The 72,089-nt window shown below is 42.1% G+C and overlaps 1 long non-coding RNA gene across 1 annotated transcript; it reads left to right on the top strand.

Annotated features, from left to right (window-relative positions):
• The first annotated feature begins 2,761 nt into the window (after window positions 1–2,761).
• On the top strand, window positions 2,762–7,484 carry LOC310676360. The gene is made up of 2 exons (XR_014510492.1): window positions 2,762–5,061; window positions 5,502–7,484. It is a non-coding gene; the product is annotated as an uncharacterized lncRNA (long non-coding RNA).
• Window positions 7,485–72,089: the final 64,605 nt, after the last annotated feature.

Here is a 72,089-nt window from a genome sequence, read left to right on the forward strand (position 1 = left end):
TGCTTTTGACTTGTGCGTTGAAAACAAAGCTTTTTTTTTTTTGCTAGTGATAGTGGGGAAACCAGATAGGTTTGTTTGTTTGTTTGTTTGTTTTAAAGAGGATCACTGCTATCTGTAATTCTTTGGCTTTGCAATGCTGCCCCTTGAAAATGAAAAGCACGGTCATCTTGTGAAATGCAATATATTTTGAGTGGAAGGAATTGGTTTATATTTAAATTGGAACACTTACATTGCATATCTGTGGGCAGGGGATTAGCATGGCAATGCAGGGCCTGGGGCCAGTTGCACTCACTGGCCACTCATCTGCATCCCTTACTGCAGAACTCCCCAGAGTGCACACTGCATAGGTCCCACCACAGTCCTCACACCTCATCCTCTCAGCCCTCCTTGGTTTAAAATTGGTGGGGGTCCTTCCTCAGAGGGAGGCATTCTGGGAAAGTTTCCACTAGTTCCGCCCTGATTAGAGGTTTAGGCCAGGGGCGGGGAAAAGTTTTCAGTCCAATGGTCACAGTCCTTTATGGACAACCTTTTGAGGGCCATGGGTCAGTGGGGGGCGAGGCAAAAGTGAGAAGAGCAATAAATAATCTAGTTTCTTTGGACTTTTGTACCTGTTCTACCTCCATTGAGGGAAAGAGTGCAAGGGCACATTCCAGTCAGGCAAAAGCCCCTCAGGGAGGGTCACCAACAGGGCTGGTGGTGAGGGGTGTGACTCAGGAGGATGAGTTTTGAGGTCCAAATTCACACACACACACACACACACACACACACACACACAGGGCTGCCTTACCCATAGGCACTAGGGATGTGGGGCACCCGGGCGCTGGGCTCTCAGGGGTGCCAGGCCAAGAGTCCAGGGCCTGAGAGTTGAGTCCGGAGAAGAGCCCGTCTTTCGGTCAGAGCGCTGCGGTGGGCTCTTCTGCTGCAGGTGGCTCTGCGCCGTGAGTTCAGGAGTGACCGAACCAGCGAGATGCTGAGGCGGCTGGCTGGCTCTGCCCTCCTGCGCGCCTGGGACTGGGCAACCTGGGGGGGGGGGGCACCAAGCAGATCTTTGCACCCACATATGCTTAAGACAGCCCTGCATACACACCAACCTGAGGTTCCCCATTCCTGGTTTAGACTAAACCATTGTGAAAATGTCCGTGTTGTAAAACACCTGGGAAGAAACTACAAAGCAAAACATTTCACTACTCGGTATAGGTAGTTGTTAAAGGAACCTAGGCAACACACTTTAGTGTACAGCACAGCATAAGAAGGCTTCTTCCTGAATGATATGCACCAGTGCTTTAACTCAATCTTTTCAGGATCTTTTGAATTTATCTTACGCCATGGATATTCCAGTTGAGGTGACCCTCTACGGCCCCTTCCAACTCTACAGTTCCCTGAGGCCTTGAGTGATATCCTATCCAATTATTGCGGGTAGTGACATTTGATCTCTCTTGCTTAACACACATTTCAAGAATGCACTTTGACAGAATGCATAGTGTGTCGATTCTACAATCCCATTGTTTACCATGGGAAGTTATTTACCAGTGGTGGATGGTCCTTCAGTGAAATGGGACACTGTTGCCCTAGCCTCTGTTGGTCCTCAGACAGACCTTGCCTGCCTGCCTCCTTCCTTCCTTCCTTCCTTTATTTATCTATTTATTTATTAAATTTATATACAGTGGTGCCTCGCAAGACGAAAAGAATCCGTTCCGCGAGTCTCTTCGTCTAGCGGTTTTTTCGTCTTGCGAAGCAACCCTATTAGCGGATTAGCGGCTATTAGCGGCTATTAAAGGCTTAAGGGATTAGCGGATTAGCTGCTAAAAGGCTATTAGCAGCTTATTGCCTTAGAAAAAGGGGGTGGGGAGCGGAAAAAAATCGCAAGAATCGCAAGACATTTTCGTCTTGCGAAGCAAGCCCATAGAGAAATTCGTCCTGCGAAGCGCATTGAAAAATGGAAAACCCTTTTGTCTAGCGGGTTTTCCGTCTTGCAAGGCATTCGTCTTGCGGGGCACCACTGTACCACCCTTCATCAAGAGATCCCAGGGTGGTTCACAGAATAAAATAAACAAGATAAAACACAAGCAAATAATTAAACTGAAACAATAATTACCCCCTTCCCACAGATACATTTAAAAGGCTGTAGAATATTAATCAGCCCAAGGCCTGGTTGAAGAGGAACATTTTTGCCTGGTGACTCAAAATACATAATGAAGGCGCCAGGCAAACCTCCCTGGGGGGAGCATCCCACAAATGGAGCCACTACAGAAAAGGCACATTCTCGTGTTGCCACCCTCCAGACCTCACATGGAGGTGGCATGTGGAGAAGAATCTCAGATGATGAATGCAGAGTCTGGGACAGTTTATTCTTTAGCATCAGTGTTGCCCTTGTACAGCTCAGCATGGAGGAGGGTAGAAAAAAAAGCAGAATTAGTTGGTTCTCCCTGTCATTGCCCCTGATTCCACCTACTGTTTGGACTCCCTGCCCCCACCCTACCTGTCAGAATGGGGACCAGCCGCCACTGTTAATAATAATAATAATAATAATAATAATAATAATAATAATAATATATTATTTATACCCCAACCATCTGGCTGGGCTTCCCCAGCCACTGTGGGCGGCTTCCAACAAAACATTAAAATACACTAATTCATGAAATATTAACAGCTTCCCTAAGCTTTCCTTCAGATGTCTTCGAAAAGTCTGCTAGTTGTTCTTTTTGACATCTGGTGGGAGGGCATTCCACAGGGCGGGTGCCACTACCGAGAAGGCCCTCTGCCTGGTTCCCTGTAACTTGGCTTCTCGGAGTGAGGGAACTGCCAGAAGGCCCTTGGCACTAGACCTCAGTGTCCGGGCAGAATGATGGGGGTGGAGATGGTCCTTCAGGTATACTGGGCCTACACATGATTTTGGTGAACTGTGTGGAGAAATGGATGGTAATCACAAAGCCTTTCCTTTCTCGCTCTGATTTCTGGACTGGCACTCGAGTTGATTGCATAGTAAAAAGAGATCCTCTTTGGCAGGACACTAACAAAGAAGGAATTTTAAGTGATTTGTCTCTTAACAGAACAGGATGTTTGTGGTTTGGATTTTTTTTATATAAAAAAATCAGCTTTAATTGGCTTGTCAATTGTGCAGTTAATTGCGCAGATTTAATTGCACTGTCAGTTGTAATATAAGTGTGAAGTGGCTCCAGATTATTTGTTGTTTCAACACTTGGTTGATTTCTGCTTCTTGAGAAAGGAGAGAAGGAGAAACAAGCTCTCTTGTTGATATGCTTGCTCCTGTCTAGATTCCCGACACTGCCGTTTTTCACACAAGAACATCGCAACTTATTTTTGTGACCTGCTATAGTGGAAGTGATTGTTTCTGCTGGGACATTTCTGTATTTAAACTTGGCACGCCACTCCCCCCCCCCCCCATTGCTAGTGTTATGTTTTGTTGTTACTTTTAGCAAACAGCATCAAAGGCTCCTTGGCGAGATTCCAAAACACAAAGTATTATTATTGACCTTCTAGGTCTAATTTTGTCATGCTAGCAGGTGAATTATATTTGCAAATATTCAAGGGTTATGTGCCCTGGGCACTTTTATTTCCTGTCCTGGATTTAAACTGTTGCTTCATATGTTCATTGCATTCTCAACTCTACAGGTTGCTAGAGGTCACTTGTGCTACACATTACATATGTAATGAGAGCTCATTTAATGTCCCCATCAGTTCACTAGGTGGCCACATGCAAACTACAGTATTTTCTCTTACCCTCAGCTAGGGATGAGCACATAATAATCCGTTCCTCCCCTGTTTTGGATGGGACTGAAGTGAAGCTTACTCTCTTCCATTTTCTGTGTGGATTTTTGTCATCGTTGAAAAATCCACACAGGAACAAATGGGGTGGAATGGATTATGATTAATTAACTATTTACGAGGTGGTGCTAAGGCTGCCCCTCCCCAAGTAATTACAGCCACCTTAGGTGAATGGCTAGCTTGTGGTGCATGTTGAAAAACAATACAGCAATGTTCACCGAGAGCAAATGGACGTGATGTACTGCTGCTTTCAGAGAGACGTGCAAATAAAAACATGTCTGCCTCCATGTTAATGAATAAACTAATGCTGATAACAGTACTGCTTCCCTTGAAGGAACAGGCTTATAAATAGGTTTGCAGATGTGTGAAAAGAACAGGAACTCAGTGTAAAATACATGGTGTAAGACGTGAAGATGGGTGACTGTCAATTTCAGCTTCCCAGTTTTCCAGTCTTAAATTCTGTTCTCCACATTTCCGAACCATCATGAAAATTCATAGTCATTTTAGTGTGAATTTCTCCTGAGACATGCATCTGTGGATGGAATTTTGCCTTACACGTTTTTAAAAGCATATTTTCCTTAGTATTTATATTTTCCTTAATGTAATACAATTCTGTATCTTGTTTTCTTAAAAATATGCATTTTAACGCACACTCTACCTTGCACATATATTTTAGTACACACAGATATGCTGGAGAACTCCCCCGTCAAAAGATCCTTTTTAGAAAGAGAGAGACAAATAGAAATGGTAACTAGATGCAAATGATGTACAGAGTTCTCTTACTTTCAATAGAAATTTCAGGTATAAGGATCTGCCAAAATCCCTTTTTTTACTCAATTGCTAAAGATACAGGAGGAGGCCTATCTGTCTTTGCATCTGATCATTCTAGACAGCGATGGAGAAAGTCAAATAGTGAAAATGAAATAGTGAAAATTTTACAGAGTAAAATAGTGAAAAGCTGGGTCTGAAAACATTACAGGCTGTTGGATCATACCTTATTTATTATATTTTCTGAAGCATTTCCTCACATAGGCCACACAGTGGGGCTGTTGCTAAATGAGACACATTTTCTCAGCAATCTTTCAGCTGGTTTTTGAGCGCTATTTCTACAAAGTGGACTACCTATAGCCATATATCTATATCTGCATTACGTTTAAACTATTTTGTGTTTACCCTTTTAAATTTTCAAGTTAAGAGTCTTCTCAGGACATGGGCAAGATTAAAATACCAAAGGAAGTACACACATAAGTCCTGAATGATCTTTAGCTTGGCTAGGTGTCAGGGAACTGCCATCAGTGCCGGAGGGAGAGAGCAAAATCCAGAGGGATTCCAGAGAGCGTCCCGGGATTGGGAGAGGCAGCACATCTTCTGGGGTAGAGAATCAGCGTAGCACCAGTGGAGAAGGGGGGCAGATGGGGGAAGCGGCGAGGCGGTCCCATGACTCCTTGCCGGGGACCAGCGGGGAGAGTAGGGGTCCTCCGCTGCCTACGCCCTCCTTGCACAGAAGGCTTTCATGCAGAGAGAGTAGGAGAAGACTAGGCGTCAAAGAGCTTCTTTGCTGGAAGAAGTTTAAGAAACGCCCACTGACGGATTCTGCCAGCGATTGAGACAGCCACGGGTGAGTGGCTGTCCGGACAGAAAAGGTTCACTCAGGCAACCCAGCCAGGTGTTTGCACCGGCTTACGCACGAGCAACCCCTAGAATCACTACACTAGGTTAATGTCCACACACACTTATGAAGATGACTTGACCACCATTATCTGTCAACCCAACCTACCTCGCAGGGCTCATTGTAAGATAAAACGTTATGTGGAGGGAATCTGTATGGTGTATCGAGCTCTTTGGAAGGGCTGTACATATTAAGAATCCAGTAAAAGAGAATTAGGAATGATTACCAGGTCATGAAGACTGATACAAATGTATATTAGAACATTCTGGTTACAAGGGATCTGATTTATTTAACCAGGTAGAGGGCCTTCTCGGTAGTGGCACCTGCCCTGTGAAATGCGCTCCCATCAAATGTCAAGGAAATAAACAACTATCTGACTTTTAGAAGACACCTGAAGGCAAACCTGTTTAGGGAAGTTTTTAATGTTTGATGTTTTATCATGTTTTTAATATTCTGTTGGGAGCCGCCCAGATTGACTGGGGAAACCCAGCTAGGCAGCTAGGCGGGGTATAAATAATAAATTGTTGTTGTTGTTGAAGGCTGTGCAGAATAGAGAAAAGATTAGCATCCCTTTCCACCATGGAACCAGTGATTGCCACTGATGAGCAAACAACAAAGAAGGTTGGAAGGGGGAAAAATCTTGTTCTTAAACTATCAATTCAAACTATTAAATTGCCTGTATTTTCATGGGCCAGTGACTCTGAAGTTAATCATCTTTGATGAATGACCAAAGGGCAACATTTACTTAAAATCACAGTCAAAGACAACAGTGTTTCTAGTTTCACCTAATCCCAGATTTCTGTCGTTTAGCCTCTCTCCTTAATTTGGCGTGGCTATGCTAATCCATATTTTGTGACACACGGCTCTTATTTATGGAAAGCCCCAGCATTTAAGTGATGAAGCACTTGAATTGCATATGTTCACAAACAGTCAATAATCAATTACAATCAAGGCTAGTTGGGGATGGCATACCCACCTGCCTGCCTGGATGGAAGGAAAAAAGCCGAAAGAGCTTTGGACTTGATCCGAATGAAGGGTGGAGGTGAACATTCTGCACAAAAATAGCATAAACCATTTTATTTTTGCAGCTGGCTAGCAAGAAATTTGTCTTTAGGAGGGACTGAGGTGTGTTGTTTCTTTTGGGATTTACTGCTGCAAAAGCATAAATTTTTCATGTGCCTGTTTACTCTCCAAATTTCTCAACTTGTATATTTGTAAAGATGCTAGAATTTGAAGATGTTGGGAGCTGATTCATATTGCAAATGGTATATCAAACCCATAGATGCATATTTTTCAAGTTTATTATTCCTTTGTTTCAGTGAGAAGTAATTTGAAGTATGATACTGAGTGGACATTCTAGATATATTTTGGAAGACCCTTTTAAAATGTGTATTTTTTTTCTTCTTCGATGAACATTTCCAATTTTAAATAAATATTTATATATAAATGTCACCTTCCTATTGCATATGATGCCACATGAAGTTGGGAAACAACTTACCCTCCCTTTTAATCTCTTAAGCAAACACCTTCGCTTCCTTTGGCTGGCATTATCACTACTGTTATATCTTTATTGTACATCCAGAGTATGCAGATTAATGTTTTGTAGTGCAATAATCCATGATTTAATTTGTGCAGTGATAAACCTTCCTTGCTCTGGGCATGACTCGTTGCTCCCTCTTTGATGGACACATAAGTAACAGTTCTAAAAATATGAGGATGTATAACTTCTGTGAGCTATTCCCTGCTGAAAACTGCAACTGTCCTGTACTATATAACACAGTGATTGTTTATCTTTTTCTCAAGCAAAACCAAGACTAGGCCTTTGAGTGTGATATATTAAAGACATGAGCCCCAATAGTTGAAATCAATTACTGGAGCTACCGGAGTCCCTGGCATTTTGTGTGTGTGATAGTATTTCAAAGTACTGCCTTAGGAATTCAAATTCCTAACTCTTCTTGTTAATGTGGATTTCAGATTTAAACCCTTTCATATCTGCAGAATGAAAATTAAACCTTCCTCCTTCCTTATACTTCTGGTTTCTTTTTCCCTTTCTTTTTGAGGCCAATTGGTATAACTAAATGTCTCAGGATTGGAGGCATTTATGCTGCATGACACAGAATGCCATCTATATTTGTATGTTTTCTCTTCAAGCCTGACAGACTTTTAAATGTTTAATGTGAAAGGCTTTCCTTCCGACCTTCAGAAAGTTTTTCACTTTGCTGCCGTTCGCCGTTTCTTTCACAGGGAAGACACGTTCCGGGAGAAGATGGCTTCATTTTAAATAAACAGAGGTTTTCTTTTATTTTCTAAAGCTTGGCTTTTAAGCTAGTTTATTTCAGCTGCGGAGGGAGCATCTTTCATTTCCCCTCTCTGGGTTTACTTAGCTACACCTGTTTATGATCCTGTTTCTGACAAGCCCATCACTTTCCACAAGGCCTAAAGAAGAGCTTTGTAGCTTGAAATTTTCATTAGCTTTCGTCAGGGCACTAGGGACTTTGCCGCTGTAGCCATACAGAAGTGACAGCGCTGCACATTGCCCTGTGGTTGAAAACTGAAAGCAGAATATCTCCTGGTGCTAATAATAAAACATGTTATCTGTGCATTTTTGGTCTCGCCTGTACTATACATTTAAAGCTGAATCATAGTACTTTAAACAGTCTTGGCTTCCTCCGAAGAATCCAGGGAACTGGGAAGAGGAGATTTACTGTTAAAACACTCTGAGGACTGAAGCTCTGTGAGGGGAATACAGTAGGGTCTCCCATATCCACCAACATTTCTCCGATGAAAATAGGGACTAAGAAAACATGGGACATGTATCAGAAACCGGGATGGCTTCTGTAAATCCAGGACTGTCCATGGAAAATAGGGGCACTTGGAGGGTCTGGTTTTCCAATAACTCTCAGGACCTTTAACAAACTACAGTTACCTTGCACTCTCCTCAGATCTGTTCTGTATGGTTGGGGGGAACCCCCAGAACTGATTTAAGGGGTGCACATGGGGAGGAGAGGGGAAAATTCCATGGTACAAACAGAAATCATGCTGATGAGTAAGTTGAATACCACCTGGAATTTATACATTTTTTTCCTACCCAATTTTTCCTACACAATTCCTAGCTTTTTCATGGTATACTATAAAGTACTTTTTAAAAGCTTCTCATTAATCCTTGCAGGGAGTCACTCAGCTGGAATCTGTATAACTTGTATCCCATTTACTTGAATCATTTCTTTATCTACTCTGACTTCAATGGGATCACAAGATCCATCTCAAGTGCAGGACCAATGGAAGACTGAAGCTGTGATTTCATGTACAGTGGTGCCCCGCAAGACGAATGCCTCAGAAGACGAAAAACTCGCAAGACGAAAGAGTTTTCCGTTTTCTGAGTTGCTTTGCAAGACGGATTTCCCTATGGGCTTGCTTCGCAAGACGAAACGTCTTGCGCCTTTTTTTTTTTTAAACCGCCAATGCATTCCTATGGGAAACCGTCAATACACATTGGTGCTTTGCAAGATGAAAAAACTCGCAGAACGAATTAATTTCGTCTTGCGGGGCACCACTGTATACTTGCCTGCATGTAAGTTCTATTGAATTCAGTGTTATTTACAGCTGAACAAACATCCTCAAGATTTCTCTCTGGGAACGTAATTTTTTTTTGGGGGGGGGGTGGAATTGTCAAATTTAATTACAGTTATAAGAGGATAAAAAGGCTACAAGTCATCTAGATAGATAGATAATTTATTACGGTTGGAGACCAGCTTATAAAACACACTTGGGGGTACAATCCCAGAAGGAAAACAAACATTTTAAACAATGTACAACAGTAAGTTTAAAATTTATAAATGTTATAAGTGTATAGACACTTAAAACTTTAAGATACAAGTCATCTGTTATGTCCTAGAAGCTTCCATTATCTTCACTGAACACCTGAAAAGGGCTAGTGCTTAAAATGGGGACCAATATCTCCTATTTTCACAGAGAAGAATCCTGCCTTTCCCAACAACCCGACATGCAGAAATTAAAAAATTAAAATCTGAAGCTTTTCCTACAAATGAGAAAAGCTCAATGTGCTCAATTTCTGTGTTTGAACCTCTTATTAGGGACACAATGGGATAAGCTGAAAAGGACTATAGCTCTAGTCCAAAGCCGTGCTCATCATGTATTAGGAAAGTATTTTAAGGGGAATAAGATGGTTTTTCAAAGAGTCTCAAGTCTCTCTCTCCTTCTTTTCCAAACTTAAATATCATTTACTAAGAAGAAGGAAACCGGATCTTGTCTAATCTTGTTACTCAGCTTCTGGAAGGCCTTAAACCTGCACCATCCTGATTGTAAACATTCATATCGCTTGTAGTGTGGGCAACACAGATGCATGCTAAGTTCCCACAGGTAAGATGATGCTCATGTGCCACCTGGAAGAACCATAAGGCTGCAGAGAAATGGTGTGTCTGTTTCAGTGCATGCTTCTTCTGTCAAATGTTCATTAATCAGGTTTGCAAGATTTTCTTTGCAGCAGTGAAAGCTGCAGATGGTACCTGCAGCCTGTATGTTGTCACCCATGCTAAATAGACTTAACAAATGTCCTTGGAGCGAAGTGTGTCGTTAAGTACAAAGCTGATTAAAAATGAGTGTACTTCCCTGTATGAATATATGTATAAAATCTCAAATCAACTGCTAAATTATTATCATTTGCAGCATCTCGGTGGAGGAAAGAATGTAAATTGCAGATGAGTTTTGAAAATAATAATGCATAGTAAATGGTTGAAATTTTTAAAATATAAAACTATATCCCATATTTATGCACACCTTAAATGCAAGGTCTCATTTGTTGAGAAATGTTTTTTATATTAGAGTACCAGAGTGATACTAGAGTACAAGGTGATAGAGTATCACCTTGCTAGCAAAGGCCCGTATAGTAAAAGCTATGGTTTTCCCAGTAGTGATGTATGGAAGTGAGAGCTGGACCATAAAGAAGGCTGATCGCCGAAGAATTGACGCTTTTGAATTATGGTGCTGGAGGAGACTCTTGAGAGTCCCATGGACTGCAAGAAGATCAAACCTCTCCATTCTGAAGGAAATCAGCCCTGAGTGCTCACTGGAAGGACAGTTCCTGAAGCTGAGGCTCCAATACTTTGGCCACTTCATGAGAAGCGAAGACTCCCTGGAAAAGACCCTGATGCTGGGAAAAATGGAGGGCACAAGGAGAAGGGGATGACAGAGGACGAGATGGTTGGATAGTGTTCTCGAAGTACCAGAATGAGTTTGACCAAACTGCGGGAGGCAGTGGAAGACAGAAGTGCCTGGCGTGCTCTGGTCCATGGGGTCACAAAGAGTCGGACACGACTAAACAACAACAAGAAGAAGCATGCATGATGACATAAAAGCGTAACTCCACATTGGCCAGCATGTCAAGTTGTGAAGCTATTTACCAGGGTAGAGAACCTGTTGTCCTACAGATGTAGTTGGAGTACAACTCCCATCATTCCTGACCATTGACTATGCTGGCCTTGTTAGGTATAGTCATTTAATTCACTGAAATTGTAATTTATTGTATGTATGCATTGCTATGTGATTAAATATGATTGGTTGGGATCTGAATTCTAAAGAGCTTTCTAGTTGTTCTCATGTAATTGGCTACCACTGGTCACATGGGAGGTGTCTAGTGAAGGAGAGATTCCATTTTATGTGAAGCAAGATGGCTGTGTTTTAGAATCCACTGTGAACACAGTGAATAGAGTGAATAGAGTGTTGGAGGTCTTCTTCTCTGCTTGAAAGAGAGCAAGAATGCATGAGAAGGTAAAAGTGGAAATCTCCCATAGGAGCTGCAAGGCATAGCCTAACTGAGATACAGAAGGCTGAGTGCCGAGCTCTGGAAGGAAAGGAAAATACAGTTAGAAGCAGAGACTGCAAACCCATGCTTGGAGAAGAAAGTGGCTGTAAATATTATGTTTTAATTCATCTATAAGTTTCTGCAAGTAAATGTCTGAACATGGGTTTAATTTCCAAAGAAGGTTGTGTGTCAAGGTCCCCAAGACACCCCAAATAAGAACACAATGACACTTGATTTTTGTTTAAGGTTTTTGGCATAATTTTGGCCACAAATTTATTAAAAATACAGAAATGTGAGTGATTGCTTAGGCATTGGTAGCAACTAACTGACCCCGCACGGGGACAGCTCTGACATTCGCACCCCTGCGAAGTCAGAAAGGGTAAGTCACCTGGGGAGAGAGACAGGACTGGGAACCAGAATTCACCTCTCCCCAGAATGCTCCCAGGGGCTCTTGCATGGCCCTAGCCCCTTGCCAGGGGGTTTTGGACAAAAGCATGGTGAGCCCCTGGGTTCCTTTAACGGAAAACCCTTGCAGCAGCAGCATTTTGGAGGGGCAGGCACGGCCAAATCCATACCCCTCCACCAACCAATTCCCAAACCAATGCCTAACCACAACCTTACAAGTTGTGATGATTTGCTACGCAGTAGTCAAAAACCAAATGGAACCAGCCAATCAGCCTAATGGACAAAATTCCTACTGGGCCCTTCCCCAAAGCAGACGACCCCATGACAGGCATAGCAAGGTCAAGCAAACAGCCTAACATTAGGGAGGGAGGGCGGGTGATCCGAAGCATGCAGTGAAAGAGGAAGCTCGTCACTGCGTGCAGTGTATTTAACAAACAGGGCTGTCAATCAATAAATGGCAACATATAAATCTCCCCAGTAACAGCCCACCCCTGCTTAAAGATGGCCAAACTCTTTTGCCCAGCAACAGTGAGGTGTCTTGTCACCCCCCACGCAACACGTGCTCTCCATGAGGGAGAACACGCTTTGTCAGTCATATATAGGATTTGAGCTTCTTAGAGGGGCTCTACAATTATGACATGGAATCGAAGGTGAGAGAAATCAACATTTTCTGGACCCAGAAATTTAGGGGAGTCTGGTACCCACAAGCTCATAACAATATGTTAGGCAGAGTTCAAAATGTATCTCTGCAGTGTGCCTTAGGGCTAAACAAGGCATAATAACAAGAAATATTTGATCAAATACCCCACATTATTTTTTTGTAATAAACATGGGCTAGAACAGTGGAAGCTTAGGCTTCTTTCTCAGTAAATACGTTGTCAAGCTACTGAAAGCTAAACAAAAACTGATTCTGCAAGGACCTCAGACTTCTTTTTATCCAAGGATAGATGAAAATCTAGGCCAGCTAATGTCTCAAACCAGGGCTGAGTGGCATGTCTGAAATTTGGGCACAGTCTTGAAAAAATGGGGTGTGGAAACCTTGCTATTATGTTCAGTTCAGTTTATTGATTAACCAAAAGATTTTAACCACTAGTATGATACATATTACTTTGGTTACAAAAGCATTTATCATAAGTTGCATGCATTTATTCCTTGTTTGTTGAAATCTCATGGGAAGATGAAGCTTTTTGCAGTATTGGATGTGACTGTTTGTATTGCAAATGTTTAATATGTATTTTAGTCATCCACTAATCTATTAGTAAAGCTTAATCCAAAAGCACACAATCAACTAAGTGGACTACAAGATTTGCATAAATACACCCAACATTAATCCCTATCTACTAATTTCACTAAGGATTGGATCAGCTCCTCAGTATACATACAAAATGGGCCATTTGCAAGTACTGTAAAATGTTATTTGCATCTAATTCTTTCCTTTTAAAACACAAACACAGTTGGTGGGACCACACGGTAAGAATACATAACATTTAATCTATGCTTTAAAAATGCTTGTATGCTGTCTGTAGATGGCATCAGTGTTCCGTACATGAGGAGAGGGCGATTAGTTATGCTGGTAAGATTTACTTCCTTTAATAATCAATCCTGTGTATTAAGAATCTGCTTCCCCATCTTTGGTATCAGTTTTCTGAAGCAGGACAGCAGGTCATCATGAGAAAGGAAATACTGCTTGTATATCTTTTTTCTCTCTTTTGAAATAAACTGCAACCTATTCCTTATCAGTCATATCAGCAGTTTTCATCCAGCACTATGCAAAGAGAGGGGAGTTTTAACAACCTATTGATTATGTATATTTGTTTACTATGGTATATTCTCTATGCACTTTGATTTCCTAAATGCTGGATAAAAATTTGCAGCTACAGCTATGGAAACTGCCTATGCTGAGCAGAAAGAGGTTTGAGAACGTGTTTGTGTGCATGCTTTTTTGTCTGGGGTCATGAGTGTGTATCTGAAGATAGGGGTTTAAAAACCCTTAGCTCCACTTACCAAAGGGGGATGAACCACCCCTGAATCAGTACTGCGCAGAACCCATACCTTCCAACTTCTGGACTCCAAAAACTGGGGTGTGTGTCTTCCCAGTCATGCTCCTGTGCAAATCATGTGACCAGTGTGATATCACGTGTAGCAGGAAACCCCCCCCATCATTCAGTTTGTACAAACCTCACACACACTCACACACTACATACGCTACACTTCTGTTATAAATTCATAGAAAATCAACCATACATCGGATTTGCACTGTTCCACTTTTATTTTGGGACGCGGATGGCGCTGTGGGTAAAAGCCTCAGCGCCTAGGGCTTGCCGATCGAAAGGTCGGCGGTTCGAATCCCCGCGGCGGGGTGAGCTCCCGTCTTTCGGTCCCAGCTCCTGCCAACCTAGCAGTTCGAAAGCACCCCCAGGTGCAAGTAGATAAATAGGGAACGCTTACTAGCGGGAAGGTAAACGGCGTTTCCGTGTGTGGCTCTGGCTCGCCAGAGCAGCGATGTCACGCTGGCCATGTGACCCGGAAGTGTCTTCGGACAGCGCTGGCCCGCGGCCTCTTTGAGTGAGATGGGCACACAACCCTAGAGTCTGTCAAGACTGGCCCGTACGGGCAGGGGTACCTTTACCTTTTTTACTTTTATTTTACTCCATGAAGGAAAGACTACAAAATGGGGAAGGTTTGATACAGGGCGCCATAATCCCTTCACCATCCCAGCACATCCACAGGAGCCCTGCCCAGTTGCTATGCCAACCCTGATGGTCCCAGACAGAAGACAATCAAAAATCACCAAGAACTTGCATATGGGAGTGGATTCAGCATGATCAGATTTCCCTCAGGGGGCAGGAAACTGTGACTACCTTTTGTCTTCAGAAAATGACTCATGCGGAGGGGGAGAAGGGAACCAGCCAGGTGACAGGACACTCAGGTTACCATCAAAACTCCTCCCTCAACCCCTCCTTTCTGTAATGTATGCATGATGTTTCTGGGGGTGGGCTTGACCTAGAGGATGGGAATTTCAAAAGTTTTTATAAGGTCTTGCACACAAATTTTCTGTGTCTTTCCTCTCTCCTGCGAGTGAGAGGAACACCCTGCTGCAACAGTTCAACAAAGGCCAAGCCTACAGCCTGCTGATTTGCTCCAATTTACTCTGGTTGGTGTCTTTACTTATTGTCCAAGGGAACCCTCGGATTTTTCCGGTAACACACGGAGCCCAATAGATGTGTTTTTTCGGGGGGGGAGGTGCTCTTGCACAAGAAAGGTGCATTTGGGGTGCTGAAAAAGTGCTTTTGGGGGGTAAGATCTTGGCGCAAGATTGTGGCACCCAAAATGGCCACCCTGCTCTTGAGTGAAAAAAACAACAACAGGATGTCTTTTCCTCCCTTCACACTTGTGGGATTTGAGATCCAGGGTCCACAAATCAGGTCCATGGAGGGTGGGCCTGTGTACAGCCCTAATTTCTATACACACTTTACATAGTTTGGAGACTCCAAATTGGCTAGTTTCATTTTTAAATGCAAACTGATTCCCAGGGATCCCCCAAAAGCAGATTTTCGGTGGGGGTTGTACAGGGAAGCAAGGAGACAGCAGAAGCTCCATTATGTTTTAACTTGTTTGCAACTTTCACAAAAGAAAAGCTAGGACTCGAGCCTCAGTCTATCTGCATGTGATGTGTTTCTGTGAAACTGTTGGAAAGCAAAAAGAACCAAAATATTTGTGTGTCCGTCTGTATGTGGCAGCACAGTCCTAAACCATGTTTGCATAGGAGTCTCAATGAGTTCAGAGGGGCTTACTTGCAAGAAACTGTGCCTTGGAGGATTGCAGCCTAACTGGGGGGAGAAAGCACACTCAACAGCTGTCAGACAAACAAACAAACAAACAGATTTCCGGCTAACCTGAGAAAACAATGGGACAGCTGAAAGGCCAAGAAATATCTTTAATAATAGCATTTAAGGGAATAGTTCAGTTGCTCAGTTTCGTATTTCAGCAAAACCTTTCCACCTTGCAAGCTTCTATTTACAAACCTTGGTTTCTCAGCACATTAATTATTCACAAGCAACCTTTAGGTTGGCAAACAAGAGCCTTATTTACTTGAAGCAAACTGCTGTTCAAAGAGCCCTCCTTTCCGCTGCTAGGCTCTGGCTTGCTTCAGGTTAAACATTCCCAGCATTTAACGCTGCTTATTGCGCCTTGCAAATCAGGAATGGCCAGTGGATAGGATGTGGCTACAAAAGTGTCAGCAAGTAAAGCAAGCAGCCGCTCAGACGCAAATCACACATCTTGAATTGCACCAATACAATTATTATTATTACTCTTATTATACTGCACCCATCTGATTGGGTTGCCCCAGTCACTCTGGGCAGCTTCCAACATATACAAGAACATAACAGAACATTAAGCATTAAAAACTTCTCTACACAGGGCTGCCTTCAGATGTCTTCTAAATGTTGCATAGTTACTTATTTCCTTGACATCTGATGGGAAGACGTTCCACAGGGTGACTGCCACTACTGAGAAGGCTCTCTGCCTGGTTCCCTGTAACCTCACTTCTTGCAGTGAAGGAACCACCAGGAAGTCTTCGGAGCTGAGACACCACAAGTGAACTTAATAACGCTGGGTCTACATGAGTTCTGAAATCAACAAAAATAAGACCAGTCAACTTGTACTCCAGTTTATATCAGGCACTTTGTGTGATTCACAGAAGCTGTTTTAGGCAAGCACGAAACAGATGTTAGCTGTTATTAGCCCAGTTCTGTGCTGGAAGCAGCTCTGCTATCTCTCTGAATTTGGGGTGCCTCTTTTTAAATAGAACAGTAGGCACTTTGTCGATGAGACCTGAAAGCCTTGGTTGCTGAGGTCACCAGACACCCTCTGGATAGGGGCCTTAACCTTTTGCATTATGGGTGCTAGGTTTCAGCCTCTGTCCTCCATGTTCCCTGAGAGCTTGGCAGAGGCGAGATCTGCCCATCAGGAGCCCAAATTACCTTGCGGGAAAGACAGACAGGGAGAGCATGGCAGCTTCACCAGTGTTGTGAAGTAGTGCTTGAAGTGTCACCACAGAGCAACCAACAAAGTTCTGCCAGCCTTCCCTGCTCTCAAGCAAAAAGGATGCTCAGGGACTATTCTAGATTTGTCATGTGACTGCCAAACAATCCACAGCTCCCCTCCTCTCAAATCTGGAGCTGGGGAGGAATTAGGGATTGCTGCATAACACCTGGGCAATCCTTACCATCTCTTCAGCTTCAAGGTTGAGAGAAGCATTGGTCGCTATGATAACTGTGGTGAATAAGGATCACGGAAACAGGAGTAGAAATTGCTGATGCTGACTTATTTGTCCAAGGCCCAGAATGGAAATCCCACCAGCAGATATGATCACTATTCACTGTTGTTGTTTTCAGCCTGCAAATGACATAATTGATGACTCCAGAGAGCCAGTGTGGTGTACAGGTTAAGAGCAGTGGACTCGTAATCTGGTGAACTGGGTTCGATTCCCCGCTCCTCCACATGCAGCTGCCGGGTGACCTTGGGCTAGTCACACTTCTCTGAAGTCTCTCAGCCTCACTAACCTCACAGAGTGTTTGTTGTGGGGGAGGAAGGGAAATGACTCAAAGGCCGCTTTGAGACTCCTTAGAGTAGTGATAAAGCGGGATATCAAATCCAAATCCAATCCAAACTCCACCACTTCATTTGCATTGCATTCCCCTTGCATCAAAACGAATGGTTTGGAATAATGTAATGATCACATAATTGATTGTGCAATTATTTATGTAAAATTCACCCAAGTGGACAGCGAGAGGAATAATGTAAATTTTGTCTGAAGCCGAACTGCAGCAGAACAGAAACAGCCCTGTATGTGTCAAATATGGGGAAGGATGGAAATTTATACCTTCTTACATTCTTAGTGGCAAAAGCAAACGTGGAAGTTTGCCATTGGAACAGGGCCTGTAATATTAAATTCTCCCATTTTTTACTAGATAGTATAGATTCTGATTTTAATCGTGGCCATTTATGGTAAATGATATGGCTATAAAAGCTTTTAACTGCATGCATGCACCAATGTTTTGAGCATTCCTGCATTCATACTAATTATTACAAAATAAATTGCTGCATTATGTAATCCTTATCCTGCAGGCTTTTAGCAATCAAATATAAAGATACTAATGATGATCTGTGAAATACTTTCCTTTGAAAGAAACCTGTTTGTTGGAATCCATTCATATGTAAGAAGAGTCATCCTACAGCTTTGAACCATCCAACCTGATTCTAAGAATTGCTTTCCTCTCAGTTTATGGAAATTCCCATTTCTCTCATTTTGCCCAACCACCACTTTGATGTATCAAATCATTAAACAGCTGCCTCTGCAAAAATGGAATGGAGTACATTTTTCCAATATTAAATGTGAACTGATATGTGCTCATATTAGCGGCTCGATAGAGATAAAATTTAATTAGTTGCTATTCCGGGCAGCTATTGTCAGCTCTCTCACATTGGTCCTGTGACTTTTTACACATCATGATTTTAAAGACCAGGACTGTGTCTTTGCCATAAACCCACATTAATTCCGTTGCTTCCCAAATAAATACTAGCTGTGCTGCAATTTTATAATTTGCTTCATGCCATTATCCATTTCATGTTGACTTAGACTTCCAGTTCCTTGCACTCCCAAATGCAACTCCCCCCAAGTTCAGTTCATATGAAACAAGAAGAAGTACTTCTCCAGATCTATGCAGTATAGTGGTTAAGGTTAGTCAACCAATGACCGCTAGCTTGAATAGTGAAAACCCAGGTAGGATAATACAGTTCTTTGCAAGCCTGCTCAACTACACAAAAGTCAGAGATATGTGCAGTGCAAGAGAGCTGCGGGACTCTCTTCACTCTGCACCATGCAAGGGCCACCCATGAACACACAATATCTTCCCTGTTCTACATACAGTTTTGTGCTTTTCAATTTTTTCCCTACACAGTTTTTGAAAATTGAAGTTGGCAATTTATTTATTTTTGGTGGGGTGTTTTCAAGTAGTTAGACCTGCCTAGGGCACCAAAAAATCTGACACTGTCACTGCTTGCAGTTAACAGCAGACACCAGGAAAGCCTGTAAAATATAGCTTTTGTGTTAAATAATTCTCAGTTAAATACATTTTGGTTTAAGCAAACCATTGTGGTGACAGAAATTCTCCCGGCCATTTTTTCACCCTTTTTCAGTGCTCAGGTGGTGGTGGAGAGGCTGGAGAGAGCAGGGGGGGGATTGGGGGTGGGGGAGAGGGGGATGAGGGGTAGTGGCATCCGGTGACATCAGTGGTAGGGTGGGCTCTTGGTTGAATAGCATTGAGCACCCCCTAAAATCTGCTGATGGCCCTCATTCTGGCTATGTGAAGCTGCTTTAGATAGATCATCTCCATGTCTTAAGATGAACTGCAGAGAAATGTTCTGTTCGCATCTCCTACTATGACCCGTGACTTTGCTGCAGTAACCTTGACTTAGCTCTTTTGGACATAAGATTTAATATTACGTATTACGGAATGCACTTAAATTTTTACTTCAGAAAAACTTTTTGGGAAGAAAATCTTCCATCTCCTCCGAAAAGAATCTTGGCACCAAGGCTGTTTGAAGGCAATTGAAGTTTAGCTACTGGCTCTGAAGACAACATATCTGCACAATTCTCATCTTTTCACGTATTAAACTGTCAGTTATTTGGTCTTACCTGGGATGAATTATTTTGCTTTCTACCTCTTGCTGTTGATCGGTATAGCCTGATGGAAGAATTTCCAATTTGTGCTGTTAGGTAACTTTTAAAAACTAGAAATATTTTATACTCTTAAGACATCTGAATTATTAGGTCAGCTTTAATCTAATCTGGTTGTTCCCTTACCTGCCAGTTAAGAAAAATGACTATATTCTGGCAAGGGCACACAAGACAGAAAATTAATTCTTAATAGTGGTCATTTACTGATTGAATAGATGTGTCTTACACTCCCCCCCCCCCCCGTTAATGTTTTTTTTTTAAAGTAAGTGCAATGCTACTCACTCCTGAGAACTGCGGACTCAGTGCAGTGAACTTAAATCCCCGGTGAATGATACCAAACACCAGCTGTGCCATATAAATTTGTAGCAAGCAATTTTGACACCAAGGTTGCAGCAGTCTTTGTAGAAACAAACAAGCAACTCCCTACTGACCTATCTGCAAAAGGTAAATGACTTTATTCTGCGCTCCAATGTGAATACATAAGCTATTAGACAATAGGATGAGAACATCGTTGTGTTCTAAATTTGGGATTTGTTTCAGCCGCTTGCAAGTGATGGTGCTTAGTGTTTGTTAAAGTGGTTTGTGAAAGTAGGTGCATTCAGCCATTTTAATCAATATACAACCTGATGTGTGTCTGTGTACATTTAGACACACATTCCCTATCCACAATAAATTTATGTTGACCCTTATGAACTTTTGAAGTTGTCTTAAGCTAGTCTTTTCAGGAATTCACCCTGAATGTGCATGGTCACAATGTTCTCTCCCATGAGTGCTATTGTGTCAGACCATTGATCCACAAAGTGTTGGCTCAAGAGTTTGAGGAGTGTAGATGGTGCTCCCAAACTCTTGTAATGGTACAGAGCACCAAAGGCGAGCCAAGTTTTTCTGGCACATCTCCCCCATCTCAGGCAGTAAAATTTCAATAGCAAATTTAATAATGTTCTGAGTTTGTAGGGCCTAGACACTTCTAAATTCCTGGAACCAGTAAGTATTAGAATTTAATCAAGGCTCGGGGTTCCAAAAGTGGGGCAAGACCCCTGTGTATTAAGTTGTGTATCAGAACTTCCATTCCCCTGGAATTAGCAAGTGTCAAAAGCTAATCAAGCCAATCTAATAATAATTTTTTTTTTTATTTATACCCCGCCCAAATGGCTGGGTTTCCCAAGCTACTCTGGTCGGCTTACAGCATATCCGAAAACATGAGTGATAGCCCAGTTGATGGGCCATTAAGATAACAGAGGATCAAAAGAGACTCAATGTGAGATGGCAGGTGATTAGGGCCTTTCCATCAACAAGATCCTCTTGGAGTGTTAATGCTGTGAACTCCTCCGTTGTAGGCTCAGGTTGTATATACATGTAAATAAGTCCATATAGCATAAAGACACCAGAGTCTCCTCTGTGCTTCAGTCCCAAAAGGAAACATGGCCCCACATTGAGTGCCTGGAACCCCTGGAATCTTGCACGGCTATAGAGATTGGGTGTGCGAGCAAAAATAACTAACAACATGGGTTTCTGGGTCCTAATTGTTTAGCAAAAGAAATGACAAATATGCTTCCCCTTGCATAAATAACCTAGTGACTCATCGCTATATCTCTGCCTAACTTTTGATTGAATAGAGCTTCCATAATGGGCAGTTTGAGGCCCAACTATGGGACAGTTCCAAAGCACTTTCAAGGCTGAATTCTAAATGTATATATTTGCAGAGTAGTAAAATGCTATCTTTCTTAGGCTTCAAGAAATGTGGCAATATCTTCTCTATCACCATTAGCACATTGTTTTGACAGCTGAATCTGCAATGTGTTGGAGGGCTTTGTGTTGTGTAACTCTCCGGATTGGGGCCCTAAATTAGATCCCTGCTGAAAATCTCCCCCTCTCTGGTTGCCATTTGCTCTTCAAGGTGCTGCTTATTAGATACAGAACCTTTGGGGAACAAATAGCAGAAAAACAACACTTTGGGTAGGAAACCTTTTCAGCGATCTAAACTGAGCAACTTCCTAACTGGGACCACACAGCTGTTTACTCTTGAGAATAAATGTGGCCCATTCAAGTGTGCTTTTTAAAAATTTTGAATAATTTTTAAAACAATAATAGTAGTAATAGAATGTTAGAAAAATCTGCTACAAAATTTACATCCTAAGCAACCCATTCATTCTTTACTTCTTCTTTACTTTTAAAAAGTCTTACTCATTCCCCTTACTGCTTCCCATTAATGATAGAGGCTAATGAATGCTACTGTGTTTCATTACATTTGAAAATGATCATCCAGAGATATTTCTGTCAGGGAGATATGCTTCCTCCGAACATCAGGCTGACATCAAGAAGCTTCTTAATTTAATTGAACATATTCAAACTACAGATTCAGTGATGACAAAGGTTATAGTACATCAGGAAATCAAAGGCTAACTATCAACCTGGGAAAAAATGAATCTATACCAAGAGTTTAGATAGGAGTTTGAAAAAGAAATTTCATCTGACATTAATGTCTCAGCTGTGTATAAATCATTCATTACAATATAAATTGAATAAGAGACATGGAAAGCTCTTCAATTTAGCTCCATGTAAATGACATTAATGCTAATTTAAATCCACCTTTGCTCTTCCAAAAGTTCTTCAAAGAAGCCTTAACAGAAAGTATAAGCATCTGAACTCGGGATGTGGTGTGGGGAGGGACAGGGGCCCCCATGACCCCCCCGGGTACATGATTTTGAGGGGCCGTGAGCCAGGCACCCCCATGGAGGGATCCCCACCTTGTCTGCTGCATAGGGGATGCCAAGGGCCACATCGGCCAGCTGGGGCCCCACCTGCCCAGAGAGGTGGGCAGGTTGTGCATCACGGCCCCATAAGCCCTCCATTTCCTGCAGTAGGGAGGGTTAGGCTGGCACAGTGGGTGGCGCTGTGGTCTAAACCACTTAGCCTCTTGTGCTTGCCGATCAGAAGGTCGGCGGTTCTAATCCTTGTGATGGAGTGAGCTCCTGTTACTCTATCCCAGCTCCTGCCAACCTAGCAGTTTGAAAGCACACCAGTGCAAGTAGATATATAGGTACCACTGTGGCGGGATGGTAAATGGCATTTCAGTGCACTCTGGTTTCTGTCATTGTGTCCTGTTGCGCCAGAAGCGGCGTAGTCATGTTGGCCACATGACCCAGAAGCTGTCTGTGGACAAAGGCCGGCTCTCTTGGCCTGAGAGCGAGATGAGCATTGCAACCCCACAGACACCTTTGACTGGACTTAACTGCCCAGGGGTCCTTTACCTTTTACCCTTTTTTGTTTGTTTACCCTCTGCACTCAGCCCTTGGTCCCACCTGGTGCGTACCTGAGTGCACATGCCCTAGGGCCCCCAGGTGTCAACAAAGGACGCAATGCTGCTGCCTAAACTGCCCAAACAATTTAGCCAACATGCTCCTAAAGTTGTGCTAATAAACTGGTGATAAATGCTTAGATTTGGTGGTCACCCCTGAAAGTTGCAACACCACGCCGACCCATTAATCACTTTTAACCCAGCTCACTGGTGGCTCAGTCAGTTTACTATTAGTTTATTTATTAATTCATTGCACATATGCTTTCTTTCCACCCAAGAGAGCCCTCTAACCACAATCTTAAAGCATAATAAAACCATCCAGATTAGATTTAGAATAAGTAATTTTGCTTTTCCCCAGTTAACTGTCTCCAGCATATTCCCATTTCTTTAGCTCATCCGTGCCTCATTGTTGTTACCATATTGTCTAAGCCCACTTGGGACCCGTCAAAATACAGTGGACATTTTCTAAGGAAAGCTGTGCACCTTTAGGTCTTATTGATTCTAATGGGGAGAGATTGAAATGCGTATCTCATGGTTCTGTTGGAATGAATAGGAACATAAAGTGGTTAACTTTAACTGGTCCATAGCTAGCATTTGCAGACATATCTTAATTTACATTATATCAATTGCATTCGTTCAATATTTTTGGTTTCATAATTTTGTTAGTACAGCATCCAAACATTACTGGTTATTGGTATAAAATATTTATAGTAATTCCAGGTTCCTGCTGTAAAATCCCTGCTGCTGTTTGAATTTGCAAACCTATAACCTACTAAACCAATGTAAGTGTATGTGTTGTTGTTTTTTTATTTAAAAAATGATTTTGAGTTCAATACAAACATTGCTAATGATACCTTCTGGTTTATAAATCCACCAGAAATGTTATCTCAGTGGGCCAGGCAGCTGACAAGACATGGGGAATTCATCTTACTAATTGCTGATTGCATGCCATAATAACACAAATGTATTCACTGAGGAAAAGACCAGGCATTTCAAAACTGTTCACTTGGAGTCAGATGTAACACCTTTTAGATGATTTAAAGTGCTTCCTCTAGGAAGGTGTAAGCATGACCATTTCCCTTCCACTCAGATATTTAAGAAGATTTAAGTTTTGATCTGAAAAGCTACAAGACATACAACAATATTATACAAAGCAACACTGTCGCAAACTAATAGGTAGATACAATGTACACTTTATTTGTGGTGTTTTGCCAGCAGCACATAAATTATTTCTTGAGCTAATGCTTGGTAATTTTGCTGGTGGCTAATTAACGCTGAACCAGGCATCATTTCAAGAAACCTATTTAGAGTCCTCTTAAATTCTGGCCATCACACTGTTTTTAACTATAAAACTACTAATTTGACTTTGAAGTCAGGAATATTTATTTACCGGTAGTAGTTTTTTTTAGTATACTATTAGCAGTATAGGTGAGTCCAAGCCCACAGTTTTTATGTGATCCAATTGAGAAAATCACATGACAAATTGCTGCATATTCTGCATATATGTTTAGTATTCCGTGTTGCCGCTTTAAAGGATGGTGCTAGCTGAAATTGTCATCTTAATGGGCAACATTCAACGGTGTCAGGCTACTTGTCCACTTGTGGGCATCCACTCACACAAATGAGACTTCCACTTCTCACATTGCAGCCCCCACACCCCAAATCTGGTCCAAAGTGTTGTGAGGAGGAAGGCAAGCAGGCTATTGAGCTGTGTGCAAATGTCACATGCATATATTATTTTAATTTAGGGGTCACAATATTTATTTCCCTGCCAACTGCAGAAGTGCCAACTCTGAAGTGAAGGACATGAGGCAGGAGTTGATAATGCAGGTGAGCTGCAAGCAAGCTGTCGGCCAGCTCTGTGGAGGCTCCTTTTATTGACACAATATGCAAACCCAGGCAGATACATTTTGGGCTGTGACTTTTACACATCTTCCAGTCCTGAGATCGTGGGGTGGTACAAAGTTATTTTGGCACCTGTTTCCACTGCGTCATTTTCCCCTTGCACAGTGTATGACGAAAGAGACAAAGGTCACAGACAGGACATGGCAGACTTCTGAGACCACAAAAAGTTAGACAGAGGGCAAGATGTTCAAACAGCTGTGGCTTTATCTGTGAGGGGGAGTGTGCTCCGCACCCCAAGGTCATGCGTGCAGGCAGCTGAGGCTGCCCGTGGGCGGGAGTGTGCTCCTCAACCCTGCGATCATTCCTACAAACTCCAGTGCTGTGATGAGTAGGAACATGCCCCCACTGAAAAGCAAATAAGGGAGATACGTACCTCTTTGAATCTTGATTGTGTTTGTGTGTGTGCATATGCAAGAGTATGAGGATAGCTATTTTGCCCTTTTTTGGCTACATGTGTCTCCCCTAGTGAGTTTGTAGCAGGGCTCTCAGGTTAGCCACCCGTGCCATAGGAACCCAACAGGCAGCAGATATGAGGCAGCAAGCAGAGCAGAGTGCATGCAGAGTCAGGAACAGATTACAAGACCTTGGACAGCTCCAACATTGGGCAGAATGCAAGTCAGTCCTTATAGGCTTTGTACCACATTTGGGGAAGTGGGACGAGGTAGGCAGAAGGGACTGCTGGTTATTGCTTGCAGGAGTGAATTGGCTGGAAAGTTGGTTTTTGCCAGATTGCTTTATGAGTACTTATAAAACATGTAAAGGCGTTCTGAATATAGTGCTCATCCATGCCTTTTCAGGCTAGAATAATTGCACACATTTTCCAACATACCACTTATTATTCTGAATTTTTGGGATGTGAATGGGTGACAATGGTCTGAAACGTTGTATCATTGGGGCCAACTCCTAGGGGCCAAGGCACTTTGCCCCCCCACCAATGTTTTATTTGAGGGACCACCACCCTTTGTTCAGAGGGTAGAGGAAGGTGAATGTGGAGCTGGAAGCAGCACAGCTCAGTGGTTGGCAGATCCCCCTCCCCACCTTTCCCTTGCATGGCAGGGGGAGGGGAAGACAGCGACCACCAGCTGCCATGTTCAGCTCTTCCCCTTCGCTCCTGGCGACGTTGCTCATGGGACGTAAGGACGCCATGTTGGGCCCCCACAATCTTTTAGAGAAGTTGGCACCTCTGCATTGCATAGCTCTCTATTCCTGCTGTTCCTTATAAACACCTGAGACAGCGTTATGGAAACCTCTGTCACTTGGCTGGACTTGTACGTTCAAAATCAACAGAAGCAGAAGCTAGCCCAACTCTATCTGATCTTTTATTTCTGTGTCGAGAAAAGAAAAATGAACTCCATCTCCCCCATTAGCAATTTCTTCCCTCAGACAGCATATAGCAAAGATTCTTGTGCTTTTATTTTGTGCTTGCCTGGATAGAAAAAGGATTTAGAAAGATAAGTCTGTCAAAAAGAAGAGTGCATCACAATTTCTCTCATATTGCACAATGTAAACACAATTATAATAAAAATCTTAATACGGTCTTTTGAACTTAGCACCCACACCAGTAGAACTGCAAAAAATATTGTTTATTTTTAGCACATTGCCAAAGCTACATTCTTCATCCTTGATAATATATGCAAAACAAGCACTCCTGATTTGATAAAGGACCTATAGGTAGGATTCTTCAAACAGAAAAACAAATTAGGATGTTTAGCTGTCATCACTACATGCTTTTGTAAAACCAGAAACAAAACTAATTTCTGTTGCACAGCTGGATTTTTTTTTTAAAGTCTCAATGAAGTTCCTGGTCTCTGATAAATCATCAGAATGAGAATAGGAAGCAAAACTAAAATATCCAGCTGAATATGAAGTGGAAACAAATTCCTATGTGCATTATATATTTGAAGCACTATCATGCCACTTTAAAGAGTCTACCTCTAAAGCCGTGGTTTTAAACCAGTGTGCCATGGCACCCTGGGGTGCCTTGAATGATGGTCAGGGGAGCCATGGGCAACACTGGCCTCTGCCCCTCTTTCCTTCCCTCCTTCCTGATGCTCTCTTGCATCCCTGCCCCAAAAGCTAGCACTGCTGTTTGTTGCAGCAGCCCTGGCTACAAGCTCCGTAGGCGAATGGTACCTAGAATCATAGAATCATAGAGTTGGAATAGACCACAAGGGCCATCGAGTCCAACCCCCTGCCAAGCAGGAAACACCATCAGAGCACTCCTGACATATGGTTGTCAAGCCTCTGCTCTGGGGTTGGTCAGCGGGTGCTGGTTGCCAGGAGCTGAGATGGCCTCAGAGTAAGCAAGCAAGGGGGTGAGGGAGCCCAGCCAGCTAGTCCACCAGTTCTTGCTGTTGGGAATGGACAGATAAGTCCCAGTCACCTCTCTTTGGGGAGGGGGACATCTAAGAGATGCGTGGTGGCAGCAGCGGCTGCCCAGAGGACTCCCAGAGGAGAGGAGAAAAGGTTGAGGGAACACTGCAGAAGGGGATGGTGTTCGAGAAAAGGTGAGAGGCTGCCAGCTCTGCAGGCAAGCGGTGATATAACTGGGCTTCTGAGCCCCACAGAGGGGACCACAGAAAGAATGTAGTTGATTAAGAGCAGGGGTCAGCAAACTTTTTCAGCAGGGGGCCAGTCCACTGTCCCTCAGACCTTGTGGGGAGCAGGACTATTTTTTTTTGGTGGGGGGAATGAATGAATTCCTATGCCCCACAAATAACCCAGAGATGCATTTTAAATAAAAGGACACATTCTACTCATGTAAAAACATGCTGATTCCCAGACCATCTGCGGTCCGGATTTAGAAGGCGATTGGGCCAGATCTGGCCCCCGGGCCTTAGTTTGCCTACCCATGGTTAAGAGAGCTGTTGACTAAAAAAAGTTTGAAAAACCTCTGCTCTAAAGAATCCCTGAAACTGGCTTTTGTTTAGGGTCCTGAGAGTTGTTAGGAGGCCCTTATTCCTGTTACAGAGTTACAATACCCAGAGTTCCCCCAAAAGAGGGTTCGATTGTTACGCCACTCAGGGAATTGTAGATCTCTAAAGGCGCGCGGTCACAAATTCAGCAAAAATCTGACGTTCTGCAATTCACTCAAAAATGGTGCCAAACTGTTGCAAACGATCCCCTGAAAGCTGTTTGGGTGGAAACAGATGGGTTTTTATCATCAGAAAAAGAATTATCCCTCAACGTCTGAACTTGCGGAACAATTTTATTTCGGTTAAGTTGTTGAGGGCTAATTGTTAGTCTGGTGATAAAACCCTTCTGTTTCCCCCCAAAAATCTTTCAGGGGAGCATTTCCAACCATTTGGCACCATTTTTGAGTGAATTGCAGAAGGTCAGATTTTTGCTGAAATTCTGACCCCGCGGCTTAGGGATTTTTTCAAAAAAATGCTTTTCTACCGGTTAAGTTGTCGAGCGCTAATTGTTTCTCCGATGATAAAACCCCTTCTGTTTCCCCCTCAAAATCTTTCAGGGGAGCATTTGCAACCGTTTCTCACCATTTTTGAGTGAATTGCTAAAGGTCAGATTTTTGCTGAAATTCTGACACTGCGGCTTAGGGATTTTTTCAAAAAACAAGTTAAGATCACTTTGTTGGATGATAAAACCCCTTCTGTTTCCACCGAAAAACCTTTCAGGGGAGCATTTGCAACAGTTGTTCAGACATCGAGGGCTAATTCTATTTCCCAAGATAAAAACCTATCCGTTTCCACCGAAAAAGCTTTCAGGGGATCATTTGCAACAGTTGTTCAGACGTCGAGGGCTAATTCTATTTCCCAAGATAAAAACCTATCCGTTTCCACCGAAAAAGCTTTCAGGGGATTGTTTGCAACAGTTTGGCACCATTTTTGAGTGAATTGCAGAACGTCAGGTTTTTGCTGAAATTGTGACCGCGCAGCTTAGGGATTTTTTCAAAAAAAGTTGTTCAGACGTCGAGGGCTAATTCAGTTTCCCATGGTAGAAACCCATGTGTTTCCACCGAAAAAGCTTTCAGGGGATCGTTTGCAACAGTTTGGCAGCATTTTTGAATGAATTGCAGAACGTCAGATTTTTGCTGAAATTGTGACCGCGCGGCTTAGGGATTTTTTCAAAAAAAGTTGTTCAGACGTCGAGGGCTAATTCTGTTTCCCATGATACAAACCCGTCTGTTTCCACTGAAAAAGCTTTCAGGGGATCATTTGCAACAATTTGGCAGCATTTTTGAGTGAATTGCAGAACGTCAGATTTTTGCTGAAATTGTGACCGCGCGTCTTAGGGATTTTTTCAAAAAAAGTTGTTGAGACGTCGAGGGCTAATTCTGTTTCCCATGATAAAAACCCATCTGTTTCCACCAAAAAAGCTTTCAGGGGATCGTTTGCAACAGTTTGGCACCATTTTTGAGTGAATTGCAGAACGTCAGATTTTTGCTGAAATTGTGACCGCGCGGCTTAGGGATTTTTTTAAAAAAGTTCTTCAGAAGTCGAGGGCTAATGCTGTTTCCCATGATCCAAACCCATCTGTTTCCATCAAAAAAGCTTTCAGGCGATCGTTTGCAACAGTTTGGCACCATTTTTGAGTGAATTGCAGAACGTCAGATTTTTGCTGAAATTGTGACCGCGCGGCTTAGGGATTTTTTCAAAAAAAGGTGTTCAGACGTCGAGGGCTAATTCAGTTTCCCATGATACAAACCCATTTGTTTACACCGAAAACGCTTCCAGGGGATCGTTTGCAACAGTTTGGCAGCATTTTTGAATGAATTGCAGAACGTCAGATTTTTGCTGAAATTGTGACCGAGCGGCTTAGGGATTTTTTCAAAAAATGTTGTTCAGACGTCGAGGGCTAATTCTGTTTCCCATGATAAAAACCCATCTGTTTCCACCGAAGAAGCTTTCAGGGGATCGTTTGCAACAGTTAGGCACCATTTTTTGAGTGAATTGCAGAACGTCAGATTTTTGCTGAAATTGTGACCGCGCGGCTTAGGGATTTTTTCAAAAAAAGGTGTTCAGACGTTGAGGGCTAATTCTGTTTCCCATGATACAAACCCATTTGTTTACACCGAAAACGCTTTCAGGGGATCGTTTGCAACAGTTTGGCAACATTTTTGAATGAATTGCAGAACGTCAGATTTTTGCTGAAATTGTGACCGCGCGGCTTAGGGATTTTTTCAAAAAAAGTTGTTCAGACGTCGAGGGCTAATTCTGTTTCCCATGATACAAACCCATCTGTTTCCATCAAAAAAGCTTTCAGGGGATCATTTGCAACAATTTGGCAGTATTTTTGAGTGAATTGCAGAACGTCAGATTTTGGCTGAAATTGTGACCGCGCGCGGCTTAGGGATTTTTTTAAAAAAGTTCTTCAGAAGTCGAGGGCTAATGCTGTTTCCCATGATCCAAACCCATCTGTTTCCATCAAAAAACCTTTCAGGCGATCGTTTGCAACAGTTTGGCACCATTTTTGAGTGAATTGCAGAACGTCAGATTTTTGCTGAAATTGTGACCGCGCGGCTTAGGGATTTTTTCAAAAAAAGGTGTTCAGACGTCGAGGGCTAATTCAGTTTCCCAGGATTAAAACCCATTTGTTTACACCGAAAAAGCTTTCAGGGGATCGTTTGCAACAGTTTGGCAGCATTTTTGAATGAATTGCAGAACGTCAGATTTTTGCTGAAATTGTGACCGAGCGGCTTAGGGATTTTTTCAAAAAATGTTGTTCAGACGTCGAGGGCTAATTCTGTTTCCCATGATAAAAACCCATCTGTTTCCACCGAAGAAGCTTTCAGGGGATCGTTTGCAACAGTTAGGCACCATTTTTTGAGTGAATTGCAGAACGTCAGATTTTTGCTGAAATTGTGACCGCGCGGCTTAGGGATTTTTTCAAAAAAAGGTGTTCAGACGTTGAGGGCTAATTCTGTTTCCCATGATACAAACCCATTTGTTTACACCGAAAACGCTTTCAGGGGATCGTTTGCAACAGTTTGGCAACATTTTTGAATGAATTGCAGAACGTCAGATTTTTGCTGAAATTGTGACCGCGCGGCTTAGGGATTTTTTCAAAAAAAGTTGTTCAGACGTCGAGGGCTAATTCTGTTTCCCATGATACAAACCCATCTGTTTCCATCAAAAAAGCTTTCAGGGGATCATTTGCAACAATTTGGCAGTATTTTTGAGTGAATTGCAGAACGTCAGATTTTGGCTGAAATTGTGACCGCGCGCGGCTTAGGGATTTTTTTAAAAAAGTTGTTTAGACGTCGAGGGCTAATTCTGTTTCCCATGATACAAACCCATCTGTTTCCACCGAAAAAACTTTCAGGGGATCATTTGCAACAATTTGGCAGTATTTTTGAGTGAATTGCAGAACGTCAGATTTTTGCTGAAATTGTGACTGCGCGGCTTAGGGATTTTTTCAAAAAAAGTTGTTCAGAGGTCGAGGGCTAATTCTGTTCCCCATGATACAAACCCATTTGTTTACACCGAAAACGCTTCCAGGGGATCGTTTGCAACAGTTTAGCAGCATTTTTGAATGAATTGCAGAACGTCAGATTTTTGCTGAAATTGTGACCGCGCGGCTTAGGGATTTTTTCAAAAAAAGTTGTTCAGAAGTCGAGGGCTAATTCTGTTTCCCATGATACAAACCCATCTGTTTCCACCGAAAAAGCTTTCAGGGGATCGTTTGCAACAATTTGGCAGTATTTTTGATTGAATTGCAGAACGTCAGATTTTTGCTGAAATTGTGACTGCGCGGCTTAGGGATTTTTTCAAAAAAAGGTGTTCAGACGTCGAGGGCTAATTCTGTTTCCCATGATACAAACCCATCTGTTTCCACCAAAAAAGCTTTCAGGGGATCATTTGCAACAATTTGGCAGCATTTTTGAGTGAATTGCAGAACGTCAGATTTTTGCTGAAATTGTGACCGCGCAGCTTTGGGATTTTTTCAAAAAAAGTTGTTCAGAGGTCGAGGGCTAATTCTGTTTCCCAGGATTAAAACCCATCTGTTTCCACCGAAAAAGCTTTCAGGGGATCGTTTGCAACAGTTTGGTACCATTTTTGACTAAATTGCAGAAAGTTAGATTTTTGCTGAAATTGTGACCGCGCAGCTTTGGGATTTTTTCAAAAAAAGTTGTTCAGAGGTCGAGGGCTAATTCTGTTTCCCATGATACAAACCCATTTGTTTCCACTGAAAAAGCTTTCAGGGGATCGTTTGCAACAATTTGGCAGCATTTTTGAGTGAATTGCAAAACGTCAGATTTTTGCTGAAATTGTGACCGCGCGCGCCTTAGGGATTTTTTCAAAAAAAGTTGTTCAGACGTCGAGGGCTAATTCTGTTTCCCATTGTAGAAACCCATCTGTTTCCACCGAAAAAGCTTTCAGGGGATCGTTTGCAACCATTTGGCAGCATTTTTGAGTGAATTGCAGAACGTCAGATTTTTGCTGAATTTGTGACCGCGCGGCTTAGGGATTTTTTCAAAAAAAGTTGTTCAGACGTCGAGGGCTAATTCTGTTTCCCATGATACAAACCCATTTGTTTCCACCGAAAAAGCTTTCAGGGGATCGTTTGCAACAGTTTGGCACCATTTTTGAGTGAATTGCAGAACGTCAGATTTTTGCTGAAATTGTGACCGCGCGGCTTAGGGATTTTTTCAAAAAAAGTTGTTCAGACGTCGAGGGCTAATTCTGTTTCCCATGATAGAAACCCATCTGTTTCCACCGAAAAAGCTTTCAGGGGATCGTTTGCAACAGTTTGGCACCATTTTTGAGTGAATTGCAGAATGTCAGATTTTTACTGAAATTGTGACCGCGCGGCTTAGGGATTTTTTCAAAAAAAGTTGTTCAGACGTCGAGGGCTAATTCTGTTTCCCATGATAAAAATCCATCTGTTTCCACCGAAAAAGCGTTCAGGGGATCGTTTGCAACAGTTTGGCAGCATTTTTGAATGATTTCCAGAACGTCAGATTTTTGCTGAAATTGTGACCGCGCGGCTTAGGGATTTTTTCAAAAAAAGTTGTTCAGACGTCGAGGGCTAATTCTGTTTCCCATGATACAAACCCATCTGTTTCTACCGAAAAAGCTTTCAGGGGATCGTTTGCAACAATTTAGCAGCATTTTTGAGTGAATTGCAGAACGTCAGATTTTTGCTGAAATTGTGACCGCGCGGCTTAGGGATTTTTTCAAAAAAAGTTGTTCAGACGTCGAGGGCTAATTCTGTTTCCCATTATACAAACCCATTTGTTTCCACCGAAAAAGCTTTCAGGGGATCATTTGCAACAGTTTGGCACCATTTCTGCATGAATTGCAGAACGTCAGATTTTTGCTGAAATTGTGACCGCGCGGCTTAGGGATTTTTTCAAAAAAAGTTGTTCAGACGTCGAGGGCTAATTCGGTTTCCCATGTTAGAAACCCATCTGTTTCCACCGAAAAAGCTTTCAGGGGATCGTTTGCAACAATTTGGCACCATTTCTGCATGAATTGCAGAACGTCAGATTTTTGCTGAAATTGTGACCGCGCGGCTTAGGGATTTTTTCAAAAAAAGTTGTTCAGACGTCGAGGGCTAATTCTGTTTCCCATGATAAAAACCCATTTGTTTCCACCGAAAAAGCTTTCAGGGGATCATTTTCAACAGTTTGGCAACATTTCTGCATGAATTGCAGAACGTCAGATTTTTGCTGAAATTGTGACCGCGCGGCTTAGGGATTTTTTCAAAAAAAGTTGTTCAGACGTCGAGGGCTAATTCTGTTTCCCATGATAGAAACCCATCTGTTTCCACCGAAAAAGCTTTCAGGGGATCGTTTGCAACAGTTTGGCACCATTTTTGAGTGAATTGCAGAATGTCAGATTTTTACTGAAATTGTGACCGCGCTGCTTAGGGATTTTTTCAAAAAAAGTTGTTCAGACGTCGAGGGCTAATTCTGTTTCTCATGATAAAAATCCATCTGTTTCCACCGAAAAAGCGTTCAGGGGATCGTTTGCAACAGTTTGGCAGCATTTTTGAATGATTTCCAGAACGTCAGATTTTTGCTGAAATTGTGACCGCGCGGCTTAGGGATTTTTTCAAAAAAAGTTGTTCAGACGTCGAGGGCTAATTCTGTTTCCCATGATACAAACCCATCTGTTTCTACCGAAAAAGCTTTCAGGGGATCGTTTGCAACAATTTAGCAGCATTTTTGAGTGAATTGCAGAACGTCAGATTTTTGCTGAAATTGTGACCGCGCGGCTTAGGGATTTTTTCAAAAAAAGTTGTTCAGACGTCGAGGGCTAATTCTGTTTCCCAGGATTAAAACCAATCTGTTTCCACCGAAAAAGCTTTCAGGGGATCGTTTGCAACAGTTTGGTACCATTTTTGACTAAATTGCAGAAAGTCAGATTTTTGCTGAAATTGTGACCGCGCAGCTTTGGGATTTTTTCAAAAAAAGTTGTTCAGAGGTCGAGGGCTAATTCTGTTTCCCAGGATTAAAACCCATCTGTTTCCACCGAAAAAGCTTTCAGGGGATCGTTTGCAACAGTTTGGCAGCATTTTTGAGTGAATTGCAGAACGTCAGATTTTTGATGAAATTGTGACCGCGCGGCTTAGGGATTTTTTCAAAAACAGTTGTTCAGACGTCGAGGGCTAATTCTGTTTCCCATGATACAAACCCATTTGTTTCCACTGAAAAAGCTTTCAGGGGATCGTTTGCAACAATTTGGCAGCATTTTTGAGTGAATTGCAGAACGTCAGATTTTTGCTGAAATTGTGACCGTGCGCGGCTTAGGGATTTTTTCAAAAAAAGTTGTTCAGACGTCGAGGGCTAATTCTGTTTCCCATTGTAGAAACCCATCTGTTTCCACCGAAAAAGCTTTCAGGGGATCGTTTGCAACCATTTGGCAGCATTTTTGAGTGAATTGCAGAACGTCAGATTTTTGCTGAATTTGTGACCGCGCGGCTTAGGGATTTTTTCAAAAAAAGTTGTTCAGACGTCGAGGGCTAATTCTGTTTCCCATGATACAAACCCATTTGTTTCCACCGAAAAAGCTTTCAGGGGATCATTTGCAACAGTTTGGCACCATTTCTGCATGAATTGCAGAACGTCAGATTTTTGCTGAAATTGTGACCCGCGGCTTAGGGATTTTTTCAAAAAAAGTTGTTCAGACGTCGAGGGCTAATTCTGTTTCCCATGATAGAAACCCATCTGTTTCCACCGAAAAAGCTTTCAGGGGATCGTTTGCAACAGTTTGGCAGCATTTTTGAGTGAATTGCAGAACGTCAGATTTTTGCTGAAATTGTGACCGCGCGGCTTAGGGATTTTTTCAAAAAAAGTTGTTCAGACGTCGAGGGCTAATTCGGTTTCCCATGTTAGAAACCCATCTGTTTCCACCGAAAAACCTTTCAGGGGATCGTTTGCAACAATTTGGCACCATTTCTGCATGAATTGCAGAACGTCAGATTTTTGCTGAAATTGTGACCGCGCGGCTTAGGGATTTTTTCAAAAAAAGTTGTTCAGACGTCGAGGGCTAATTCTGTTTCCCATGATACAAACCCATTTGTTTCCACCGAAAAAGCTTTCAGGGGATCATTTGCAACAGTTTGGCACCATTTCTGCATGAATTGCAGAACGTCAGATTTTTGCTGAAATTGTGACCGCGCGGCTTAGGGATTTTTTCAAAAAAAGTTGTTCAGACGTCGAGGGCTAATTCTGTTTCCCATGATAGAAACCCATCTGTTTCCACCGAAAAAGCTTTCAGGGGATCGTTTGCAACAGTTTGGCACCATTTTTGAGTGAATTGCAGAACGTCAGATTTTTGCTGAAATTGTGACCGCGCGGCTTAGGGATTTTTTCAAAAAAAGTTGTTCAGACGTCGAGGGCTGATTCTGTTTCCCATGATAAAAATCCATCTGTTTCCACCGAAAAAGCTTTCAGGGGATCGTTTGCAACAATTAGGCAGCATTTTTGAGTGAATTGCAGAACGTCAGATTTTTGCTGAAATTGTGACCGCGCGGCTTAGGGATTTTTTCAAAAAAAGTTGTTCAGACGTCGAGGGCTAATTCTGTTTCCCATGATACAAACCCATTTGTTTCCACCGAAAAAGCTTTCAGGGGATCATTTGCAACAGTTTGGCACCATTTCTGCATGAATTGCAGAACGTCAGATTTTTGCTGAAATTGTGACCGCGCGGCTTAGGGATTTTTTCAAAAAAAGTTGTTCAGACGTCGAGGGCTAATTCTGTTTCCCATGATACAAACCCATCTGTTTCCACCGAAAAAGTTTTCAGGGGATCGTTTGCAACAGTTTGGCACCATTTTGAGTGAATTGCAGAACGTCAGATTTTTGCTGAAATTGTGACCGGGCGAGGCTTAGGGATTTTTTCAAAAAAAGTTGTTCAGACATCGAGGGCTAATTCTGTTTCCCATGATACAAACCCATCTGTTTCCAACGAAAAAGCTTTCAGGGGCTCGTTTGCAACAGTTTGGCACCATTTTTGAGTGATTTGCAGAACCTCAGATTTATGCTGAAATTGTGACCGTGCGGCTTAGGGATTTTTTCAAAAAAATATTGTTCAGACGTCGAGGGCTAATTCTGTTTCCCATGATAAAAACCCATCTGTTTGCACCGAAACAGCTTTCAGGGGATCGTTTGCAACAGTTTGGCAGCGTTTTTGAGTGAATTGCAGAACGTCAGATTTTTGCTGCAATTGTGACCGCGCGGCTTAGGGCTTTTTTCAAAAAAAGTTGTTCAGACGTCGAGGGCTGATTCTGTTTCCCATGATAAAAATCCGTCTGTTTCCACCGAAAAAGCTTTCAGGGGATCGTTTGCAACAATTAGGCAGCATTTTTGAGTGAATTGCAGAACGTCAGATTTTTGCTGAATTTGTGACCGCGCGGCTTAGGGATTTTTTCAAAAAAAGTTGTTCAGACGTCGAGGGCTAATTCTGTTTCCCATGATACAAACCCATTTGTTTCCACCGAAAAAGCTTTCAGGGGATCATTTGCAACAGTTTGGCACCATTTCTGCATGAATTGCAGAACGTCAGATTTTTGCTGAAATTGTGACCGCGCGGCTTAGGGATTTTTTCAAAAAAAGTTGTTCAGACGTCGAGGGCTAATTCTGTTTCCCATGATACAAACCCATTTGTTTCCACCGAAAAAGCTTTCAGGGGATCATTTGCAACAGTTTGGCACCATTTCTGCATGAATTGCAGAACGTCAGATTTTTGCTGAAATTGTGACCGCGCGGCTTAGGGATTTTTTCAAAAAAAGTTGTTCAGACGTCGAGGGCTAATTCTGTTTCCCATGATAGAAACCCATCTGTTTCCACCGAAAAAGTTTTCAGGGGATCGTTTGCAGCAGTTTGGCACCATTTTGAGTGAATTGCAGAACGTCAGATTTTTGCTGAAATTGTGACCGGGCGAGGCTTAGGGATTTTTTCAAAAAAAGTTGTTCAGACATCGAGGGCTAATTCTGTTTCCCATGATACAAACCCATCTGTTTCCAACGAAAAAGCTTTCAGGGGCTCGTTTGCAACAGTTTGGCACCATTTTTGAGTGAATTGCAGAACCTCAGATTTATGCTGAAATTGTGACCGTGCGGCTTAGGGATTTTTTCAAAAAAATATTGTTCAGACGTCGAGGGCTAATTCTGTTTCCCATGATAAAAACTCATCTGTTTGCACCGAAACAGCTTTCAGGGGATCGTTTGCAACAGTTTGGCAGCGTTTTTGAATGAATTGCAGAACGTCAGATTTTTGCTGAAATTGTGACCGCGCGGCTTAGGGATTTTTTCAAAAAAAGTTGTTCAGACGTCGAGGGCTAATTCTGTTTCCCATGATAGAAACCCATCTGTTTCCACCGAAAAAGTTTTCAGGGGATCGTTTGCAACAGTTTGGCACCATTTTGAGTGAATTGCAGAACGTCAGATTTTTGCTGAAATTGTGACCGGGCGAGGCTTAGGGATTTTTTCAAAAAAAGTTGTTCAGACATCGAGGGCTAATTCTGTTTCCCATGATACAAACCCATCTGTTTCCAACGAAAAAGCTTTCAGGGGCTCGTTTGCAACAGTTTGGCACCATTTTTGAGTGAATTGCAGAACCTCAGATTTATGCTGAAATTGTGACCGTGCGTCTTAGGGATTTTTTCAAAAAAATATTGTTCAGACGTCGAGGGCTAATTCTGTTTCCCATGATAAAAACCCATCTGTTTGCACCGAAACAGCTTTCAGGGGATCGTTTGCAACAGTTTGGCAGCGTTTTTGAATGAATTGCAGAACGTCAGATTTTTGCTGAAATTGTGACCGGGCGAGGCTTAGGGATTTTTTCAAAAAAAGGTGTTCAGACGTCAAGGGCTAATTCTGTTTCCCATGATACAAACCCATTTGTTTCCACTGAAAAAGCATTCAGGGGATCGTTTGCAACAATTTGGCAGCATTTTTGAGTGAATTGCAGAACGTCAGATTTTTGCTGAAATTGTGACCGCGCGGCTTAGGGATTTTTTCAAAAAAAGGTGTTCAGACGTCGAGGGCTAATTCGGTTTCCCATGTTAGAAACCCATCTGTTTCCACCGAAAAAGCTTTCAGGGGATCGTTTGCAACAATTTGGCACCATTTCTGCATGAATTGCAGAACGTCAGATTTTTGCTGAAATTGTGACCGCGCGGCTTAGGGATTTTTTCAAAAAAAGTTGTTCAGACGTCGAGGGCTAATTCTGTTTCCCATGATAGAAACCCATCTGTTTCCACCGAAAAAGCTTTCAGGGGATCGTTTGCAACAGTTTGGCACCATTTTTGAGTGAATTGCATAACGTCAGATTTTTGCTGAAATTGTGACCGCGCGGCTTAGGGATTTTTTCAAAAAAAGTTGTTCAGACGTCGAGGGCTGATTCTGTTTCCCATGATAAAAATCCATCTGTTTCCACCGAAAAAGCTTTCAGGGGATCGTTTGCAACAATTAGGCAGCATTTTTGAGTGAATTGCAGAACATCAGATTTTTGCTGAAATTGTGACCGCGCGGCTTAGGGATTTTTTCAAAAAAAGTTGCTCAGACGTGGAGGGCTCATTCTGTTTCCCATGGTAGAAACCCATCTGTTTCCACCGAAAAAGTTGTCAGGGGATCGTTTGCAACAGTTTGGCAGCATTTTTGAGTGAATTGCAGAACGTCAGATTTTTGCTGAAATTGTGACCGCGCGGCTTAGGGATTTTTTCAAAAAAATATTGTTCAGACGTCGAGGGCTAATTCTGTTTCCCATGATAAAAACCCATCTGTTTGCACCGAAACAGCTTTCAGGGGATCGTTTGCAACAGTTTGGCAGCGTTTTTGAATGAATTGCAGAACGTCAGATTTTTGCTGAAATTGTGACCGGGCGAGGCTTAGGGATTTTTTCAAAAAAAGGTGTTCAGACGTCAAGGGCTAATTCTGTTTCCCATGATACAAACCCATTTGTTTCCACTGAAAAAGCATTCAGGGGATCGTTTGCAACAATTTGGCAGCATTTTTGAGTGAATTGCAGAACGTCAGATTTTTGCTGAAATTGTGACCGCGCGCGGCTTAGGGATTTTTTCAAAAAAAGGTGTTCAGACGTCGAGGGCTAATTCTGTTTCCCATGATACAAACCCATTTGTTTCCACTGAAAAAGCATTCAGGGGATCGTTTGCAACAATTTGGCAGCATTTTTGAGTGAATTGTAGAACGTCAGATTTTTGCTGAAATTGTGACCGCGCAGCTTTGGGATTTTTTCAAAAAAAGTTGTTCAGAGGTCGAGGGCTAATTCTGTTTCCCATGGTAGAAACCCATCTGTTTCCACCGAAAAAGCTTTCAGGGGATCGTTTGCAACAATTTGGCACCATTTCTGCATGAATTGCAGAACGTCAGATTTTTGCTGAAATTGTGACCGCGCGGCTTAGGGATTTTTTCAAAAAAAGTTGTTCAGACGTCGAGGGCTAATTCTGTTTCCCATGATAGAAACCCATCTGTTTATACCGAAAAAGCTTTCAGGGGATCGTTTGCAACAGTTTGGCACCATTTTTGAGTGAATTGCAGAACGTCAGATTTTTGCTGAAATTGTGACCGCGCGGCTTAGGGATTTTTTCAAAAAAAGTTGTTCAGACGTCGAGGGCTGATTCTGTTTCCCATGATAAAAATCCATCTGTTTCCACCGTAAAAGCTTTCAGGGGATCGTTTGCAACAATTAGGCAGCATTTTTGAGTGAATTGCAGAACGTCAGATTTTTGCTGAAATTGTGACCGCGCGGCTTAGGGATTTTTTCAAAAAAAGTTGCTCAGACGTCGAGGGCTCATTCTGTTTCCCATGGTAGAAACCCATCTGTTTCCACCGAAAAAGCTTTCAGGGGATCGTTTGCAACAGTTTGGCAGCATTTTTGAGTGAATTGCAGAACGTCAGATTTTTGCTGAAATTGTGACCGCGCGGCTTAGGGATTTTTTCAAAAAAAGTTGTTCAGACGTCGAGGGCTAATTCGGTTTCCCATGTTAGAAACCCATCTGTTTCCACCGAAAAACCTTTCAGGGGATCGTTTGCAACAATTTGGCACCATTTCTGCATGAATTGCAGAACGTCAGATTTTTGCTGAAATTGTGACCGCGCGGCTTAGGGATTTTTTCAAAAAAAGTTGTTCAGACGTCGAGGGCTAATTCTGTTTCCCATGATACAAACCCATTTGTTTCCACCGAAAAAGCTTTCAGGGGATCATTTGCAACAGTTTGGCACCATTTCTGCATGAATTGCAGAACGTCAGATTTTTGCTGAAATTGTGACCGCGCGGCTTAGGGATTTTTTCAAAAAAAGTTGTTCAGACGTCGAGGGCTAATTCTGTTTCCCATGATAGAAACCCATCTGTTTCCACCGAAAAAGCTTTCAGGGGATCGTTTGCAACAGTTTGGCACCATTTTTGAGTGAATTGCAGAACGTCAGATTTTTGCTGAAATTGTGACCGCGCGGCTTAGGGATTTTTTCAAAAAAAGTTGTTCAGACGTCGAGGGCTGATTCTGTTTCCCATGATAAAAATCCATCTGTTTCCACCGAAAAAGCTTTCAGGGGATCGTTTGCAACAATTAGGCAGCATTTTTGAGTGAATTGCAGAACGTCAGATTTTTGCTGAAATTGTGACCGCGCGGCTTAGGGATTTTTTCAAAAAAAGTTGTTCAGACGTCGAGGGCTAATTCTGTTTCCCATGATACAAACCCATTTGTTTCCACCGAAAAAGCTTTCAGGGGATCATTTGCAACAGTTTGGCACCATTTCTGCATGAATTGCAGAACGTCAGATTTTTGCTGAAATTGTGACCGCGCGGCTTAGGGATTTTTTCAAAAAAAGTTGTTCAGACGTCGAGGGCTAATTCTGTTTCCCATGATACAAACCCATCTGTTTCCACCGAAAAAGTTTTCAGGGGATCGTTTGCAACAGTTTGGCACCATTTTGAGTGAATTGCAGAACGTCAGATTTTTGCTGAAATTGTGACCGGGCGAGGCTTAGGGATTTTTTCAAAAAAAGTTGTTCAGACATCGAGGGCTAATTCTGTTTCCCATGATACAAACCCATCTGTTTCCAACGAAAAAGCTTTCAGGGGCTCGTTTGCAACAGTTTGGCACCATTTTTGAGTGATTTGCAGAACCTCAGATTTATGCTGAAATTGTGACCGTGCGGCTTAGGGATTTTTTCAAAAAAATATTGTTCAGACGTCGAGGGCTAATTCTGTTTCCCATGATAAAAACCCATCTGTTTGCACCGAAACAGCTTTCAGGGGATCGTTTGCAACAGTTTGGCAGCGTTTTTGAGTGAATTGCAGAACGTCAGATTTTTGCTGCAATTGTGACCGCGCGGCTTAGGGCTTTTTTCAAAAAAAGTTGTTCAGACGTCGAGGGCTGATTCTGTTTCCCATGATAAAAATCCGTCTGTTTCCACCGAAAAAGCTTTCAGGGGATCGTTTGCAACAATTAGGCAGCATTTTTGAGTGAATTGCAGAACGTCAGATTTTTGCTGAATTTGTGACCGCGCGGCTTAGGGATTTTTTCAAAAAAAGTTGTTCAGACGTCGAGGGCTAATTCTGTTTCCCATGATACAAACCCATTTGTTTCCACCGAAAAAGCTTTCAGGGGATCATTTGCAACAGTTTGGCACCATTTCTGCATGAATTGCAGAACGTCAGATTTTTGCTGAAATTGTGACCGCGCGGCTTAGGGATTTTTTCAAAAAAAGTTGTTCAGACGTCGAGGGCTAATTCTGTTTCCCATGATACAAACCCATTTGTTTCCACCGAAAAAGCTTTCAGGGGATCATTTGCAACAGTTTGGCACCATTTCTGCATGAATTGCAGAACGTCAGATTTTTGCTGAAATTGTGACCGCGCGGCTTAGGGATTTTTTCAAAAAAAGTTGTTCAGACGTCGAGGGCTAATTCTGTTTCCCATGATAGAAACCCATCTGTTTCCACCGAAAAAGTTTTCAGGGGATCGTTTGCAGCAGTTTGGCACCATTTTGAGTGAATTGCAGAACGTCAGATTTTTGCTGAAATTGTGACCGGGCGAGGCTTAGGGATTTTTTCAAAAAAAGTTGTTCAGACATCGAGGGCTAATTCTGTTTCCCATGATACAAACCCATCTGTTTCCAACGAAAAAGCTTTCAGGGGCTCGTTTGCAACAGTTTGGCACCATTTTTGAGTGAATTGCAGAACCTCAGATTTATGCTGAAATTGTGACCGTGCGGCTTAGGGATTTTTTCAAAAAAATATTGTTCAGACGTCGAGGGCTAATTCTGTTTCCCATGATAAAAACTCATCTGTTTGCACCGAAACAGCTTTCAGGGGATCGTTTGCAACAGTTTGGCAGCGTTTTTGAATGAATTGCAGAACGTCAGATTTTTGCTGAAATTGTGACCGCGCGGCTTAGGGATTTTTTCAAAAAAAGTTGTTCAGACGTCGAGGGCTAATTCTGTTTCCCATGATAGAAACCCATCTGTTTCCACCGAAAAAGTTTTCAGGGGATCGTTTGCAACAGTTTGGCACCATTTTGAGTGAATTGCAGAACGTCAGATTTTTGCTGAAATTGTGACCGGGCGAGGCTTAGGGATTTTTTCAAAAAAAGTTGTTCAGACATCGAGGGCTAATTCTGTTTCCCATGATACAAACCCATCTGTTTCCAACGAAAAAGCTTTCAGGGGCTCGTTTGCAACAGTTTGGCACCATTTTTGAGTGAATTGCAGAACCTCAGATTTATGCTGAAATTGTGACCGTGCGTCTTAGGGATTTTTTCAAAAAAATATTGTTCAGACGTCGAGGGCTAATTCTGTTTCCCATGATAAAAACCCATCTGTTTGCACCGAAACAGCTTTCAGGGGATCGTTTGCAACAGTTTGGCAGCGTTTTTGAATGAATTGCAGAACGTCAGATTTTTGCTGAAATTGTGACCGGGCGAGGCTTAGGGATTTTTTCAAAAAAAGGTGTTCAGACGTCAAGGGCTAATTCTGTTTCCCATGATACAAACCCATTTGTTTCCACTGAAAAAGCATTCAGGGGATCGTTTGCAACAATTTGGCAGCATTTTTGAGTGAATTGCAGAACGTCAGATTTTTGCTGAAATTGTGACCGCGCGGCTTAGGGATTTTTTCAAAAAAAGGTGTTCAGACGTCGAGGGCTAATTCGGTTTCCCATGTTAGAAACCCATCTGTTTCCACCGAAAAAGCTTTCAGGGGATCGTTTGCAACAATTTGGCACCATTTCTGCATGAATTGCAGAACGTCAGATTTTTGCTGAAATTGTGACCGCGCGGCTTAGGGATTTTTTCAAAAAAAGTTGTTCAGACGTCGAGGGCTAATTCTGTTTCCCATGATAGAAACCCATCTGTTTCCACCGAAAAAGCTTTCAGGGGATCGTTTGCAACAGTTTGGCACCATTTTTGAGTGAATTGCATAACGTCAGATTTTTGCTGAAATTGTGACCGCGCGGCTTAGGGATTTTTTCAAAAAAAGTTGTTCAGACGTCGAGGGCTGATTCTGTTTCCCATGATAAAAATCCATCTGTTTCCACCGAAAAAGCTTTCAGGGGATCGTTTGCAACAATTAGGCAGCATTTTTGAGTGAATTGCAGAACATCAGATTTTTGCTGAAATTGTGACCGCGCGGCTTAGGGATTTTTTCAAAAAAAGTTGCTCAGACGTGGAGGGCTCATTCTGTTTCCCATGGTAGAAACCCATCTGTTTCCACCGAAAAAGTTGTCAGGGGATCGTTTGCAACAGTTTGGCAGCATTTTTGAGTGAATTGCAGAACGTCAGATTTTTGCTGAAATTGTGACCGCGCGGCTTAGGGATTTTTTCAAAAAAATATTGTTCAGACGTCGAGGGCTAATTCTGTTTCCCATGATAAAAACCCATCTGTTTGCACCGAAACAGCTTTCAGGGGATCGTTTGCAACAGTTTGGCAGCGTTTTTGAATGAATTGCAGAACGTCAGATTTTTGCTGAAATTGTGACCGGGCGAGGCTTAGGGATTTTTTCAAAAAAAGGTGTTCAGACGTCAAGGGCTAATTCTGTTTCCCATGATACAAACCCATTTGTTTCCACTGAAAAAGCATTCAGGGGATCGTTTGCAACAATTTGGCAGCATTTTTGAGTGAATTGCAGAACGTCAGATTTTTGCTGAAATTGTGACCGCGCGCGGCTTAGGGATTTTTTCAAAAAAAGGTGTTCAGACGTCGAGGGCTAATTCTGTTTCCCATGATACAAACCCATTTGTTTCCACTGAAAAAGCATTCAGGGGATCGTTTGCAACAATTTGGCAGCATTTTTGAGTGAATTGTAGAACGTCAGATTTTTGCTGAAATTGTGACCGCGCAGCTTTGGGATTTTTTCAAAAAAAGTTGTTCAGAGGTCGAGGGCTAATTCTGTTTCCCATGGTAGAAACCCATCTGTTTCCACCGAAAAAGCTTTCAGGGGATCGTTTGCAACAATTTGGCACCATTTCTGCATGAATTGCAGAACGTCAGATTTTTGCTGAAATTGTGACCGCGCGGCTTAGGGATTTTTTCAAAAAAAGTTGTTCAGACGTCGAGGGCTAATTCTGTTTCCCATGATAGAAACCCATCTGTTTATACCGAAAAAGCTTTCAGGGGATCGTTTGCAACAGTTTGGCACCATTTTTGAGTGAATTGCAGAACGTCAGATTTTTGCTGAAATTGTGACCGCGCGGCTTAGGGATTTTTTCAAAAAAAGTTGTTCAGACGTCGAGGGCTGATTCTGTTTCCCATGATAAAAATCCATCTGTTTCCACCGTAAAAGCTTTCAGGGGATCGTTTGCAACAATTAGGCAGCATTTTTGAGTGAATTGCAGAACGTCAGATTTTTGCTGAAATTGTGACCGCGCGGCTTAGGGATTTTTTCAAAAAAAGTTGCTCAGACGTCGAGGGCTCATTCTGTTTCCCATGGTAGAAACCCATCTGTTTCCACCGAAAAAGTTTTCAGGGGATCGTTTGCAACAGTTTGGCAGCGTTTTTGAATGAATTGCAGAACGTCAGATTTTTGCTGAAATTGTGACCGGGCGAGGCTTAGGGATTTTTTCAAAAAAAGGTGTTCAGACGTCGAGGGCTAATTTTGTTTCCCATGATACAAACCCATTTGTTTCCACTGAAAAAGCATTCAGGGGATCGTTTGCAACAATTTGGCAGCATTTTTGAGTGATTTGTAGAACGTCATGTTTTTGCTGAAATTGTGACCGCGCAGCTTTGGGGTTTTTTCAAAAAAAGTTGTTCAGAGGTCGAGGGCTAATTCTGTTTCCCAGGATTAAAACCCATCTGTTTCCACCGAAAAAGCTTTCAGGGGATCGTTTGCAACAGTTTGGTACCATTTTTGACTAAATTGCAGAAAGTCAGATTTTTGCTGAAATTGTGACCGCGCAGCTTTAGGATTTTTTCAAAAAAAGTTGTTCAGAGGTCGAGGGCTAATTCTGTTTCCCAGGATTAAATCCCATCTGTTTCCACCGAAAAAGCTTTCAGGGGATCGTTTGCAACAATTTGGCAGCATTTTTGAGTGAATTGCAGAACGTCAGATTTTTGCTGAAATTGTGACCGCGCGCGGCTTAGGGATTTTTTCAAAAAAAGTTGTTCAGACGTCGAGAGCTAATTCTGTTTCCCATTGTAGAAACCCATCTGTTTCCACCGAAAAAGCTTTCAGGGGATCGTTTGCAGCAATTTGGCAGCATTTTTGAGTGAATTGCAGAACGTCAGATTTTTGCTGAAATTGTGACCGCGCGGCTTAGGGATTTTTTCAAAAAAAGTTGTTCAGACGTCGAGGGCTAATTCTGTTTCCCATGATAAAAATCCATCTGTTTCCACCGAAAAAGCGTTCAGGGGATCGTTTGCAACAATTAGGCAGCGTTTTTGAGTGAATTGCAGAACGTCAGATTTTTGCTGAAATTGTGACCGTGCGGCTTAGGGATTTTTTCAAAAAAAGTTGCTCAGACGTCGAGGGCTCATTCTGTTTCCCATGGTAGAAACCCATCTGTTTCCACCGAAAAAGTTTTCAGGGGATCGTTTGCAACAGTTTGGCAGCATTTTTGAGTGAATTGCAGAACGTCAGATTTTTGCTGAAATTGTGACCGCGCGGCTTAGGGATTTTTTCAAAAAAAGTTGTTCAGACGTCGAGGGCTAATTCTGTTTCCCATGATACAAACCCATTTGTTTCCACCGAAAAAGCTTTCAGGGGATCATTTGCAACAGTTTGGCACCATTTCTGCATGAATTGCAGAACGTCAGATTTTTGCTGAAATTGTGACCGCGCGCGGCTTAGGGATTTTTTCAAAAAAAGGTGTTCAGACGTCGAGGGCTAATTCTTTTTCCCATGATACAAACCCATTTGTTTCCACTGAAAAAGCATTCAGGGGATCGTTTGCAACAATTTGGCAGCATTTTTGAGTGAATTGTAGAACTTCATGTTTTTGCTGAAATTGTGACCGCGCAGCTTTGGGATTTTTTCAAAAAAAGTTGTTCAGAGGTCGAGGGCTAATTCTGTTTCCCAGGATTATAACCCATCTGTTTCCACCGAAAAAGCTTTCAGGGGATCGTTTGCAACAGTTTGGTACCATTTTTGACTAAATTGCAGAAAGTCAGATTTTTGCTGAAATTGTGACCGCGCAGCTTTGGGATTTTTTCAAAAAAAGTTGTTCAGAGGTCGAGGGCTAATTCTGTTTCCCAGGATTAAAACCCATCTGTTTCCACCGAAAAAGCTTTCAGGGGATCGTTTGCAACAATTTGGCAGCATTTTTGAGTGAATTGCAGAACGTCAGATTTTTGCTGAAATTGTGACCGCGTGCGGCTTAGGGATTTTTTCAAAAAAAGTTGTTCAGACGTCGAGGGCTAATTCTGTTTCCCATGATAGAAACCCATCTGTTTCCACCGAAAAAGCTTTCAGGGGATTGTTTGCAACAGTTTGGCACCATTTTTGAGTGAATTGCAGAATGTCAGATTTTTGCTGAAATTGTGACTGCGCGGCTTAGGGATTTTTTCAAAAAAAGTTGTTCAGACGTCGAGGGCTAATTCTGTTTCCCATGATAAAAATCCATCTGTTTCCACCGAAAAAGCTTTCAGGGGATCATTTGCAACAATTTGGCACCATTTCTGCATGAATTGCAGAACGTCAGATTTTTGCTGAAATTGTGACCGCGCGGCTTAGGGATTTTTTCAAAAAAAGTTGTTCAGACGTCGAGGGCTAATTCTGTTTCCCATGATAGAAACCCATCTGCTTCCACCGAAAAAGCTTTCAGGGGATCGTTTGCAACAGTTTGGCACCATTTTTGAATGATTTCCAGAACGTCAGATTTTTGCTGAAATTGTGACCGCGCGGCTTAGGGATTTTTTCAAAAAAAGGTGTTCAGACGTCGAGGGCTATTTCTGTTTCCCATGATAAAAATCCATCTGTTTCCACCGAAAAAGCGTTCAGGGGATCGTTTGCAACAGTTTGGCAGCATTTTTGAATGATTTCCAGAACGTCAGATTTTTGCTGAAATTGTGACCGCGCGGCTTAGGGATTTTTTCAAAAAAAGTTGTTCAGACGTCGAGGGCTAATTCTGTTTCCCATGATACAAACCCATCTGTTTCCACCGAAAAAGCTTTCAGGAGATCGTTTGCAACAATTTAGCAGCATTTTTGAGTGAATTGCAGAACGTCAGATTTTTGCTGACATTGTGACCGCGCGGCTTAGGGATTTTTTCAAAAACAGTTGTTCAGACGTCGAGGGCTAATTCGGTTTCCCATGTTAGAAACCCATCTGTTTCCACCGAAAAAGCTTTCAGGGGATCGTTTGCAACAATTTGGCAGCATTTTTGAGTGAATTGCAGAACGTCAGATTTTTGCTGAAATTGTGACCGCGTGCGGCTTAGGGATTTTTTCAAAAAAAGTTGTTCAGAGGTCGAGGGCTAATTCTGTTTCCCAGGATTAAAACCCATCTGTTTCCACCGAAAAAGCTTTCAGGGGATCGTTTGCAACAATTTGGCAGCATTTTTGAGTGAATTGCAGAACGTCATGTTTTTGCTGAAATTGTGACCGCGCAGCTTTGGGGTTTTTTCAAAAAAAGTTGTTCAGAGGTCGAGGGCTAATTCTGTTTCCCAGGATTAAAACCCATCTGTTTCCACCGAAAAAGCTTTCAGGGGATCGTTTGCAACAGTTTGGTACCATTTTTGACTAAATTGCAGAAAGTCAGATTTTTGCTGAAATTGTGACCGCGCAGCTTTGGGATTTTTTCAAAAAAAGTTGTTCAGAGGTCGAGGGCTAATTCTGTTTCCCAGGATTAAAACCCATCTGTTTCCACCGAAAAAGCTTTCAGGGGATCGTTTGCAACAATTTGGCAGCATTTTTGAGTGAATTGCAGAACGTCAGATTTTTGCTGAAATTGTGATCGCGCGGCTTAGGGATTTTTTCAAAAAAAGTTGTTCAGACGTCGAGGGCTGATTCTGTTTCCCATGATAAAAATCCATCTGTTTCCACCGTAAAAGCTTTCAGGGGATCGTTTGCAACAATTAGGCAGCATTTTTGAGTGAATTGCAGAACGTCAGATTTTTGCTGAAATTGTGACCGCGCGGCTTAGGGATTTTTTCAAAAAAAGTTGCTCAGACGTCGAGGGCTCATTCTGTCTCCCATGGTAGAAACCCATCTGTTTCCACCGAAAAAGTTTTCAGGGGATCGTTTGCAACAGTTTGGCAGCGTTTTTGAATGAATTGCAGAACTTCAGATTTTTGCTGAAATTGTGACCGGGCGAGGCTTAGGGATTTTTTCAAAAAAAGGTGTTCAGACGTCGAGGGCTAATTTTGTTTCCCATGATACAAACCCATTTGTTTCCACTGAAAAAGCATTCAGGGGATCGTTCGCAACAATTTGGCAGCATTTTTGAGTGAATTGCAGAACGTCAGATTTTTGCTGAAATTGTGACCGCGCGCGGCTTAGGGATTTTTTCAAAAAAAGGTGTTCAGACGTCGAGGGCTAATTTTGTTTCCCATGATACAAACCCATTTGTTTCCACTGAAAAAGCATTCAGGGGATCGTTCGCAACAATTTGGCAGCATTTTTGAGTGAATTGTAGAACGTCATGTTTTTGCTGAAATTGTGACCGCGCAGCTTTGGGGTTTTTTCAAAAAAAGTTGTTCAGAGGTCGAGGGCTAATTCTGTTTCCCAGGATTAAAACCCATCTGTTTCCACCGAAAAAGGTTTCAGGGGATCGTTTGCAACAGTTTGGTACCATTTTTGACTAAATTGCAGAAAGTCAGATTTTTGCTGAAATTGTGACCGCGCAGCTTTGGGATTTTTTCAAAAAAAGTTGTTCAGAGGTCGAGGGCTAATTCTGTTTCCCAGGATTAAAACCCATCTGTTTCCACTGAAAAAGCTTTCAGGGGATCGTTTGCAACAATTTGGCAGCATTTTTGAGTGAATTGTAGAACGTCATGTTTTTGCTGAAATTGTGACCGCGCAGCTTTGGGGTTTTTTCAAAAAAAGTTGTTCAGAGGTCGAGGGCTAATTCTGTTTCCCAGGATTAAAACCCATCTGTTTCCACCGAAAAAGCTTTCAGGGGATCGTTTGCAACAGTTTGGTACCATTTTTGACTAAATTGCAGAAAGTCAGATTTTTGCTGAAATTGTGACCGCGCAGCTTTGGGATTTTTTCAAAAAAAGTTGTTCAGAGGTCGAGGGCTAATTCTGTTTCCCAGGATTAAAACCCATCTGTTTCCACCGAAAAAGCTTTCAGGGGATCGTTTGCAACAATTTGGCAGCATTTTTGAGTGAATTGCAGAACGTCAGATTTTTGCTGAAATTGTGATCGCGCGCGGCTTAGGGATTTTTTCAAAAAAAGTTGTTCAGACGTCGAGAGCTAATTCTGTTTCCCATTGTAGAAACCCATCTGTTTCCACCGAAAAAGCTTTCAGGGGATCGTTTGCAACCATTTGGCAGCATTTTTGAGTGAATTGCAGAACGTCAGATTTTTGCTGAATTTGTGACCGCGCGGCTTAGGGATTTTTTCAAAAAAAGTTGTTCAGACGTCGAGGGCTAATTCTGTTTCCCATGATACAAACCCATTTGTTTCCACCTAAAAAGCTTTCAGGGGATCATTTGCAACAGTTTGGCACCATTTCTGCATGAATTGCAGAACCTCAGATTTTTGCTGAAATTGTGACTGCGCGGCTTAGGGATTTTTTCAAAAAAAGTTGTTCAGACGTCGAGGGCTCATTCTGTTTCCCATGGTAGAAACCCATCTGTTTCCACCGAAAAAGTTTTCAGGGGATCGTTTGCAACAGTTTGGCAGCGTTTTTGAATGAATTGCAGAACGTCAGATTTTTGCTGAAATTGTGACCGGGCGAGGCTTAGGGATTTTTTCAAAAAAAGGTGTTCAGACGTCAAGGGCTAATTCTGTTTCCCATGATACAAACCCATTTGTTTCCACTGAAAAAGCATTCAGGGGATCGTTTGCAACAATTTGGCAGCATTTTTGAGTGAATTGCAGAACGTCAGATTTTTGCTGAAATTGTGACCGCGCGCGGCTTAGGGATTTTTTCAAAAAAAGGTGTTCAGACGTCGAGGGCTAATTTTGTTTCCCATGATACAAACCCATTTGTTTCCACTGAAAAAGCATTCAGGGGATCGTTCGCAACAATTTGGCAGCATTTTTGAGTGAATTGTAGAACGTCATGTTTTTGCTGAAATTGTGACCGCGCAGCTTTGGGGTTTTTTCAAAAAAAGTTGTTCAGAGGTCGAGGGCTAATTCTGTTTCCCAGGATTAAAACCCATCTGTTTCCACCGAAAAAGCTTTCAGGGGATCGTTTGCAACAATTTGGCAGCATTTTTGAGTGAATTGCAGAACTTCATGTTTTTGCTGAAATTGTGACCGCGCAGCTTTGGGATTTTTTCAAAAAAAGTTGTTCAGAGGTCGAGGGCTAATTCTGTTTCCCAGGATTATAACCCATCTGCTTCCACCGAAAAAGCTTTCAGGGGATCGTTTGCAACAGTTTGGCACCATTTTTGAATGATTTCCAGAACGTCAGATTTTTGCTGAAATTGTGACCGCGCGGCTTAGGGATTTTTTCAAAAAAAGGTGTTCAGACGTCGAGGGCTAATTCTGTTTCCCATGATAAAAATCCATCTGTTTCCACCGAAAAAGCGTTCAGGGGATCGTTTGCAACAGTTTGGCAGCATTTTTGAATGATTTCCAGAACGTCAGATTTTTGCTGAAATTGTGACCGCGCGGCTTAGGGATTTTTTCAAAAAAAGTTGTTCAGACGTCGCGGGCTAATTCTGTTTCCCATGATACAAACCCATCTGTTTCCACCGAAAAAGCTTTCAGGAGATCGTTTGCAACAATTTAGCAGCATTTTTGAGTGAATTGCAGAACGTCAGATTTTTGCTGAAATTGTGACCGCGCGGCTTAGGGATTTTTTCAAAAACAGTTGTTCAGACGTCTAGGGCTAATTCGGTTTCCCATGTTAGAAACCCATCTGTTTCCACCGAAAAAGCTTTCAGGGGATCGTTTGCAACAATTTGGCACCATTTCTGCATGAATTGCAGAACGTCAGATTTTTGCTGAAATTGTGACCGCGCGGCTTAGGGATTTTTTCAAAAAAAGTTGTTCAGAGGTCGAGGGCTAATTCTGTTTCCCATGATAGAAACCCATCTGTTTCCACCGAAAAAGCTTTCAGGGGATCGTTTGCAACAGTTTGGCACCATTTTTGAGTGAATTGCAGAACGTCAGATTTTTGCTGAAATTGTGACCGCGCGGCTTAGGGATTTTTTCAAAAAAAGTTGTTCAGACGTCGAGGGCTGATTCTGTTTCCCATGATAAAAATCCATCTGTTTCCACCGTAAAAGCTTTCAGGGGATCGTTTGCAACAATTAGGCAGCATTTTTGAGTGAATTGCAGAACGTCAGATTTTTGCTGAAATTGTGACCGCGCGGCTTAGGGATTTTTTCAAAAAAAGTTGCTCAGACGTCGAGGGCTCATTCTGTTTCCCATGGTAGAAACCCATCTGTTTCCACCGAAAAAGTTTTCAGGGGATCGTTTGCAACAGTTTGTCAGCGTTTTTGAATGAATTGCAGAACGTCAGATTTTTGCTGAAATTGTGACCGGGCGAGGCTTAGGGATTTTTTCAAAAAAAGGTGTTCAGACGTCAAGGGCTAATTCTGTTTCCCATGATACAAACCCATTTGTTTCCACTGAAAAAGCATTCAGGGGATCGTTTGCAACAATTTGGCAGCATTTTTGAGTGAATTGCAGAACGTCAGATTTTTGCTGAAATTGTGACCGCGCGCGGCTTAGGGATTTTTTCAAAAAAAGGTGTTCAGACGTCGAGGGCTAATTTTGTTTCCCATGATACAAACCCATTTGTTTCCACTGAAAAAGCATTCAGGGGATCGTTCGCAACAATTTGGCAGCATTTTTGAGTGAATTGTAGAACGTCATGTTTTTGCTGAAATTGTGACCGCGCAGCTTTGGGGTTTTTTCAAAAAAAGTTGTTCAGAGGTCGAGGGCTAATTCTGTTTCCCAGGATTAAAACCCATCTGTTTCCACCGAAAAAGGTTTCAGGGGATCGTTTGCAACAGTTTGGTACCATTTTTGACTAAATTGCAGAAAGTCAGATTTTTGCTGAAATTGTGACCGCGCAGCTTTGGGATTTTTTCAAAAAAAGTTGTTCAGAGGTCGAGGGCTAATTCTGTTTCCCAGGATTAAAACCCATCTGTTTCCACCGAAAAAGCTTTCAGGGGATCGTTTGCAACAATTTGGCAGCATTTTTGAGTGAATTGTAGAACGTCATGTTTTTGCTGAAATTGTGACCGCGCAGCTTTGGGGTTTTTTCAAAAAAAGTTGTTCAGAGGTCGAGGGCTAATTCTGTTTCCCAGGATTAAAACCCATCTGTTTCCACCGAAAAAGGTTTCAGGGGATCGTTTGCAACAGTTTGGTACCATTTTTGACTAAATTGCAGAAAGTCAGATTTTTGCTGAAATTGTGACCGCGCAGCTTTGGGATTTTTTCAAAAAAAGTTGTTCAGAGGTCGAGGGCTAATTCTGTTTCCCAGGATTAAAACCCATCTGTTTCCACCGAAAAAGCTTTCAGGGGATCGTTTGCAACAATTTGGCAGCATTTTTGAGTGAATTGCAGAACGTCAGATTTTTGCTGAAATTGTGATCGCGCGCGGCTTAGGGATTTTTTCAAAAAAAGTTGTTCAGACGTCGAGAGCTAATTCTGTTTCCCATTGTAGAAACCCATCTGTTTCCACCGAAAAAGCTTTCAGGGGATCATTTGCAACCATTTGGCAGCATTTTTGAGTGAATTGCAGAACGTCAGATTTTTGCTGAATTTGTGACCGCGCGGCTTAGGGATTTTTTCAAAAAAAGTTGTTCAGACGTCGAGGGCTAATTCTGTTTCCCATGATACAAACCCATTTGTTTCCACCTAAAAAGCTTTCAGGGGATCATTTGCAACAGTTTGGCACCATTTCTGCATGAATTGCAGAACGTCAGATTTTTGCTGAAATTGTGACCGCGCGGCTTAGGGATTTTTTCAAAAAAAGTTGTTCAGACGTCGAGGGCTCATTCTGTTTCCCATGGTAGAAACCCATCTGTTTCCACCGAAAAAGTTTTCAGGGGATCGTTTGCAACAGTTTGGCAGCGTTTTTGAATGAATTGCAGAACGTCAGATTTTTGCTGAAATTGTGACCGGGCGAGGCTTAGGGATTTTTTCAAAAAAAGGTGTTCAGACGTCAAGGGCTAATTCTGTTTCCCATGATACAAACCCATTTGTTTCCACTGAAAAAGCATTCAGGGGATCGTTTGCAACAATTTGGCAGCATTTTTGAGTGAATTGCAGAACGTCAGATTTTTGCTGAAATTGTGACCGCGCGCGGCTTAGGGATTTTTTCAAAAAAAGGTGTTCAGACGTCGAGGGCTAATTTTGTTTCCCATGATACAAACCCATTTGTTTCCACTGAAAAAGCATTCAGGGGATCGTTCGCAACAATTTGGCAGCATTTTTGAGTGAATTGTAGAACGTCATGTTTTTGCTGAAATTGTGACCGCGCAGCTTTGGGGTTTTTTCAAAAAAAGTTGTTCAGAGGTCGAGGGCTAATTCTGTTTCCCAGGATTAAAACCCATCTGTTTCCACCGAAAAAGGTTTCAGGGGATCGTTTGCAACAGTTTGGTACCATTTCTGACTAAATTGCAGAAAGTCAGATTTTTGCTGAAATTGTGACCGCGCAGCTTTGGGATTTTTTCAAAAAAAGTTGTTCAGAGGTCGAGGGCTAATTCTGTTTCCCAGGATTAAAACCCATCTGTTTCCACCGAAAAAGCTTTCAGGGGATCGTTTGCAACAATTTGGCAGCATTTTTGAGTGAATTGTAGAACGTCATGTTTTTGCTGAAATTGTGACCGCGCAGCTTTGGGGTTTTTTCAAAAAAAGTTGTTCAGAGGTCGAGGGCTAATTCTGTTTCCCAGGATTAAAACCCATCTGTTTCCACCGAAAAAGGTTTCAGGGGATCGTTTGCAACAGTTTGGTACCATTTTTGACTAAATTGCAGAAAGTCAGATTTTTGCTGAAATTGTGACCGCGCAGCTTTGGGATTTTTTCAAAAAAAGTTGTTCAGAGGTCGAGGGCTAATTCTGTTTCCCAGGATTAAAACCCATCTGTTTCCACCGAAAAAGCTTTCAGGGGATCGTTTGCAACAATTTGGCAGCATTTTTGAGTGAATTGCAGAACGTCAGATTTTTGCTGAAATTGTGATCTCGCGCGGCTTAGGGATTTTTTCAAAAAAAGTTGTTCAGACGTCGAGAGCTAATTCTGTTTCCCATTGTAGAAACCCATCTGTTTCCACCGAAAAAGCTTTCAGGGGATCGTTTGCAACCATTTGGCAGCATTTTTGAGTGAATTGCAGAACGTCAGATTTTTGCTGAATTTGTGACCGCGCGGCTTAGGGATTTTTTCAAAAAAAGTTGTTCAGACGTCGAGGGCTAATTCTGTTTCCCATGATACAAACCCATTTGTTTCCACCTAAAAAGCTTTCAGGGGATCATTTGCAACAGTTTGGCACCATTTCTGCCTGAATTGCAGAACGTCAGATTTTTGCTGAAATTGTGACCGCGCGGCTTAGGGATTTTTTCAAAAAAAGTTGTTCAGACGTCGAGGGCTCATTCTGTTTCCCATGGTAGAAACCCATCTGTTTCCACCGAAAAAGTTTTCAGGGGATTGTTTGCAACAGTTTGGCAGCGTTTTTGAATGAATTGCAGAACGTCAGATTTTTGCTGAAATTGTGACCGGGCGAGGCTTAGGGATTTTTTCAAAAAAAGGTGTTCAGACGTCAAGGGCTAATTCTGTTTCCCATGATACAAACCCATTTGTTTCCACTGAAAAAGCATTCAGGGGATCGTTTGCAACAATTTGGCAGCATTTTTGAGTGAATTGCAGAACGTCAGATTTTTGCTGAAATTGTGACCGCGCGCGGCTTAGGGATTTTTTCAAAAAAAGGTGTTCAGACGTCGAGGGCTAATTTTGTTTCCCATGATACAAACCCATTTGTTTCCACTGAAAAAGCATTCAGGGGATCGTTCGCAACAATTTGGCAGCATTTTTGAGTGAATTGTAGAACGTCATGTTTTTGCTGAAATTGTGACCGCGCAGCTTTGGGGTTTTTTCAAAAAAAGTTGTTCAGAGGTCGAGGGCTAATTCTGTTTCCCAGGATTAAAACCCATCTGTTTCCACCGAAAAAGGTTTCAGGGGATCGTTTGCAACAGTTTGGTACCATTTTTGACTAAATTGAAGAAAGTCAGATTTTTGCTGAAATTGTGACCGCGCAGCTTTGGGATTTTTTCAAAAAAAGTTGTTCAGAGGTCGAGGGCTAATTCTGTTTCCCAGGATTAAAACCCATCTGTTTCCACCGAAAAAGCTTTCAGGGGATCGTTTGCAACAATTTGGCAGCATTTTTGAGTGAATTGCAGAACTTCAGATTTTTGCTGAAATTGTGACCGCGCGGCTTAGGGATTTTTTCAAAAAAAGTTGTTCAGACGTCGAGGGCTAATTCTGTTTCCCATGATACAAACCCATTTGTTTCCACCGAAAAAGCTTTCAGGGGATCATTTGCAACAGTTTGGCACCATTTCTGCATGAATTGCAGAACGTCAGATTTTTGCTGAAATTGTGACCGCGCGGCTTAGGGATTTTTTCAAAAAAAGTTGTTCAGACGTCGAGGGCTAATTCTGTTTCCTATGATAGAAACCCATCTGTTTGCACCGAAACAGCATTAAGGGGATCGTTTGCAACAGTTTGGCAGCGTTTTTGAATGAATCGCAGAACGTCAGATTTTTGCTGAAATTTTGACCGCGCGCGGCTTAGGGATTTTTTCAAAAAAAGGTGTTCAGACGTCAAGGGCTAATTCTGTTTCCCATGATACAAACCCATTTGTTTCCACTGAAAAAGCATTCAGGGGATCGTTTGCAACAATTTGGCAGCATTTTTGAGTGAATTGCAGAACGTCAGATTTTTGCTGAAATTGTGACCGCGCGCGGCTTAGGGATTTTTTCAAAAAAAGGTGTTCAGACGTCGAGGGCTAATTCTGTTTCCCATGATACAAACCCATTTGTTTCCACTGAAAAAGCATTCAGGGGATCGTTTGCAACAATTTGGCAGCATTTTTGAGTGAATTGTAGAACGTCATGTTTTTGCTGAAATTGTGACCGCGCAGCTTTGGGATTTTTTCAAAAAAAGTTGTTCAGAGGTCGAGGGCTAATTCTGTTTCCCAGGATTAAAACCCATCTGTTTCCACCGAAAAAGCTTTCAGGGGATCGTTTGCAACAGTTTGGTACCATTTTTGACTAAATTGCAGAAAGTCAGATTTTTGCTGAAATTGTGACCGTGCAGCTTTGGGATTTTTTCAAAAAAAGTTGTTCAGAGGTCGAGGGCTAATTCTGTTTCCCAGGATTAAAACCCATCTGTTTCCACCGAAAAAGCTTTCAGGGGATCGTTTGCAACAATTTGGCAGCATTTTTGAGTGAATTGCAGAACGTCAGATTTTTGCTGAAATTGTGGCCACGCGGCTTAGGGATTTTTTCAAAAACAGTTGTTCAGACGTCGAGGGCTAATTCTGTTTCCCATGATACAAACCCATTTGTTTCCACTGAAAAAGCTTTCAGGGGATCGTTTGCAACAATTTGGCAGCATTTTTGAGTGAATTGCAGAACGTCAGATTTTTGCTGAAATTGTGACCGTGTGGCTTAGGGATTTTTTCAAAAAAATATTGTTCAGACGTCGAGGGCTAATTCTGTTTCCCATGATAAAAACCCATCTGTTTGCACCGAAACAGCTTTAAGGGGATCGTTTGCAACAGTTTGGCAGCGTTTTTGAATGAATTGCAGAACGTCAGATTTTTGCTGAAATTGTGACCGCGCGCGGCTTAGGGATTTTTTCAAAAAAAGGTGTTCAGACGTCAGGGGCTAATTCTGTTTTCCATGATACAAACCCATTTGTTTCCACTGAAAAAGCATTCAGGGGATCGTTTGCAACAATTTGGCAGCATTTTTGAGTGAATTGCAGAACGTCAGATTTTTGCTGAAATTGTGACCGCGCGCGGCTTAGGGATTTTTTCAAAAAAAGGTGTTCAGACGTCGAGGGCTAATTCTTTTTCCCATGATACAAACCCATTTGTTTCCACTGAAAAAGCATTCAGGGGATCGTTTGCAACAATTTGGCAGCATTTTTGAGTGAATTGTAGAACGTCATGTTTTTGCTGAAATTGTGACCGCGCAGCTTTGGGATTTTTTCAAAAAAAGTTGTTCAGAGGTCGAGGGCTAATTCTGTTTCCCAGGATTATAACCCATCTGTTTCCACCGAAAAAGCTTTCAGGGGATCGTTTGCAACAGTTTGGCACCATTTTTGAGTGAATTGCAGAACCTCAGATTTATGCTGAAATTGTGACCGTGTGGCTTAGGGATTTTTTCAAAAAAATATTGTTCAGACGTCGAGGGCTAATTCTGTTTCCCATGATAAAAACCCATCTGTTTGCACCGAAACAGCATTAAGGGGATCGTTTGCAACAGTTTGGCAGCGTTTTTGAATGAATTGCAGAACGTCAGATTTTTGCTGAAATTTTGACCGCGCGCGGCTTAGGGATTTTTTCAAAAAAAGGTGTTCAGACGTCAAGGGCTAATTCTGTTTCCCATGATACAAACCCATTTGTTTCCACTGAAAAAGCATTCAGGGGATCGTTTGCAACAATTTGGCAGCATTTTTGAGTGAATTGCAGAACGTCAGATTTTTGCTGAAATTGTGACCGCGCGCGGCTTAGGGATTTTTTCAAAAAAAGGTGTTCAGACGTCGAGGGCTAATTCTGTTTCCCATGATACAAACCCATTTGTTTCCACTGAAAAAGCATTCAGGGGATCGTTTGCAACAATTTGGCAGCATTTTTGAGTGAATTGTAGAACGTCATGTTTTTGCTGAAATTGTGACCGCGCAGCTTTGGGATTTTTTCAAAAAAAGTTGTTCAGAGGTCGAGGGCTAATTCTGTTTCCCAGGATTAATACCCATCTGTTTCCACCGAAAAAGCTTTCAGGGGATCGTTTGCAACAGTTTGGTACCATTTTTGACTAAATTGCAGAAAGTCAGATTTTTGCTGAAATTGTGACCGCGCAGCTTTGGGATTTTTTCAAAAAAAGTTGTTCAGAGGTCGAGGGCTAATTCTGTTTCCCAGGATTAAAACCCATCTGTTTCCACCGAAAAAGCTTTCAGGGGATCGTTTGCAACAATTTGGCAGCATTTTTGAGTGAATTGCAGAACGTCAGATTTTTGCTGAAATTGTGACCGTGTGGCTTAGGGATTTTTTCAAAAAAATATTGTTCAGACGTCGAGGGCTAATTCTGTTTCCCATGATAAAAACCCATCTGTTTGCACCGAAACAGCTTTAAGGGGATCGTTTGCAACAGTTTGGCAGCGTTTTTGAATGAATTGCAGAACGTCAGATTTTTGCTGAAATTGTGACCGCGCGCGGCTTAGGGATTTTTTCAAAAAAAGGTGTTCAGACGTCAGGGGCTAATTCTGTTTTCCATGATACAAACCCATTTGTTTCCACTGAAAAAGCATTCAGGGGATCGTTTGCAACAATTTGGCAGCATTTTTGAGTGAATTGCAGAACGTCAGATTTTTGCTGAAATTGTGACCGCGCAGCTTTGGGATTTTTTCAAAAAAAGTTGTTCAGAGGTCGAGGGCTAATTCTGTTTCCCAGGATTATAACCCATCTGTTTCCACCGAAAAAGCTTTCAGGGGATCGTTTGCAACAATTTGGCAGCATTTTTGAGTGAATTGTAGAACGTCATGTTTTTGCTGAAATTGTGACCGCGCAGCTTTGGGATTTTTTCAAAAAAAGTTGTTCAGAGGTCGAGGGCTAATTCTGTTTCCCAGGATTATAACCCATCTGTTTCCACCGAAAAAGCTTTCAGGGGATCGTTTGCAACAGTTTGGTACCATTTTTGACTAAATTGCAGAAAGTCAGATTTTTGCTAAAATTGTGACCGCGCAGCTTTGGGATTTTTTCAAAAAAAGTTGTTCAGAGGTCGAGGGCTAATTCTGTTTCCCAGGATTAAAACCCATCTGTTTCCACCGAAAAAGCTTTCAGGGGATCGTTTGCAACAATTTGGCAGCATTTTTGAGTGAATTGCAGAACGTCAGATTTTTGCTGAAATTGTGACCGCGCGCGGCTTAGGGATTTTTTCAAAAAAAGTTGTTCAGACGTCGAGGGCTAATTCTGTTTCCCATTGTAGAAACCCATCTGTTTCCACCGAAATAGCTTTCAGGGGATCGTTTGCAGCAATTTGGCAGCATTTTTGAGTGAATTGCAGAACGTCAGATTTTTGCTGAATTTGTGACCGCGCGGCTTAGGGATTTTTTCAAAAAAAGTTGTTCAGACGTCGAGGGCTAATGCTGTTTCCCATGATACAAACCCATTTGTTTCCACCGAAAAAGCTTTCAGGGGATCATTTGCAACAGTTTGGCACCATTTCTGCATGAATTGCAGAACGTCAGATTTTTGCTGAAATTGTGACCGCGCGGCTTAGGGATTTTTTCAAAAAAAGTTGTTCAGACGTCGAGGGCTGATTCTGTTTCCCATGATAGAAACCCATCTGTTTCCACCGAAAAAGCTTTCAGGGGATCGTTTGCAACAGTTTGGCACCATTTTTGAGTGAATTGCAGAATGTCAGATTTTTGCTGAAATTGTGACTGCGCGGCTTAGGGATTTTTTCAAAAAAAGTTGTTCAGACGTCGAGGGCTAATTCTGTTTCTCATGATAAAAATCCATCTGTTTCCACCGAAAAAGCTTTCAGGGGATCGTTTGCAACAGTTTGGCAGCATTTTTGAATGATTTCCAGAACGTCAGATTTTTGCTGAAATTGTGACCGAGCGGCTTAGGGATTTTTTCAAAAAAAGTTGTTCAGACGTCGAGGGCTAATTCTGTTTCCCAGGATTAAAACCCATCTGTTTCCACCGAAAAAGGTTTCAGGGGATCGTTTGCAACAGTTTGGTACCATTTTTGACTAAATTGCAGAAAGTCAGATTTTTGCTGAAATTGTGACCGCGCAGCTTTGGGATTTTTTCAAAAAAAGTTGTTCAGAGGTCGAGGGCTAATTCTGTTTCCCAGGATTAAAACCCATCTGTTTCCACCGAAAAGCTTTCAGGGGATCGTTTGCAACAATTTGGCAGCATTTTTGAGTGAATTGTAGAACGTCATGTTTTTGCTGAAATTGTGACCGCGCAGCTTTGGGGTTTTTTCAAAAAAAGTTGTTCAGAGGTCGAGGGCTAATTCTGTTTCCCAGGATTAAAACCCATCTGTTTCCACCGAAAAAGGTTTCAGGGGATCGTTTGCAACAGTTTGGTACCATTTTTGACTAAATTGCAGAAAGTCAGATTTTTGCTGAAATTGTGACCGCGCAGCTTTGGGATTTTTTCAAAAAAAGTTGTTCAGAGGTCGAGGGCTAATTCTGTTTCCCAGGATTAAAACCCATCTGTTTCCACCGAAAAAGCTTTCAGGGGATCGTTTGCAACAATTTGGCAGCATTTTTGAGTGAATTGCAGAACGTCAGATTTTTGCTGAAATTGTGATCGCGCGCGGCTTAGGGATTTTTTCAAAAAAAGTTGTTCAGACGTCGAGAGCTAATTCTGTTTCCCATTGTAGAACCCCATCTGTTTCCACCGAAAAAGCTTTCAGGGGATCGTTTGCAACCATTTGGCAGCATTTTTGAGTGAATTGCAGAACGTCAGATTTTTGCTGAATTTGTGACCGCGCGGCTTAGGGATTTTTTCAAAAAAAGTTGTTCAGACGTCGAGGGCTAATTCTGTTTCCCATGATACAAACCCATTTGTTTCCACCTAAAAAGCTTTCAGGGGATCATTTGCAACAGTTTGGCACCATTTCTGCATGAATTGCAGAACGTCAGATTTTTGCTGAAATTGTGACCGCGCGGCTTAGGGATTTTTTCAAAAAAAGTTGTTCAGACGTCGAGGGCTCATTCTGTTTCCGATGGTAGAAACCCATCTGTTTCCACCGAAAAAGTTTTCAGGGGATCGTTTGCAACAGTTTGGCAGCGTTTTTGAATGAATTGCAGAACGTCAGATTTTTGCTGAAATTGTGACCGGGCGAGGCTTAGGGATTTTTTCAAAAAAAGGTGTTCAGACGTCAAGGGCTAATTCTGTTTCGCATGATACAAACCCATTTGTTTCCACTGAAAAAGCATTCAGGGGATGGTTTGCAACAATTTGGCAGCATTTTTGAGTGAATTGCAGAACGTCAGATTTTTGCTGAAATTGTGACCGCGCGCGGCTTAGGGATTTTTTCAAAAAAAGGTGTTCAGACGTCGAGGGCTAATTTTGTTTCCCATGGTAGAAACCCATTTGTTTCCACTGAAAAAGCATTCAGGGGATCGTTCGCAACAATTTGGCAGCATTTTTGAGTGAATTGTAGAACGTCATGTTTTTGCTGAAATTGTGACCGCGCAGCTTTGGGGTTTTTTCAAAAAAAGTTGTTCAGAGGTCGAGGGCTAATTCTGTTTCCCAGGATTAAAACCCATCTGTTTCCACCGAAAAAGCTTTCAGGGGATCGTTTGCAACAATTTGGCAGCATTTTTGAGTGAATTGCAGAACGTCAGATTTTTGCTGAAATTGTGATCGCGCGCGGCTTAGGGATTTTTTCAAAAAAAGTTGTTCAGACGTCGAGAGCTAATTCTGTTTCCCATTGTAGAAACCCATCTGTTTCCACCGAAAAAGCTTTCAGGGGATCGTTTGCAACCATTTGGCAGCATTTTTGAGTGAATTGCAGAACGTCAGATTTTTGCTGAATTTGTGACCGCGCGGCTTAGGGATTTTTTCAAAAAAAGTTGTTCAGACGTCGAGGGCTAATTCTGTTTCCCATGATACAAACCCATTTGTTTCCACCTAAAAAGCTTTCAGGGGATCATTTGCAACAGTTTGGCACCATTTCTGCATGAATTGCAGAACGTCAGATTTTTGCTGAAATTGTGACCGCGCGGCTTAGGGATTTTTTCAAAAAAAGTTGTTCAGACGTCGAGGGCTCATTCTGTTTCCCATGGTAGAAACCCATCTGTTTCCACCGAAAAAGTTTTCAGGGGATCGTTTGCAACAGTTTGGCAGCGTTTTTGAATGAATTGCAGAACGTCAGATTTTTGCTGAAATTGTGACCGGGCGAGGCTTAGGGATTTTTTCAAAAAAAGGTGTTCAGACGTCAAGGGCTAATTCTGTTTCCCATGATACAAACCCATTTGTTTCCACTGAAAAAGCATTCAGGGGATCGTTTGCAACAATTTGGCAGCATTTTTGAGTGAATTGCAGAACGTCAGATTTTTGCTGAAATTGTGACCGCGCGCGGCTTAGGGATTTTTTCAAAAAAAGGTGTTCAGACGTCGAGGGCTAATTTTGTTTCCCATGATACAAACCCATTTGTTTCCACTGAAAAAGCATTCAGGGGATCGTTCGCAACAATTTGGCAGCATTTTTGAGTGAATTGTAGAACGTCATGTTTTTGCTGAAATTGTGACCGCGCAGCTTTGGGGTTTTTTCAAAAAAAGTTGTTCAGAGGTCGAGGGCTAATTCTGTTTCCCAGGATTAAAACCCATCTGTTTCCACCGAAAAAGGTTTCAGGGGATCGTTTGCAACAGTTTGGTACCATTTCTGACTAAATTGCAGAAAGTCAGATTTTTGCTGAAATTGTGACCGCGCAGCTTTGGGATTTTTTCAAAAAAAGTTGTTCAGAGGTCGAGGGCTAATTCTGTTTCCCAGGATTAAAACCCATCTGTTTCCACCGAAAAAGCTTTCAGGGGATCGTTTGCAACAATTTGGCAGCATTTTTGAGTGAATTGTAGAACGTCATGTTTTTGCTGAAATTGTGACCGCGCAGCTTTGGGGTTTTTTCAAAAAAAGTTGTTCAGAGGTCGAGGGCTAATTCTGTTTCCCAGGATTAAAACCCATCTGTTTCCACCGAAAAAGGTTTCAGGGGATCGTTTGCAACAGTTTGGTACCATTTTTGACTAAATTGCAGAAAGTCAGATTTTTGCTGAAATTGTGACCGCGCAGCTTTGGGATTTTTTCAAAAAAAGTTGTTCAGAGGTCGAGGGCTAATTCTGTTTCCCAGGATTAAAACCCATCTGTTTCCACCGAAAAAGCTTTCAGGGGATCGTTTGCAACAATTTGGCAGCATTTTTGAGTGAATTGCAGAACGTCAGATTTTTGCTGAAATTGTGATCTCGCGCGGCTTAGGGATTTTTTCAAAAAAAGTTGTTCAGACGTCGAGAGCTAATTCTGTTTCCCATTGTAGAAACCCATCTGTTTCCACCGAAAAAGCTTTCAGGGGATCGTTTGCAACCATTTGGCAGCATTTTTGAGTGAATTGCAGAACGTCAGATTTTTGCTGAATTTGTGACCGCGCGGCTTAGGGATTTTTTCAAAAAAAGTTGTTCAGACGTCGAGGGCTAATTCTGTTTCCCATGATACAAACCCATTTGTTTCCACCTAAAAAGCTTTCAGGGGATCATTTGCAACAGTTTGGCACCATTTCTGCATGAATTGCAGAATGTCAGATTTTTGCTGAAATTGTGACCGCGCGGCTTAGGGATTTTTTCAAAAAAAGTTGTTCAGACGTCGAGGGCTCATTCTGTTTCCCATGGTAGAAACCCATCTGTTTCCACCGAAAAAGTTTTCAGGGGATCGTTTGCAACAGTTTGGCAGCGTTTTTGAATGAATTGCAGAACGTCAGATTTTTGCTGAAATTGTGACCGGGCGAGGCTTAGGGATTTTTTCAAAAAAAGGTGTTCAGACGTCAAGGGCTAATTCTGTTTCCCATGATACAAACCCATTTGTTTCCACTGAAAAAGCATTCAGGGGATCGTTTGCAACAATTTGGCAGCATTTTTGAGTGAATTGCAGAACGTCAGATTTTTGCTGAAATTGTGACCGCGCGCGGCTTAGGGATTTTTTCAAAAAAAGTTGTTCAGACGTCGAGGGCTAATTCTGTTTCCCATTGTAGAAACCCATCTGTTTCCACCGAAATAGCTTTCAGGGGATCGTTTGCAGCAATTTGGCAGCATTTTTGAGTGAATTGCAGAACGTCAGATTTTTGCTGAATTTGTGACCGCGCGGCTTAGGGATTTTTTCAAAAAAAGTTGTTCAGACGTCGAGGGCTAATGCTGTTTCCCATGATACAAACCCATTTGTTTCCACCGAAAAAGCTTTCAGGGGATCATTTGCAACAGTTTGGCACCATTTCTGCATGAATTGCAGAACGTCAGATTTTTGCTGAAATTGTGACCGCGCGGCTTAGGGATTTTTTCAAAAAAAGTTGTTCAGACGTCGAGGGCTGATTCTGTTTCCCATGATAGAAACCCATCTGTTTCCACCGAAAAAGCTTTCAGGGGATCGTTTGCAACAGTTTGGCACCATTTTTGAGTGAATTGCAGAATGTCAGATTTTTGCTGAAATTGTGACTGCGCGGCTTAGGGATTTTTTCAAAAAAAGTTGTTCAGACGTCGAGGGCTAATTCTGTTTCTCATGATAAAAATCCATCTGTTTCCACCGAAAAAGCTTTCAGGGGATCGTTTGCAACAGTTTGGCAGCATTTTTGAATGATTTCCAGAACGTCAGATTTTTGCTGAAATTGTGACCGAGCGGCTTAGGGATTTTTTCAAAAAAAGTTGTTCAGACGTCGAGGGCTAATTCTGTTTCCCAGGATTAAAACCCATCTGTTTCCACCGAAAAAGGTTTCAGGGGATCGTTTGCAACAGTTTGGTACCATTTTTGACTAAATTGCAGAAAGTCAGATTTTTGCTGAAATTGTGACCGCGCAGCTTTGGGATTTTTTCAAAAAAAGTTGTTCAGAGGTCGAGGGCTAATTCTGTTTCCCAGGATTAAAACCCATCTGTTTCCACCGAAAAGCTTTCAGGGGATCGTTTGCAACATTTTGGCAGCATTTTTGAGTGAATTGTAGAACGTCATGTTTTTGCTGAAATTGTGACCGCGCAGCTTTGGGGTTTTTTCAAAAAAAGTTGTTCAGAGGTCGAGGGCTAATTCTGTTTCCCAGGATTAAAACCCATCTGTTTCCACCGAAAAAGGTTTCAGGGGATCGTTTGCAACAGTTTGGTACCATTTTTGACTAAATTGCAGAAAGTCAGATTTTTGCTGAAATTGTGACCGCGCAGCTTTGGGATTTTTTCAAAAAAAGTTGTTCAGAGGTCGAGGGCTAATTCTGTTTCCCAGGATTAAAACCCATCTGTTTCCACCGAAAAAGCTTTCAGGGGATCGTTTGCAACAATTTGGCAGCATTTTTGAGTGAATTGCAGAACGTCAGATTTTTGCTGAAATTGTGATCGCGCGCGGCTTAGGGATTTTTTCAAAAAAAGTTGTTCAGACGTCGAGAGCTAATTCTGTTTCCCATTGTAGAAACCCATCTGTTTCCACCGAAAAAGCTTTCAGGGGATCATTTGCAACCATTTGGCAGCATTTTTGAGTGAATTGCAGAACGTCAGATTTTTGCTGAATTTGTGACCGCGCGGCTTAGGGATTTTTTCAAAAAAAGTTGTTCAGACGTCGAGGGCTAATTCTGTTTCCCATGATACAAACCCATTTGTTTCCACCTAAAAAGCTTTCAGGGGATCATTTGCAACAGTTTGGCACCATTTCAGCATGAATTGCAGAACGTCAGATTTTTGCTGAAATTGTGACCGCGCGGCTTAGGGATTTTTTCAAAAAAAGTTGTTCAGACGTCGAGGGCTCATTCTGTTTCCCATGGTAGAAACCCATCTGTTTCCACCGAAAAAGTTTTCAGGGGATCGTTTGCAACAGTTTGGCAGCGTTTTTGAATGAATTGCAGAACGTCAGATTTTTGCTGAAATTGTGACCGGGCGAGGCTTAGGGATTTTTTCAAAAAAAGGTGTTCAGACGTCAAGGGCTAATTCTGTTTCCCATGATACAAACCCATTTGTTTCCACTGAAAAAGCATTCAGGGGATGGTTTGCAACAATTTGGCAGCATTTTTGAGTGAATTGCAGAACGTCAGATTTTTGCTGAAATTGTGACCGCGCAGCTTTGGGGTTTTTTCAAAAAAAGTTGTTCAGAGGTCGAGGGCTAATTCTGTTTCCCAGGATTAAAACCCATCTGTTTCCACCGAAAAAGCTTTCAGGGGATCGTTTGCAACAATTTGGCAGCATTTTTGAGTGAATTGCAGAACGTCAGATTTTTGCTGAAATTGTGATCGCGCGCGGCTTAGGGATTTTTTCAAAAAAAGGTGTTCAGACGTCGAGGGCTAATTTTGTTTCCCATGATACAAACCCATTTGTTTCCACTGAAAAAGCATTCAGGGGATCGTTCGCAACAATTTGGCAGCATTTTTGAGTGAATTGTAGAACGTCATGTTTTTGCTGAAATTGTGACCGCGCAGCTTTGGGGTTTTTTCAAAAAAAGTTGTTCAGAGGTCGAGGGCTAATTCTGTTTCCCAGGATTAAAACCCATCTGTTTCCACCGAAAAAGGTTTCAGGGGATCGTTTGCAACAGTTTGGTACCATTTCTGACTAAATTGCAGAAAGTCAGATTTTTGCTGAAATTGTGACCGCGCAGCTTTGGGATTTTTTCAAAAAAAGTTGTTCAGAGGTCGAGGGCTAATTCTGTTTCCCAGGATTAAAACCCATCTGTTTCCACCGAAAAAGCTTTCAGGGGATCGTTTGCAACAATTTGGCAGCATTTTTGAGTGAATTGTAGAACGTCATGTTTTTGCTGAAATTGTGACCGCGCAGCTTTGGGGTTTTTTCAAAAAAAGTTGTTCAGAGGTCGAGGGCTAATTCTGTTTCCCAGGATTAAAACCCATCTGTTTCCACCGAAAAAGGTTTCAGGGGATCGTTTGCAACAGTTTGGTACCATTTTTGACTAAATTGCAGAAAGTCAGATTTTTGCTGAAATTGTGACCGCGCAGCTTTGGGATTTTTTCAAAAAAAGTTGTTCAGAGGTCGAGGGCTAATTCTGTTTCCCAGGATTAAAACCCATCTGTTTCCACCGAAAAAGCTTTCAGGGGATCGTTTGCAACAATTTGGCAGCATTTTTGAGTGAATTGCAGAACGTCAGATTTTTGCTGAAATTGTGATCTCGCGCGGCTTAGGGATTTTTTCAAAAAAAGTTGTTCAGACGTCGAGAGCTAATTCTGTTTCCCATTGTAGAAACCCATCTGTTTCCACCGAAAAAGCTTTCAGGGGATCGTTTGCAACCATTTGGCAGCATTTTTGAGTGAATTGCAGAACGTCAGATTTTTGCTGAATTTGTGACCGCGCGGCTTAGGGATTTTTTCAAAAAAAGTTGTTCAGACGTCGAGGGCTAATTCTGTTTCCCATGATACAAACCCATTTGTTTCCACCTAAAAAGCTTTCAGGGGATCATTTGCAACAGTTTGGCACCATTTCTGCATGAATTGCAGAATGTCAGATTTTTGCTGAAATTGTGACCGCGCGGCTTAGGGATTTTTTCAAAAAAAGTTGTTCAGACGTCGAGGGCTCATTCTGTTTCCCATGGTAGAAACCCATCTGTTTCCACCGAAAAAGTTTTCAGGGGATCGTTTGCAACAGTTTGGCAGCGTTTTTGAATGAATTGCAGAACGTCAGATTTTTGCTGAAATTGTGACCGGGCGAGGCTTAGGGATTTTTTCAAAAAAAGGTGTTCAGACGTCAAGGGCTAATTCTGTTTCCCATGATACAAACCCATTTGTTTCCACTGAAAAAGCATTCAGGGGATCGTTTGCAACAATTTGGCAGCATTTTTGAGTGAATTGCAGAACGTCAGATTTTTGCTGAAATTGTGACCGCGCGCGGCTTAGGGATTTTTTCAAAAAAAGGTGTTCAGACGTCGAGGGCTAATTTTGTTTCCCATGATACAAACCCATTTGTTTCCACTGAAAAAGCATTCAGGGGATCGTTCGCAACAATTTGGCAGCATTTTTGAGTGAATTGTAGAACGTCATGTTTTTGCTGAAATTGTGACCGCGCAGCTTTGGGGTTTTTTCAAAAAAAGTTGTTCAGAGGTCGAGGGCTAATTCTGTTTCCCAGGATTAAAACCCATCTGTTTCCACCGAAAAAGGTTTCAGGGGATCGTTTGCAACAGTTTGGTACCATTTTTGACTAAATTGCAGAAAGTCAGATTTTTGCTGAAATTGTGACCGCGCAGCTTTGGGATTTTTTCAAAAAAAGTTGTTCAGAGGTCGAGGGCTAATTCTGTTTCCCAGGATTAAAACCCATCTGTTTCCACCGAAAAAGCTTTCAGGGGATCGTTTGCAACAATTTGGCAGCATTTTTGAGTGAATTGCAGAACGTCAGATTTTTGCTGAAATTGTGATCTCGCGCGGCTTAGGGATTTTTTCAAAAAAAGTTGTTCAGACGTCGAGAGCTAATTCTGTTTCCCATTGTAGAAACCCATCTGTTTCCACCGAAAAAGCTTTCAGGGGATCGTTTGCAACCATTTGGCAGCATTTTTGAGTGAATTGCAGAACGTCAGATTTTTGCTGAATTTGTGACCGCGCGGCTGAGGGATTTTTTCAAAAAAAGTTGTTCAGACGTCGAGGGCTAATTCTGTTTCCCATGATACAAACCCATTTGTTTCCACCTAAAAAGCTTTCAGGGGATCATTTGCAACAGTTTGGCACCATTTCTGCATGAATTGCAGAATGTCAGATTTTTGCTGAAATTGTGACCGCGCGGCTTAGGGATTTTTTCAAAAAAAGTTGTTCAGACGTCGAGGGCTCATTCTGTTTCCCATGGTAGAAACCCATCTGTTTCCACCGAAAAAGTTTTCAGGGGATCGTTTGCAACAGTTTGGCAGCGTTTTTGAATGAATTGCAGAACGTCAGATTTTTGCTGAAATTGTGACCGGGCGAGGCTTAGGGATTTTTTCAAAAAAAGGTGTTCAGACGTCAAGGGCTAATTCTGTTTCCCATGATACAAACCCATTTGTTTCCACTGAAAAAGCATTCAGGGGATCGTTTGCAACAATTTGGCAGCATTTTTGAGTGAATTGCAGAACGTCAGATTTTTGCTGAAATTGTGACCGCGCGCGGCTTAGGGATTTTTTCAAAAAAAGGTGTTCAGACGTCGAGGGCTAATTTTGTTTCCCATGATACAAACCCATTTGTTTCCACTGAAAAAGCATTCAGGGGATCGTTCGCAACAATTTGGCAGCATTTTTGAGTGAATTGTAGAACGTCATGTTTTTGCTGAAATTGTGACCGCGCAGCTTTGGGGTTTTTTCAAAAAAAGTTGTTCAGAGGTCGAGGGCTAATTCTGTTTCCCAGGATTAAAACCCATCTGTTTCCACCGAAAAAGGTTTCAGGGGATCGTTTGCAACAGTTTGGTACCATTTTTGACTAAATTGCAGAAAGTCAGATTTTTGCTGAAATTGTGACCGCGCAGCTTTGGGATTTTTTCAAAAAAAGTTGTTCAGAGGTCGAGGGCTAATTCTGTTTCCCAGGATTAAAACCCATCTGTTTCCACCGAAAAAGCTTTCAGGGGATCGTTTGCAACAATTTGGCAGCATTTTTGAGTGAATTGCAGAACTTCAGATTTTTGCTGAAATTGTGACCGCGCGGCTTAGGGATTTTTTCAAAAAAAGTTGTTCAGACGTCGAGGGCTAATTCTGTTTCCCATGATACAAACCCATTTGTTTCCACCGAAAAAGCTTTCAGGGGATCATTTGCAACAGTTTGGCACCATTTCTGCATGAATTGCAGAACGTCAGATTTTTGCTGAAATTGTGACCGCGCGGCTTAGGGATTTTTTCAAAAAAAGTTGTTCAGACGTCGAGGGCTAATTCTGTTTCCTATGATAGAAACCCATCTGTTTGCACCGAAACAGCATTAAGGGGATCGTTTGCAACAGTTTGGCAGCGTTTTTGAATGAATTGCAGAACGTCAGATTTTTGCTGAAATTTTGACCGCGCGCGGCTTAGGGATTTTTTCAAAAAAAGGTGTTCAGACGTCAAGGGCTAATTCTGTTTCCCATGATACAAACCCATTTGTTTCCACTGAAAAAGCATTCAGGGGATCGTTTGCAACAATTTGGCAGCATTTTTGAGTGAATTGCAGAACGTCAGATTTTTGCTGAAATTGTGACCGCGCGCGGCTTAGGGATTTTTTCAAAAAAAGGTGTTCAGACGTCGAGGGCTAATTCTGTTTCCCATGATACAAACCCATTTGTTTCCACTGAAAAAGCATTCAGGGGATCGTTTGCAACAATTTGGCAGCATTTTTGAGTGAATTGTAGAACGTCATGTTTTTGCTGAAATTGTGACCGCGCAGCTTTGGGATTTTTTCAAAAAAAGTTGTTCAGAGGTCGAGGGCTAATTCTGTTTCCCAGGATTAAAACCCATCTGTTTCCACCGAAAAAGCTTTCAGGGGATCGTTTGCAACAGTTTGGTACCATTTTTGACTAAATTGCAGAAAGTCAGATTTTTGCTGAAATTGTGACCGTGCAGCTTTGGGATTTTTTCAAAAAAAGTTGTTCAGAGGTCGAGGGCTAATTCTGTTTCCCAGGATTAAAACCCATCTGTTTCCACCGAAAAAGCTTTCAGGGGATCGTTTGCAACAATTTGGCAGCATTTTTGAGTGAATTGCAGAACGTCAGATTTTTGCTGAAATTGTGACCGTGTGGCTTAGGGATTTTTTCAAAAAAATATTGTTCAGACTTCGAGGGCTAATTCTGTTTCCCATGATAAAAACCCATATGTTTGCACCGAAACAGCTTTAAGGGGATCGTTTGCAACAGTTTGGCAGCGTTTTTGAATGAATTGCAGAACGTCAGATTTTTGCTGAAATTGTGACCGCGCGCGGCTTAGGGATTTTTTCAAAAAAAGGTGTTCAGACGTCAGGGGCTAATTCTGTTTTCCATGATACAAACCCATTTGTTTCCACTGAAAAAGCATTCAGGGGATCGTTTGCAACAATTTGGCAGCATTTTTGAGTGAATTGCAGAACGTCAGATTTTTGCTGAAATTGTGACCGCGCGCGGCTTAGGGATTTTTTCAAAAAAAGGTGTTCAGACGTCGAGGGCTAATTTTGTTTCCCATGATACAAACCCATTTGTTTCCACTGAAAAAGCATTCAGGGGATCGTTCGCAACAATTTGGCAGCATTTTTGAGTGAATTGTAGAACGTCATGTTTTTGCTGAAATTGTGACCGCGCAGCTTTGGGGTTTTTTCAAAAAAAGTTGTTCAGAGGTCGAGGGCTAATTCTGTTTCCCAGGATTAAAACCCATCTGTTTCCACCGAAAAAGGTTTCAGGGGATCGTTTGCAACAGTTTGGTACCATTTCTGACTAAATTGCAGAAAGTCAGATTTTTGCTGAAATTGTGACCGCGCAGCTTTGGGATTTTTTCAAAAAAAGTTGTTCAGAGGTCGAGGGCTAATTCTGTTTCCCAGGATTAAAACCCATCTGTTTCCACCGAAAAAGCTTTCAGGGGATCGTTTGCAACAATTTGGCAGCATTTTTGAGTGAATTGTA

The sequence above is a fragment of the Podarcis tiliguerta genome (genome assembly GCF_965153285.1).
Source record: "Podarcis tiliguerta genome assembly, chromosome: 4".
NCBI lineage: Eukaryota > Metazoa > Chordata > Lepidosauria > Squamata > Lacertidae > Podarcis > Podarcis tiliguerta.